Source organism: Triticum urartu, chromosome 4A (genome assembly GCF_056163025.1).
Source record: "Triticum urartu cultivar PI428250 chromosome 4A, HENAU_Tu73, whole genome shotgun sequence".
Classification (NCBI taxonomy): domain Eukaryota; kingdom Viridiplantae; phylum Streptophyta; class Magnoliopsida; order Poales; family Poaceae; genus Triticum; species Triticum urartu.
Window position 1 is genome coordinate 358,017,844 of NC_141876.1, and position 72,089 is coordinate 358,089,932.

At 44.9% G+C, this 72,089-nt stretch overlaps 1 pseudogene; it reads left to right on the top strand.

Moving 5' to 3' along the window:
• Positions 1-42,630: 42,630 nt before the first annotated feature.
• LOC125554735 (uncharacterized) lies at positions 42,631-58,858 on the top strand (annotated as a pseudogene).
• The last annotated feature ends 13,231 nt before the right edge of the window (positions 58,859-72,089 follow it).

Below are 72,089 nucleotides of genomic sequence, written 5' to 3' on the forward strand. Positions count from 1 at the left end.
CAAAATCGAGAGGTGAAGAGACTCCCACGGTCTGAGTTAATTTCCAATGGAACACCATGAAGAGACACTATTCGGGAGATGTATAAATTGGCTAGCTGGCTAGCGGTGATACTCTCACGAACAGGTAGAAAGTGGGCTACTTTGAAAAGTCGTTCGATCACGACGAAGATGGCATTATTCCCTCTCTTAGTCCTGGGAAACCCAATGATGAAATCCATACTGATTTTATCCCATTTCCACTCAGGAATAGCCAAAGGTTGAAGGGTGCCAGCAGGCCATTGATGCTCTGCTTTAACACGACGACAAACGTTGCAATTAGCAATGTATTGAGCGATTTCTCTTTTCATCCTAGTCCACCAAAACCTCTGGCGTAGGTCTTGATACATTTTAGTACTGCCGGGATGAATGGTGAGAGGGGATTCATGAGCTTCCTTAAGGATCAACAGGCGTAGATGTTGTTTCTTGGGAACCACCAAACGGTTCTCGAAGAAAACAACACCCCGCTTATCCATGGAAAAGCATTTAGCAACTCCGCTAGCAATGTTTTCCTTAATCCGGGATATGCCCTTATCATGCTTCTGGGCAGCTATGATTTGATCCATAAGGGTAGGCTTCGCCACCAGGGTGGATAGAAAACCTCGAGGAACAATGTGAAGATTAAGCTTACGAAATTCCTCATGGAGAAGTGGTTGACTTTGTTGTAACATCAGGTTGTTACAATAGGACTTACGACTTAGTGCATCAGCCATGACATTGGCTTTGCCCGGGGTGTAAGTTATTCCTAAGTCGTAATTCGAGATCAACTCGACCCAACATCTTTGCCTGAGATTCAAATCTGGTTGGGTGAAGATATATTTCAAACTTTGGTGATCGGTGAAGATCTCGCAACGATTACCGAGGAGGTAATGTCACCAAGTTTTAAGTGCATGGACTATAGCTGCAAGCTCTAGATCATGTGTGGGATAATTTTCCTCATGTGGATGTAATTGCCGTGAAGCATAGGCAATTACCTAATGACCTTGCATGAGTATGCAACCTAGTCCTTGTCGCAAGGCATCGCAATAGATAATAAAGTCCTTGGAGAAATCTGGTGGTACCGGTACGGGAGCAGATGTCAGGCGTCTTTTTAGTTCCTGAAAGCTGAACTCGCACTGTGGAGTCCACTCGAACTTTTTATCTTTCTTGAGGAGTTCAGTTAGAGGTTTAGCAACCTTGGAGAAATTCTCGATGAAGCGGCGGCAATAGCTCGCTAAGCCAAGGAAACTCCGAACTTGCTTGACCGTCTCAGGTGGAGTCCAATCAAGGACGGCTTGAACTCGCTCGGGATTGACAGCAATACCCTTACCAGAGATTACATGGCCTAGATAGGTCACTTCTGGCAACCAAAATTCACACTTGGAGAATTTGGCATAAAGGCGATGCTCTCGAAGTTTCATCAATACCAGCCTTAGATGTTTGGCATGTTCCTCTTCATTCTTGGAGTAGATGAGTATGTCATCGAGGTATACTACGACGAATTTATCCAAGTACTCCATGAAGACCAAGTTCATTAACTGGGAGAAGGTAGCTGGGGCATTGGTTAAACCGAAGGACATAACTGTGTACTCGTATTGGCCATAACGAGTAACAAAAGCTGTTTTGGGAATGTCCCTGTTTCTGATTTTGATTTGATGGTAGCCCAACCTCAAATCCATCTTGGAAAAGACCGAGGATCCAGCGAGCTGATCATACAGATCGTTGATCCTGGGAAGAAGATACTTGTTCTTGATGGTGACCAAGTTGACAGGTCGGTAATCTACAACCATTCGATCCGTTCCATCTTTCTTCTTGACGAAGAGGACGGGGCAAGCCCAAGGAGAGGAACTAGGACGGATGAAACCCTTTTCAAGGACTCATCGAGTTGGTTCTTAAGCTCGGCTAGTTCTAAGGGTGCCATCTTGTAGGGTCTTCTAGAAATTGGAACGGTTCCTGGAATAAGGTCTATCACAAACTCGACATCCCTGTCAGGTGGAACACCTGGCAGTTCTTCTGGAAAGACATCCGGAAAGTCTCGGACTACCGGAACATCTTCAAGGTCTGGAAGGGGGTTGGCATTTAGGGAGTAAAGCTGGTGCTTGGCCACTCGAGTTAAGACATTGACTGTCTTGCCCGATGGGTGAGTAAGTTGAACGGTTCTAGTGGCACAATCAATCTTAGCATAATGAGCTGACATCCAGTCCATACCCAAGATGATGTTTATGTTCGAGGACTTGAGAGCTATTAAGGATGCAAGGAAGACAAGTCTATCAACAAGAATTTCGTTCCCATGGCTTACTCTAGAAGTTTGCCATCTAGAGCCAGGGGTTTGAATTTCCATGGTAGAGGGCATGTCACAGAATGTCGTGTTATGCAATCAACCATAGTTCTCGGATATGAATGAATGAGATGCTCCAGTATCGAAAAGAATAGATGCCGGATGGCAATTAACAAGGAGCGTACCAAGGACGACATTAGGATCCTCATGAGCCTCCTCGACTGAAACATAGTTGACATGGCCACGGGCAGTGGTGACCGGCTTGGTGTAGAATGTCTTTCCCGCGGGCTTACCACGGCCAACAGACTTTCCAGTTTGATTGGGGTTGTTGTTCTGGGGACACTCTCGGCTATAGTGACCTGGCTCTCCACACTTGAAGCATGTCACCACATTGGGGCGTGGAGCAGCATTAGCAGCGGGGCCACCATAGGGCTTGGGCGGTGCAAACTGCTGGTTGGGACGAGGCGCCTCAAAGGATGGCCTCGGGATGAACCTAGGTGGCAGTGCCATGCTTGGGATCCACACCCGGCGCTTCTGAGCTCCATAGCCGGATGAAGAGCCAAAATCACATGAGTGCTTGCGTGAAGCGTCATAATCAGTCTGGCCTGTCTCAGAACTGATGGCTTTATTAACCAACTTCTGAAAAGAGGTGCATTCGTGCAGACGAAGATCGCGGCGAAGCTCAGGGCTGAGTCCCTTGCGGAACCTTGCCTGCTTCTTAGCATCGGTAGATACTTCTTCGGGAGCATAACGTGCCAGATTCCCAAATTCACGACTATATGCATCCACAGTCAGTCTTCCTTGGGTGAAATTGCAGAACTCCTCCCTCTTGCGATCCATGAGACCTTCCGGAATGTGATGCTCACGGAAAGCTTCACTGAATTCAGCCCAAGTAGTGATTTGGCCGATCGGGCGCATAGCCTCAAAGTTTTCCCACCAGAGGCTAGCAGGGCCTTCGAGATGGTAGGCAGCGTAAGTAACCTTGTTGGCTTCGGCTACGTTGGCCGAACGTAGCTTGTGGGTGATGCTGCGAAGCCAGTCATCCGCGTCGAGGGGTTCGACGGAATGGTTAAACTTTGGTGGGTACAGCTTGATAAAGTCATTGATTGACACCAAGTCATTTCGCGGGTGGCGTGCAGTGTTCTGCTCAATCCACTCTAGCAGGCAGTTAGTCTCACGCTTGTTTCTTTCCGCCTCCAGCATCACTTCGGCCAGAGAGGGCGGGTGAGGCAGATTTTCACCCCTAGCTGCACTGGCTTCCCCCTGCTCCGGGGCAGCAGGGTTGCTGCGGGTGTTGACCATCCTAGGAGAAAACAAGACAACGGTTTAGATAAGGATGGCTCAAACTTAGCAAGGAAGTGCAGAATGTAATGGATAACACGGAATGCAGAGATGTTCATCCGTATGTCATGGTAATATAAAACTACCATATATATACCAACGGTCATACACATCATACATAGTTTAGTACAAGCCCAGGCTACAGTACAACTATGATGAAAGACGTTACATCTCATCGGAGGCATTCCAAGCTCCTATACATTATTTGTCTACACCTCCGGAATTGATCACACACAAATTCATATCCCACAAGTCACGCAGGACAGTGGAGATACAACTATTACAATACTAGTGATACTACTACTAACTCAGACAGCTCCGTAGTAGTCCTCACAGAAGTCACCTCCATAGCCTGGAAGTTCAACGTGATCATACGGGAACAGACGGTCCTGAGGAGCCTGTGGACCATAGGGGCTAGGATGAGATCTTGGACCAACAAACGGTGGCCTGCGAGGACCACGGGGTGGGGTGATGCCTCCCACATCACGCCAATCCACCATGTCTGGTAGAGCAGATCTCACAGGATACAGATCCCTTGTATCCATACATCCAGCTTGCACCGCAGGTGCAAACCGAGTCAATGTGGCCCAATGATCAGCACGGGTATTGAAAAGCTCCAACCTCAAGGCCCGATTCTCTCGGTCCTTATCTTCGAGCATCTCGGCTGTGGTACGAGTTAATGAGTCCTCCTGAGTGGAGTCAGCATAGATAGCCTGAAGATACCCTTGCGCTCCCGGAAGTGAAGCTGGCATGTAACGGAAGTCGGTGTTCCGAAGCAGGCCAGTCCGGACTCGCATGATGGTCATCATGGAATAGGCAGCATCCTGCACAGCCATCTCAACAGTAACCCCGAGTCCATAGGAACAGTGAAGGGGCTCGGTAGATCCAGGATAAGAAGGAAATATCCTGACAGTGCAGAAATATTGGCTTTGATTAAAGTCTCGGAATTGCTCTTCGACGGCGTATTCGGGATACCAACGGTAACCCATCTCGATCATTACCCGGACTAACATAGCAGTATGACCGGGCACGTCGAGGCACCGGGTCAGACGAACCACTTGGTTTTGAACACGGTTGGCCATCTGAAAGCACAACCACAATGTAAAGACATTAGAATTTCTAGGGAAAATTGGACAGCATAACAGCTGTAAATGCTCAGAAAAAGATTTGAGACATCCACAACAGTTTGCAATACCACTCAACAACATCATATCAAGGTTCTGATTCAATTAGCAACATACTAAAATAGTAGAAACTGAACTGGGGCTTGTAACAACAATCCTATAAGCTACTACGGATTAGTAACATGTGAACCTGATAGAAGAAGAGAGCCTAGTCCTTAACCCACGTTGAATGAGAAGAGAATGACTCAGATCAGAGGACATAAGGTAAAGGAGTAAAAGAGCCTTACGTTCCCTTCCACAATCAATTCCCCTACATATAACTAAAGCATTTCTAGACTCGACATCGACCAGTTTGGCTCAATGAACCTACAGGCAGTCTGGCTCTGATGCCAACGCTGTCAGGACCCCGATTCCAAGTCACATCGATCTAGCCGGTAACACCTCATAGCACTTTGCGGCCTCACGCACGGTATCCCACGGGTGTCGCCTTACCATGGCCCGGGACCGTTTGCGCCTTTTCGCTCACGTATATGGTAGTGTCGCTAGCATCCATATGACAGAGAACCCGGGCCGACATGGCTAGTCGTGAACCCAACGCGGCACACACCTATGGAGACAGGCATACATGAATCACATCGAGCATGTCGGTCATCAGCGAGTGATTCCGGGCTGTAGCACTGGGCTAACAGGACTCCGGGGAACCCGGGCTGTAGTAGGCTAGGCAGGACTCCGGATGTCACCGCGTGACATTTCCCCGAAGGGACAGACATAGGAATGACGTGAAACACATGCCAGCCAGTCAAGTGTCCTGAGCAGTAGTGCTGGGCTAGCAGGACTCCGGTGAACCGGGCTGTAGCGGACTGCTATGGCTCGAGGAACACTAGACTACATTTCCCAATAAGAAAGGCCGGCAAGGATAAACAACTAGATTGTCGGGTCCCACTCATACCAAGCATTTCAATCATACATACAATATGCCCGATATGAGTACATACAACATGGCATCACAACAAAACTCTACAACTCAAGTACTTTATTTAAAGGCTCCAGAGAGCCATACATAACATGTTCATACAGATAGGGGTCACATGACCCGACACTCAAGTCATACAATCATACAAGCACATGCGGAAGCAACTAGTCTGAGTACAGACACTAGAAAGAAAGAAGGCTTCTCGAAGCCTGTCTATCTACATAGGGCCCTCCATGGCCAGGATCATCACCTGGGTGGTTAGTCACTCGTCGACGTCAAGTTCTACATAGAACCCATCGGAGGGGGCAGTGTTGTCGTCTGAAAACAGTAATTTAGCAAACATGAGTACAAAGGTACTCAGCAAGTCTTACAACAGAACCTACTATACATGCTCATTCTCAAGAAGGTGGTGGGGTTATTGCAGCAAGCCAGCTTTGACTCTTGGCTAAGATATCCTACAGAACTCCACTAGTAAAATAGTTTTCGCACACGAGTCCACTACTCACCAACACAATACTCCACCGGGGATCCTCTCTCGTCATCCTACGAGAGGGCCATCCTCGGTACTCACACTTATCTTGAGTCTTTTAGTAGTAACCATTAACTTGTCTATGAACTGTATAGGCAACCAAGTAGTCCTTTACCGCGGACGCGGCTATTCGAATTGTTTTATACCCTCCAGGGGTGTACTTCGTCACACATGTTTCCAGCACTTAGCGTCTGCACACGACATGTGCTCGGCAGACTTCAAGCGAAAACCGACGTGGGTGTAGACCACGACCTGACTAACCTCACAAGTCTCTAGTCCAGGTTTATCGCCTATTCAGGTTCCATCCGCAAGGAAATCTGGCCGGGATGTCCTCAACGGCCCCAAACGATGTGTACAGAGTCCCGAGACGCCAAACGGGCGCCCGGCATACCCCGCCACAGTGTATCTACCGCATCATAGCCCACCCCTAGGGTCAGCGCTACGCACGGCCGCCAACACATAACCTACAAACACCAGAAACTAGTTGCAACTCCTGGACAGAGGGCGAGAGGGGTCAGTAAGTCGAGCGGGGTCATATTTCAGGGCCCAATGTGTGGTAGTAGCTGAATCTTAAATCACGCATACAGATCTCAGTTCTTATGGACGGTCTCAATGAAACAACCCACCATGTACTCCTACATGGCCTCTCATCGATACCTTTACCAAAACATGTTCAACACATCCCTCACATTACCGACATAATCATATCACTCTAGCCCATCACCCAGATGAACCAGACCTGACACAACTCTAAGCATAGCAGGCATAGCAAGGTAGGAATCACATACATGGCTCAATCAACTCCTACACATGCTAGTGGGTTTCATCTAGTTACTGTGGCAATGACAGGTCATGCAGAGGATAAGGGTTCAACTACCGTAGCACACATCAGTTTGAATCGCGTTGTCTTAATGCAGTAAACAAGAGCAGAAGCGAGAACATGGGTTTGTATCGGAATGATCAATGGGTTGCTTGCCTATTGTAGAGGTAGTAGGGTACTGCCCTTCAGACGGATACTCGGGGTTATCCTCGGAGGCAGAACCTACCACGAAAGTCACACCGAACATAATCAACACATGGCAATATGCAACAATATGATGCATGCTATGACATGGCAAGATGAAAGTGGCTTGGCCTAATGCAAGCTTAAACAGAAGGGGATGAACTCATTTGAATCAAAGATTCAATTATTAGCTCATTAAACATGGCCTTATTAGTGCATTACCTTATTCTGCTTAAACATCAAGGTTAACTTGTTTTGTCATGCATGAAACCATTACAGATGGATAGATTGAATTTTTCTGATCATTTTTCATATATAAATCTTTGCATTTGGAGCTATGGTTGATTTTCTATGATTTTTTAGAAGTTTTGACTATTTTCTGGAATTTCCTATTAAAGAAAAATTCCAGTAATTGAATTAATGCGTCAGCATGACATAGGTGTGACGTCAGCGGTCAACTGGGTCGGACAGGTCAAACCTGACTGGTGGGCCCTCTCTCTCAGTGTCACAACTAGTTAACAGAATTAGATTAACACTAATTAGCTGTCAGTGGGGCCTGGGCCCACATGTCAGTGTCTAAACTAATTAGAATTAGTTAAAACTAATCTTAAACTGATTAGCAGACCGGCCCCACCTGTCATAGACCCAGGGGGGTCTACCTGGGCCCGCACAGGGGTCAAACTGAGTCAAACTCGCCGGCGGCTTGACGCCGGCGATGACAGACGGGGTGGAGGGGCTCGGCTTTGCATCTCCGGTGACCAAATTGACGGCGGAGAGTAGCTACGTGACGCGGGGAGCGAGCCACGTCGTTTGGTGGAGAAAGTGGAGCTCGGGGAGGCTTGGAACGACGCCGGCGACGACCTTGGCGGTCGCGGGAGTTCGGGCATGGATGAACCCGACGCTATGGGGCACGGCGAGGCGCGGGGAGTGGTGAGTTAGGCTCCTAGGAGCGCATGGAAGACGAAGGCGTGCTCGGATTCGAGCTTACGCGCCTGTGGCCACGGCGGTGACATGGCCGGCGGAGCCGAGCTCTCGGCCTCGATGGCAGAGGGGATTGGAGGACGCGGACGAGCGCGGGGAGAGGGGGAAACGATGGCGGAGCTCACAACGGTTGCAGGGGAGCGAACGGCGAGCTCGGGGAAGGGCTGGAGCGAGCGGGGCGGCGAAGGGGATCTCCGGTGGCCGGAGTTGAGAACGAGCTCGGTGCAGCGTCTCCGGGGCGAGCGAGCGCACGGGGCTCGGCCTACTTGATGCAGTCGACGACGGCGGAGCTTCCTGGCATGTCGGGGTAGCAAATGGACGGCGGTGGCTGCGGTGAAGCTTGTCGGCGGTGATGGCTGCGCTCGGCAGGAAGAGGGGGAGAGAGCCAGAGAGGGAGAGAGGCCACAGGGAGAGTGGGAAGAAAGAGAGGGGGGCGTGGGGGTCGGCGTGGCACTCCTAGACGCCTCCAGGGCGTCGGCGGAAGCAGGAGGTGGCCGGCGTGTGGCCGCGGGCGCCGGCCACGCGCTCCTCGTCCTCCTGGAAAGAGGAGGGGGACGACTAGCAAGCGCCAGTCGGCTGGGCCGAGCCAGGTGAGCTGGTGGGCTGCGCCTGGTAAGTTTCTCTCTCTCTGTTTTTTTTCTGATTTGTTTTCTTTTTCTATTTTTCTGCAGCTGTTGGGCTTTATTAAAAATACCTAGACATCTTTAAAAATCCTGAAAATAATTAGGGGCTCTGTTTAGATTATTCCCAACAGCCCACACTTATTTCTAGAATTATTTGAGCATTTAAATTATTTTATAGCATTTAAATGCCCAAATTCAAATAGTTATGATTTAATTCAGAGAATCTAGAATGTCCTAGAAAAGAGTGCACCATTTTTGCCAGGGGTTTTAGCCCAATCCAGAAATGATGAACATTTTGTGAAGGGCATTTTGGGTTCATTGAAAATAATTTTAGTAAACCCTAGTTGTTTCCAGGGGGGTGCTGGGGTTTCTGTCTTCCCCATTTCAAATTTAAGGGAATTTAAACATGATGCACACTCTAATGCTTGAACTAGCTAGGGTGTGACATAAGCGGCTCGGAGTCCATGGCCGGAGATGAATCCAGTGGTTTGGCGACACGGCTCTCGTAAGGGGTGAAGTCAGTATCCGGCTCTATCGCCACTGAGAGTGCGGCCTCCATGGTGGGGTCCATCCCTCCGCTCTCGGATGGCGCGACTTGCTCTGGATTGATGGACGGAGTAGCTGCGGATGCGGTCTCCCGAACACTGTCCGATAGCAGAGTTACGTCATGCTCGTCAAGACTGTACGGCGCGTCCGACATGGGCCCGAATCCGTCAAAGATCAAGTCTCCGCGGATGTCGGCTGTGTAGTTCAAGTTTCCAAACCTGACCTGATGGCCAGGGGCGTAGCTCTCAATCTGCTCCAGATGGCCAAGCGAATTGGCCCGCAGTGCAAAGCCGCCTAATATGAAGATCTGTCCGGGGAGGAAAGCCTCACCCAGGACCTCATCGCTAGCGATGATCGAAGGAGCCATCAAGCCTTATGGTGACGACACAGTGGAACTCTCAATGAAAGCACCAATGTCGGTGTCAAAACCGGCGGATCTCGGGTAGGGGGTCCTGAACTGTGCGTCTAAGGCGGATGGTAACAGGAGGCAGGGGACACGATGTTTACCCAGGTTCGGGCCCTCTTGATGGAGGTAAAACCCTACGTCCTGCTTGATTGTTCTTGATGATATGAGTATTACAAGAGTTGATCTACCACGAGATCAGAGAGGCTAAACCCAACAAGCTAGCCTATGGTGTGATTGTATGTTATCCTACGGACTAAAACCCTCTAGTTAGGATGGGGCTAGGGTTACATAAGGTCGGTTACAAAGGAGGAGATGTACATATCCGTATTGCCTAGCTTGCCTTCCACGCCAAGTAGAGTCCCATCCGGACACGGGACAAAGTCTTCAATCTTGTATCTTAATAGTCTAACAGTTCGGCCAAAGGATATAGTCTGGCTATCCAGAGACCCCCTAATCCAGGACTCCCTCACATGTACCTAGCGAGAGAGGGTGGGAGGGAAAGAGAGAGAGAGAGAGGGAGAGCTCGGCATGGGGTGCAATGGCGGGTGTGTGAGGTAAATACATTTGGTAACAGAGTGGAAAAAGGGGGTTGTGTAGTTGAGAGAGTTAGAGATTGAAACATGGAGAGAAAGAATGAACGTGTGTCGGAAACCGATAGCTTCCTAAGGTGTTTAGGAGAGGAAGATTGACCGATACAGGAAGTATGTGGTGTGTGTGCCGAGGGGGGGGGGGCTAAAAACAACATTTGAATGTAGATAGTACGAGACTTAATATCGATGTTTCAATTCCGTGTACATTGTAAGATTTGAACCGAGGACCATGCATATGGGTAATTATTTCGAATTCGTGCCATATTTGGTTTGGAAAAGTTGACATTGACTCGATTGTTGTGCTATTTTGTAGGTCATATGTTTGAATCCATCCAAAGTTTTCTCACTACCATGGTGTTCATCATATATATATATGAATTTTTATTAAAAAGTAGTGTGGATACCGTGAAATGCGAAATCCACGTTAGATTGGAGACTGCTATGTGACACACACTCTAATTCAAATAACTAATTATGTGACACACACTCTAATCCACGTTAGCGTGGATATCATGGATACCGTTTCGACTTTTTTTTCCTTTCAAATAACTCCTCATTAATTAATTTATAGTATCTCATTTCGAATGACTAATTATTTGCAAGGAAAACACGGGCATGGTAATACATACAGATTCGTTTGCAAATGAAAGAAGATTCGTTTGCATTCTCAAATGTAGGCGCAGGAAGACCAGGGTCGTGTCGTGGTGGTCGCTTGTGTCGTACGGACGTTTAGCACCCAACCACCCACCCACCCCCTCCCCCTCCCCTCCCAAAAAAAAGAACAATGACAAAATAAGTTCGCGCTTCCATGTTTTGGATTGAAATATCTGGCGGCCCCAATTTCAGCCCTGCAAAATCTCCCTTCTCTGCCGTCCCCTTCCTTGCCCAGATTGCTCAAATCCCTAATTCGCCGCCAACCCAAGCAAAGTTCGAATCGCCCCTCGTCTCGTCTCTTTCCCCACCTCTGTGCCAGACGACGACGACGAAGACGACGGTCGCGCTTCACCACCACACCGGAGCTACCTCATTTACACCCTCGTCCACCGCACCGGGTGGTCCACCAACAACGTCGGCAGCCGCAACCGACGTGCCTCACAGACACCGACTTCCACTGCATCAGGTGCGCTTCACCGATGCTGTCTCCCACCTCACCGGGGCTACTTCACCAAGCACATCGTCGCACCTCCGCCCCCAAGGCCGTTCAGGCTTCACCAACGGCCTCGTCCACCACATCGTAGCGCCCCACTGCCACTCTAGATCTGCATCCGTGTGCGGCTAGCCAGCGCCATTGCATCACCCTCAACGGCTCTGAAGTGACCCGCACTCTAGCTAGGCGAGCATGCCCAAACGCCGGCCCGAACTAGGTATCCACACATCACTCCCTTGTGCACTGTTCCGATGATGTTTGGATATCCTTTCACTGCTCTCTTAGCTTACATGCCTATGCAACTCTGACTTTAACTCTTGTTTCTTTTGGAGATATCATCTGAAACAAGCAAAACCATTTTTTTGCAAAGCATGACGGCGCTACGGGATCTGGTACACATCCTGCACACCCGTATAACCTTGTAAGTATCTGTCCTCTGGTACAACAGCAAGGTCGATTCCTCTTATTTGATCAACCATTCGCCGTGCCAAAAAGGCAGAGGGGGATGCAAGGAGCACAAGGCCTGCACATCCAAGCAAGTGGTAACATGGACTTGTACATGGAACATCCCAAGCGCAAGCAGAGCTGCAGTGAGCCTGTACAACGAGCTAGCGTAAGTCCCTGCATTTCATTTAATTCGTACTGGCCTGCATGTATGATTTGTGTGCAGTGGCGGATCCACGAATTCAAGTTACTAGGGGCGAACATTTAACTTAAAAAATACGAAGGCACTTGCACTCCGAAAATCAACATAACTTGAGAAATGTGAAGCTACATGCACTTTGAAAACCAGCTAATGATCGAACGTAGTTCAGATTATAAAACACTAAATGATGCATGCACCAAAAAACAGAAAATGCAACATGGTGTACAAGGACTACTAACATGGTCTATACCTGCTTGAATTATTCATTCTCTGGCTGAAAATATCGAAGTGTAATTGCACCTATAACCAGTGCGCAAACTGCATATCAATATATCTATCCTGCACAAGTATGTCAATAGTTTCAAACAATAGATTTGAAAAGTATTTATGCTGCGTTGTCATAATATAGGGACTTTCTGGTAGATGGCCTTGACGTTTCTTGAAGCCATGAAAATGTAATATAATTTGCTTGTCATCAATGCCTGCAAATCTCTATGTCTATCTCAACATAGCAGATCATCATTAGACACTAAATCCTTCAATGGGAGCTTGCAAAATGCTTGCATTAGATCCCTCATTAGACACTATATGTTCATCACCAGGAGCATGTAAAATGTTTGCATCAAATCCTTCAGTAGTAGTCTGTTCATTAGACACTTCAGGCTCAAGAACAACATGAGCTTGTATGTTTGCACCGGAAACTTGATTAGATACATCTGATTCAGTCAGTTCGGTATTGATCGGGGGAGTTATAAAATAAGCAGAAATTGTTTGATTTTCTCATAGATTTCCTACATACAAGCAGTTTCACGACACCGCCAGGTTTATCTATTGGCCAGAAATTAAACAGTTGAATTAGATATAATCAGGGATGTGATGTACCTGCTCATTGCGCATGCTGCTCTTGCAAGCTGCGACTGTCCGTTTGCGCAAGCTCGATGCCATGCCCATGCTGTCGCCGCTGCCTCCCATGCAGGCTACACCCAGGGCTGGATCTTCATCTTCTTGTCCTTCCATTCACTTAAAGCCCGGCGACCGCCCTCCAACGAGGGCGCGAGGAAGTGTTGTGTTGGTCTGTCCAACGGCGGCTAGGTTAGGAGCGAACTAGACTGGAGGCTGGAGGGAATGAATTGGGATTTTTCCTGCTGTCGATCGATATGGGAGGCGCTCGTTTGGGCCACAAGCCTTCTATAGGGCCTGCCTTGCACTTACATTATTGGCCCATCCAAATTGAAACATTTTTCTTCATTTCTTACATTGCCTGCTCGTGCGTTGGGATGAACATAAGTAGCCTGGGCCAACCTAGATGACTCAAACTATGTACACACTTTCCAGCCACCCGAGGCGGCCGCCCATACTAGCCCCTATGGTGGCATCGCCCCTTTTTGCATGTATGATCGGGGTAGTGAAAAATATTCTAGTGGCGCTTTTGATTTACCCACAGAATGGTTGAATTGCTTGTTTCTATGAACTGAGTTCGCCAATAATGTGAAGGATGCCAGTCTTTCATCCTATTGTAGATTGCTTAGATCTCGGTATGCCAAATGTAATCGCATGAAATATACAGTAAAATCCAGTGCGATGTGTGTGGCTACAACTAGTCTGATTACACGTCCTCATATAACATATCAATGACACACCATCTTACCAGATTAACCATTCGACTTACCAATGTAGTGTGGAAAGAAAGAAGTATTGGTACTGCGTATCCAAGCAATTGATGCCATGGACTCCTTCGTAGAACCTTGTAAGCGAAAAATAAGTTGCAGTGTGCCCGTACAAAGAGCTAGCGTAAGTTTAGTTACCTGCTTCTCGGAATTTTAGTTAGCCACTTATTGAAAAATTGTTCAATTACGTTGCTTGGCTTAATTTAGTTTGCTACTGATTACATAATGCCATAGCTTGTTAATCCTATTATAGACTGCGCCTATATATGTGTTTAATACTTACTGTTAAGAATTACCTGTTTGCCTGAACTTAAATAGCTACTTAAGCATGTAGATAGCTGGTCATATGTACTTCTAGGGTGCATCAAAATTAACGTGTAATTTATGTTCTGATACCCTGTTTGTTTAAATGGTTTGCTATTATCACTTGTAGCACTAGTAATGTTTGCATGTTCATAGATAGACAACTGTCAGGTTTATATGAGGGACACCGTCTTTTTAACTTATATCTGTTTTGGAATCATTTTGTTTACATCAAAGAAATTTACAGATGTCTGTGTTGCTGGTAAACGGTACCGACTTGTTACTTTAATACGTTGCCAAGAACTTGTTAATTTTACTAGTTCATGTGTAATTAAATACATTGCCAAAACTGGTTAGTTTTACTAGTTTGATGTTAGTTTCTTCTAGCTCTTGCAAAACTTTATTTATTGATTGCTAACATTCAAGTTTGCAGGATCCAACTGAAACTCCATTGGCACAACAGGTATGTTTTCAGAAACTTCCTTGTTTACCTGGTTTGCTGCTATAACTTGTTGCTGTAATCATCTTACCAACTTCAAGTTTTCAGGATCCAATTGGAAGTCCAATTGCACAGCAGGCACATTTTCAAAAATATATTTGTGTAACAGGTTTGCTATTGTAACTTGTTGCTCTAATCAAGCTACTGACTACTCAACTTTTCAAGATCCAACAGAAACTCCAATGCCACAACATGTTCCTTTTGAAAAATTTGTTTGTTTAACTGCTTTGCTGCTTCAACCGGTTGCTCTAATCACATTACTAGCTACTCAACTTTTCAGGATCCAAGAGAAACTCCAATGCCACAACAGGTACCTTTTGCAAAACTTGTTTGTTTAACTGCTTTACTGCTGCAACAACCGGTTACAATGATGTTAATAACTACTTTTCAGCATCCAATTGAAACTCTTTATTTCGCCTTTTATTTAACTGTTTGCTGTTATAACTCCCAATTTAGATGTTTTGCTAACTTCAATTTTTCGGAATCCAATCGGAACTTTAATGGCAAAACATGTTAGCCCAAGATCAAAGAGCAAGGTCCCCATGGACATTGTATCATCCCACAGCAGTGGCACCGGCCCAATCGTGCATCATGAATTGCCAACTGCTCATGCTCTAGAGGCTAAACTAGTGGTAGAAAGAGATTCTGCTTCTGCACTTAGAGATGAAGTTGACATGTCGAGGAAGCAAAGAGCACAATCACAAGCAGTACTCAAGACAACGATTAAATATTTGGTGGATTTCAAAACGAAGCAAGCTGAGACTAACCACATTGTTAAGGTCCCGAAGGAAAAAAGGAAATTAAATTCCCACTTGGTAAATCATTAGTGAAATGTTCTTTCCATCGTTGGATAACCTTTGTGTTGTTTGTTCATGTAATCGATCAAACCATTTGTTTTAGAGATCATGTAATAATTGTTTTTTGGTTTGTAAATTTATTTGAGCACAAGTCTGTATTAATTGATAAGACTCGGAGACATTTCATTTTGATTGTTGTGCCAGACCTACAAATATGCCAATTGGGCTGAATGTGCATTCAACAATAATAGTAGTATAGATGGACCATAAGTGGCATGCATCGAAAAGGGCCAAGATGTTGTACTAGGTTCACTAAAAAAGGATGCTCTTCTAGCAAAAAAAGTACAGCGGCCTAGCTTATGTATGCTAGTTGATATTATTGATCCATATACTCTATAAGTGTTTATATGTCTGTTAGTTTTGTACATTTTTGGCTGATTGACTCGGTATTTGAATCTTGATACATCGCTTGTGTACATATCTAAATGGGAGTACACATTATGCCGCGTGTGACATTTGAGTTGGACATAAAGTGTTCCAAATATTTGAATTCACCATAAACTGGATTCTAGCTCCTAAATTCGAGTATCGGCATTTGTAAATCATATTTATATATGACAGTGGAATACATCTTTGTCGTGTTTTTGAAGATATATAGAAACACATAGAATGATTTATGAAGATTCGTATAGGAATACAAAATGGATTCGAATTTAGTTGCCAAGGTAAACGTGGATGCTTATTGTCCCAAAATTCGAAAGAAGCAGCAAAATGTCCACTCCCACGTCGGCTACCTGAAGCCAAGTGTTTGGGAGATGTAAATTACTGTCTACCCCTTACACGGACAATCCATCGGCCCAATTTCCACTGCTCTCAATAGGGGTAGGTTAGTAACTTTGGTTAGACGTGACACGACCGCCTCTGAGCCCATTTCGACACGGTGGGCCCCAAACATGGGCGGCAAAACACATTTGATTCAAGCTCGTCCGAAAGACCTCTGTTTGTCCCTCCATTTCCCCATTCATACACAGTGGGCGGCAAAACAAACTCGACTCGGCCGAAATCGATGTAGGCAAATATTTTCAATAGGGACAGGTTTGTAACTTCACTCAGACGTGACACAACCGCCCTACCTGTCAGCCCCGTTCATACACTATGGGCGCCAACCATGGGCGCCCAAACACCCTCTCCTCGCCCGAAATCGCTCTGGGCAAATATTTGCGAGATGCGAGATTACTGTCCTATCCCCAACTGACGAGACATCCAAATTTTAAACGGGGGCTAAGTTTGTAACTTTCCCATATTTCAGACAGGCGCGTCCCAAAAACATGGTTCCCTATACCTCTCCCTCCATTTTCCCATTCATACACCGTCCACGCTAGAACACCATCCCCACACCAGCCTCCTCCGTTCGCCACCCCATCCATCACCGCCGTCCTCCACCCCATCCATCGCCGCCGTCCTCCACCCCATCCGTCGCCACCGTCCTCCACCATGTCGGAGCGCCTACCAAGACCGCGTCATCCACTACTAGAGATGTATGTTTCTCATCCACGGCGACGGACCAAGAGCCTTCCATCATGTCCTCTTGCTTCATCGGTGCCGTCGTCCTCTTTGCCGGGGCCACTCACACGACCTTCTCTTCCACTGCAACGGGACTTATCCCCCAATGCACCTGCCTATCGTCGCAGATCTGCTTCAATGCCACCGACAACCATCACACCCCCGATGCCTACACTGCACCGCAAGAGAGGTGGTACTTCATATCTCCACAACTTTTTGATCTCAACTAGAAAATATATCGTAACTTGGTTACTATACTTTATTTTCAGCTCTTAGAATTTAGTTCTTAGTTCGAAGCAAACAATGGATGCTAAATAGCATTTCCCCAGTTTGCAGCTTTAAATATGCCATGACACAGTCATAATAGGGTTTAATTGATCATGCTTAGGGTTTTATTGATCATGTTGGTTCCGTGGTGGTTTATTTAATAGAAATCTAATGGGAAACCCTCTTTTTCTAAAAAAATGCTTAGGGTTTCCCCCTTTTATGATCACTATATGTGTCATAATAGCACTGCTCCACCCATCAAGCTAAACAAGCTTAGTTGTTCAAATACGAACCTGATATTATTAAAACAGAGTCATTTATTTGGTTAGCTAAATGTTCCTTATTTAGTTTCGAAAATGCATTTTCACTGCTCGGGTGTGTATCTCTACAGGGTGCCCAAAGTGGGCCATGGCCCACCCTGGGATTTTGTGTCGGCCCAGGCCCCGATTCCCCTCTGTTCTGCTACGCGCTTCCGATCTCTACTCGCCCCCAGCCGCCTACCTCGCCGGCAACTTGCCGTCCCCGGACGGCATGACTCTAGGAGGAGACGCCGGACTAACAGGAGGTCAGGAGCCACTTGCCCAATAGCGTCACTGCTGCCCGGGCGCACCGCCGTGCCTACCTTCCCAGTCCATTCAGGGCTCAGGCGTGAAGCACCCACTAAGCCAACCCGATTTATCCTGAGATATGTCCTCAACACTCAGCAACCACTCCTCATCACCCATTTTCTAATTGATTCATTACTCATTAGCCAGGACTGCCATTAGGGCTTGTTGTGTGCTGAGTGCTACCTACACTTAATGGTTCAGATGCATTTCAGTAATCTTTAGTACCTGTAAAGATCATAGGGTTTCAAAATTCCGGCCCTAGAAATAGACACTAGTCATTTTGGATTGTTGGTCGTAGTGACATTGACCCAGATTACTACTGCAGGCCAGGTTTGTTGACAATTTTACTTGTCTTTCTTACTCATTCGATATGATATCCAATTATTCATGTCGATTAGTTGCAAATAATAAGTGCTAGACAAAATTCTTGATTCAGATTTTGGATGGTCTCTTACTACAGTTACAATTCTGCATACCTGTCCTAGTAAGCTCACAAGTAAATGATTGATTCACTACATCTATGCTTGCCTTGTCATATTTGTTGTCAATATTCTTTTAGGGTGGACCACCTTGTTTCAAAATACTGGAACCGTAGACATGAGTGAATAGTATTTCTTTGTGTGATCTCTTCCATCACGTGTGGGCAACGAGCACTGCATTGTATAGAAAGAAAGTGTCATTTCCAGCTTTTACATAGACTACGATGTTTTACATGGAATACAATCTGCCTACTTGCTTTGTGTCACACTACCAGCACTCCATACTTGAAGCTAGACATTATGCCATTGATAATTCCTTAGTTTATTTGTTCAAATACGAATTTGATATGATTCTAATGTTCCTACTTCAGTTTTCAAATGTGTGTCTGCCTGTTATAGAGACATAAGAGGTTTGTATTTCTGTGTGTGGTCTGGTCAGCATGGTTGGGGGGTGAACTTTGCATATGCAGGGGTTTATAGGGAGACACTCTTCGAGTTGAATCTGCAATGCATTCCATAGATAATCTGACTACTTTTTATGTTTTCATGAATCTCAGATTTTGAATAGCTTCATAATGATTATGAGCTTGCGCGCATGAAAAGAATAAAGCAGAACAATGCCATGGCTGTCAAACTTGGCATTAAGGGACTGAAATCAAGTCTGGATGCAATGCAATCCAAACGCTCTCCACCTATAGATTCATGCTCAGAATATGATCCTAACAGTGATTCTGAGCTAGAGGGAGACCTAAGTCAATGTAGCTCCCTAGTGGAGGAGTCAGAGGCAGATGCCCTATCTTATTCACCCATCAAGGTGCTTGCTCTAACTTTCCATGGTTATATTGGTCGCACATATCTTGCAACTGATGCTTTGCATTGTTTCTACTTTGTTGCACTGCCATTAGCTTAGTTTACACATCGTGTATGTGAATACGCCCTGCCTATCCATTTTCAATACATATTCCATCTGTCATCATACCATATTTAGCCATTCAAATGTTGTTCTTGTGTATCATATGTTCAAAAGGAAGAGGGCGATTGCTGATTACGGAGGAGTACAAGCAAAGTATTTGGAAAAGGTAGTGACACCTGATAAATCAAATAGACCATTAGGTGTAGTTGCAATATCACCTGACCCACAAAACACCCCAACTCTAGCAGATTCTAGCCCTACTACACTGGTCATTTCTGATGCCCCAACTCAGCGGACCCCAATTGCAGCAAACAGTATGATGATGCCAGTTGACATAGCACCGACTCTACGACGCAAAACCCCCCATTCCAGCAAAGAGTACAGCAAATCTAGTTGCCAAATCCCTTTCCGAACCAGAGAGAGCCCCAATTGCAGCAAATAGGACCCCTGTTCCATTTCTTCCCAGCTTAGAAGATGAAGCTTATATTGTTGTCAGGAACTTTGTGCACATCTTTCCTTCATGGAAAGATTATACCGCAGACACAGAACAATTTCCAATCTTCGTCCACAACTTACGCGTAAGTAATGCACTAATGTTATTCATGGTAATTACTTCATATGTTTCTGCTGACAGAAGACACAAGATTTCATTCTTTTAAATAGGCGAGGACCAAACTGGATTGTCAACACGACACAGGTTGGTTGCACTTTCCAAGCACCCGTTGATGAAGTATCGTTCCTACCTGAGGCAAGCGCACTTCAATGGCAAGCCTCTAAACGAAATTTCTGCAAAGTCTCCGGTGCTACATTTATCAGACAGTGACTGGAATAATCTTGTTACACATTGGTCTCATCTGCAATGTTAGGTACTGTCTATGATATCACATCACAATTTGAACTACATTTCTGCATTTGCCTTAACGTCTCACTTGTACGAAAACTATTAGCAGAAGAACATTCATTCTCAAGGGACCATAGAATCTCACAACTATACTGCACACTACATTGCTCTTGTGAGTACCTCTTGCCCTGTATGACCATACTTACTTTCATAGCTGTTTGATTATGTAGTATCAATGCACATGTTAGCCTCGTTATCGTCCATTTGGTGTACATTATAAGATCCGTATGGACTCTTACATAAATTTAGAATCAACCCAATGCTTTTGAAGAGGTTTACCTCTGCAGTCCTCTTGTAAGGACCGAACATCGTCTATCACTTTACTTACATTAACAGCTACTCCCTCCGTCCCATAATATTAGAACGTTTTGTATAGTACACCAGTGTTCAAAACACTCTTGTATTATGGGAAGAGGGATTGGTTCATTGTGTAGCATTCTTCATCTTATCTCCGTCACCCACCATTTACTAAAAAATATCACATCTATATTTAATCATACCAAAAAGTTGAATACACAGACAATGCCAGTGCAGAAGTGTAGCCCATTGCTCTTGTTAGTACATTTTGTCCTGTAACGCTTGTACTTCCAGGGATTGGTAGTTGATTATGTAGCATCAATCTGCATCTTATCTTCATTATCCTCTATCCCTTCTAGTATTATCATATCTATAATTACTCTCTACAAAATGTAAAGTACATGCAATGCTTATGAAGAAGATTCTGTGCTGAAATTCTTGAGTTATCCTTCCCTTGACATGGAGAAGGGCATTATAAAGTTGGTGTTAACTGTTAATGTAAGTCAGTCCTTCTAAAGCCTTTATCCTCAACTGCTGTTTAATTTTCTCATACTCACTATCGTTTACTGCTGTTTAGTTTGCTGTTTCTATCAAAATGCATGTTCGCAACAATCGTAAGTTCCAAGTTTTACTTATAAAACCAAATTCCTTATTCATACCATGCACATTACTCAATACTCCCTATACGTATGCTTGTTTTTGTGGATCTATAATCCAGTGTGTGGTGAAGCAGCCCACGTTTGCACCTTGTCATCTCCTGTTTTGTCTTACTGATGTGGCTGATGATATGAACAACATGCCATGCACATTAACCAAAATAGATACAATGATTGTCTTTGCCCTTCATCTATGCTTGTTATGTTGACATGGTAATCCAGTAGTGTGGTGAAGCTCCCCGCATTATGAACAATGCCAAATTATGCTATTGATATTTTGAACTTACTCTTTATTTTCTAATTTGAAATTGGATGGAATTGACAACACATTTATCATCTTTGTTTATACACGTGCAAAACCTGTCATCTCTCTCCTTGTTTCAGGGTGATATGCCTGATGGCATGCACAAGTCTGCTGAAGGCTATGACACAAACCCAACATATATTGTAGCAAAGAAGGCAAAACATCTTGAAGATAACGAGACAACCCCAAAGTATTGTCTTGATGCAGTGTTCAAGTTACTTGAGACTAGTAGTCAGACAAGCTCACAGAATTCGCTGTCTGAATCAGTTCGACTTATTCAGTACTAAGTTCTAGAAGAAAGGCGTTCTGCAACTCAACTTCGACTTGAAGTCCTATCTCTAAGAAAGATTGCGGAGAACACCAATGAGAATCTCATTGCTAAACAGCTACACCTGGAAGCTATGACCGACATGTTAGGCTGGTCTCACAGCCTTGCTCAGTAGCTTGCGCAGCAGTTCCCGCGCAAGGTTAAACTCTCTTGAACTGTCTTGGAAGTGGTCTCGGTTCAGTATTATTTTGTTATGCTGCAATGGTGCCCATTTTTTGTAATCTGCTTCTTTGTTGCGCTTTATGATCACTGGTGGCGAACTTTGATGCCCAGTGGGTGTAATATACCATAAATCCTTTATTGCATAGTGTAGGTTTATTCTAAGTTACTATGCCGTAATTTCTTTATTGTATAGAGTAGGTTTGTTCTTAATTCCTACTAGTTACTGCTATCATTCGCTATCTGAAAAAAATCTGATGTAGTCGACCAGGCCGAAACATTCGCCTCTAATGGTCCTGGTTTTTAGCGGGCCACAATTGGGCCGGCCTACATCTTTCTTGGGCCTGAATGGCCATTGGGGCCTTCACACTTTGCGCCAGGCCCACAACTTACTTTGAACTATATTCAGCCCAAATTTTAGTTGGGCCTTTTGTGGACCCAACGCTTAGTTTGGCCCATGTAGCGTTGGGCCATTAACATGCTGAATATTCTGGTGGCCTGCTATGGCCCAGAAGAAACCATGGGCCTTTAGCAGGACGAAATTCATGTTGGGCCTCAATTTTCACTAGTCGTCGACGGGCCTTCAGCAGGCTGAAAGGTTGACCGGGCCTTTTTAGGCCCAGTTATATGACGGGCCGTTAACAGGCCGAAACATATTTCGGGCCTGAGTTGGCCCACTGATATCATGGGCCTTTAAGAGGCCGAAAGCTTAGTGCATGCATCAATGAGCCGAATTATACGACATGCCTTTAACAGGCCCAAAGTCACGTTGGGCTGAACTGTTGCCACCTTTATCACAGGCCGTTAGTGGGCCGGATGTAGCGGCAGACCATATATGTCCCATGGACAGTACGGGCCATTCCCAGGCCGAAAGACACACTAGGCTGAAATGGGCCCATGTCTACATCGGGCCTCTAATAGGCCAAAAGTCACTGGGCCGTAATTGGGCCCAAATATTCGGTGAACAATTGACGGGCTAGATCTTGCTTCGGGCCGTAATGGGCCTTATTAAACATGCCGTTATTGGGCTGGCCCACTAGTACCCTAGTAAGTACTACGGGCCTTTGACTGGGCCAGCCTTTTTAACCTATATGGGCCTTTGTTGGGCCGTGCCATGTGTAGATGTATCATAGGCGCATCCTGTCCAATGAATGGATGACATCTGTCCGAACGGTGAGCCAACACGTGTTTCCTTCAGCCAATGACAATCCTCATTGGCCCGGGCTGTTAACGGGTTACCGAATCCAAAACCGGACCCAATAGCGTAACGACGACCCGTTATGGTGGATTCCACGTGTCGGTCACCCTTGACGAAAGCACTTCTATGACGCGCGATTTATCGTCATGGAAGTTGACACTTCCGTGATGATAATTTTGGTAATGTCATGGAACACTTCTACGACAGCACATATATGACTATCTTGATTCTGTCATAAAATTGTCATGGATGTACATGCATGACAAAAAACGTGACCTACTATGACAAAAACGTATCATCACATAAGTGTCTTTTTTTGTAGTGCATCCATGTGACACTAGTCGGGGTTTGGCATCTCGTTTCCCTAGGTATCTTCATCCATGACCTCCTCTTCATCGTGTCTGGTCCAACATGTATATCCATCCATGAATCCCCTAGAGACTAAGTGCAACTGGACATCTGCAACTTCATGTGACTCTGTATTGTCACAATCAGTACATGGACACATGATGTAATTGCTGCCTCTTGAGCATGCGTTGGTTTTCCCTTGAAGAGGAAAGGGTGATGCAACAAAGTAGCGTAAGTATTTCCCTCAGTTTCTGAGAACCAAGGTATCAATCCAGTAGGAGACTACACTCAAGTCGCCTAGTACCTGCACAAACAATCAAGAACCTTGCAACCAACGTGATAAAGGGGTTGTCAATCCCTTCACGACCACTTGCAAAAGTGAGATCTGATAAATATAATAAGATAAATATTTTTGGTATTTTTGAATAGGTTGGAAAATAAATAGTAAACTAGAATTATAGATCAGAAACATATATGATGTAAAGTAGACCCGGAGGTCGTAGGTTTCACTAGTGGCTTCTCTCATGATAGCATATATTATGGTGGGTGAACAAATTACTGCCGAGCAATTGATAGAAAAGTGCATAGTTATGATGATATCTAAGGCAATGATCATGAATATAGGCATCACATCCATATCAATTAGACCGAAACGGTTCTGCATCTACTACTATTACTCCACACATCGACCGCTATCCATCATGCATCTAGAGTATTAAGTTCATAAGAATAGAGTAACGCATTAGGCAAGATGACATGATGTAGAGGGATAAACTAAAGCAATATTATATAAACCCCATATTTTTATCCTCGATGGCAACAATACAATACGTGCCTTGCTGCCCTTGCTGTCACTGGGAAAGGACACCACAAGATTGAACCCAAAGCTAAGCACTTCTCCCATTGCAAGAAAGATCAATCTAGTAGGCCAAACTAAACCGATAATTCAAAGAGACTTGCAAAGATATCAAATTAAGCATATAAGAATTCAGAGAAGAACCAAATAATATTCATAGATAATCAAATTCATAAACCCACAATTCATCGGATCTCAGCAAACACACCGCAAAAGAGTATTACATCGAATAGATGTCCAAGAACATCGAGGAGAACTTTGTATTGAGAACCAAAGAGAGAGAATAAGCCATCTAGCTAATAACTATGGAACCGAAGGTCTGTGGTAAACTACTCACACATCATCAGAGAGGCCATGGTCTTGACGTAGAAGCCCTCTGTGATCGAATCCCCCTCTGGCAGATCACCAGAAAAGGCCCTAGATGGGATCTCACGGGTACAGAAGGTTGCAGTGGTGGAAAAGTGGTTTCGTGGCTCTCCTGGATGTTTTCAGGGTATAAGAGTATATATAGGCGAAAGAAGTAGGTCGGTGAAGCTCCGTAGGGCCCACGAGGGTGGGGGCGCGCCTACCCCCCTGGGCGCGCCCCTGCCTCGTGGGAGCTTCGCGGACTTCCAGACTTGTACTCCAAGTCTCCTGGGTTGCGTTTGTTCCAAGAAAGATCCTCGTGAAGGTTTCGTTCCGTTTGGATTCCGTTTGATATTCCTTTTCTGCGAAACACTGAAATAGGCAAAAAAAATAACAATTTGCACTGGGCCTTCGATTAATAGGTTAGTCCCAAAAATAATATAAAAGTGCATATTAAAGCCCATTAAACATCCAAAACATATAATATAATAGCATGGAATAACCAAAAATTATAGATACGTTGGAGACGTATCAAGCATCCCCAAGCTTAATGCATGCTCATCCTCGAGCAAGTAAATGATAAAAACAAAATTTTGATGGGGAATGCTACCTAACATAATTGTCAATGTAATTCTCTTTATTTTGGCATGAATATTCAGATCCGAATGATTCAAGACAAAAGTTTAATGTTGACATAAAAACAATAATACTTCAAGCATACTAACCAAGTGTAACATCCCAAATTTTCAATTTGGAATGTTATACGTTAGATCTCATGCATATATTATTTTCTTGCATTTTGGTAGATCCTAGAAATTTCACGCAACTCAAGGACCTTCGGAGAGAGTTGGAGATTTCGTTATTTTCATATTTGAGAGTTTCTCGAATTTGAAAAGAGGATCATTTGATTTATTTATTCCATCTTCAATTATTTTTCCGATATCAAAAATATGAGAGAGGGAATAATATGACTTTCCCAAAATATAGGAAAAATGAAGATTTAATAAATAGATCAAATTTCGTTTTCCGGTGTTTGTTTGTTTTTCTTTGGATAGGGAAAAATGTGTGTTTTCGAAAATTGCATTTTAGGTCCGTAGAAAAGTTCATTTTGTTCGACTCATTTTTAGGAGTCGGGGAAAATTTACTTTAGGGTTTTTGGAGCCCGTTTAGTTTTTCTTTTTCTTGTTTTTCTGCGCGCGGAACCAGTTAAAAAAAATTCCGCAGGCCAGCCGGGCCAAAGGCCCAGCCAGCCGCCACTCCACCCCAGCCGCGCGCAGCGCCAGGCGCCAGGCGCCAGGCCTGCCGCCGCCTCTTCCCTGGCCGAATCCTATTAGGATTCTAGGCTAGCCCCTTTTCCTTGTTTCGTTTTTCCTTTTCCTACTCTATTTCTTGTCCCCTACCCCAAGTAATCTCTCCCCTCTCCTATATAAATACCCCCATAGACCCCCCCTCTCCTCAAACCAAAAACCCAAACCCCCTCTCCTCCCCAAGCCGCGCCCCACCCCGCGCCCCTCACCCGCCGCCGCCGCCCCTATAGCGCCGCCGCCGCCCTAGCACGCCGCCGTCGCCACCGTTCGCCCCGCCTCGCCGGAGGTAGCCCCACGCCTCTCTTTTTTTCCCCGCGGTTCGGTTCTTTTAAAAGAAACCGCTCCGGTTTTCTTTTCCGGTTTTTCTCTCCAATTCTTCGTTTCGGTTTCCTTTCCGAAACCCTAGATCAGTTTTCCGTTTTCTTTGTTTCGGTTTCTTTTCTGAAACCCTAGATCGGTTTTCCGTTTTCATTTTCGGTTTCTTTTCCGAAAACCCTAGATCGGTTTTCTTTCTTCTTTCGGACCGTTCGTCTCAACGAACGTGATCACCGATTATTCCCGGTTAACGACGCCCGTTCGTTTAACCGTTCATCTTTTTCTTTTCATCGGATTTATTCCGCGATCGCGATCTCAAATCCGATCTTCGTTCTAGTTTATCTTCTCGCCCATTTATCAGAATCAGGTGATTCAAGCGCCTGGAGTTTCGTCTCGAAACCGCCATTCCGTCTAATCAAGTTGAACAAGTTTTTGCTATGGTAAAATTTGACCTAGTTTCAACTTGCTAGAACCGAGTTGTTTTCTTCCGCCATTTGTTTTCGGTCGTTTGTTCGGTTCGTTCTTTCTTTGCAACCGGAGTTCTTAAGTTGAACTTTCTGGTTCATTCTCTCGTTCGAGTTTTACTTGTGCATTAGATGAGTACTTATTGTGTGGTTACTATTGTTTGCTTACGATAGATTGACCGGAGTGTGACGAGTAGATCTATCAAGAGTTTTGAGTGCGAATCATCTTCATCAACATTGCAGGCAAGTAACACTTTGATCATACCTTTTCTACAACCCATGTTTTATTGCATTAGATCAATCCTCTCACATTGCATGATTAGGATCTAATTAAATTGTGGGATGGGAAGTAGATGAGATAGTACCTATTACCTGTTTATTATGAAACCTTTGGGAGTTACTTCTACGTTTGCTTATTATGCCATGCTATGCTAGTAGACGTGGATTGGGTGAGTGATATCCATGACAGATGTGAGTTGATAATTTTAATGGTTTATCTAAGGTGGCAACTTAAACACACATCTGGGTGGATTGAGGCACCTGATGTCTATCAGGACTTGCCTGTTTTTTTTCGGACCGCCACCCAGGCTCAAAGGGATCATAAGATCTTTCATGCTAGAAACTTCCGTGTGCAGCCACAAGCCATTATGGGCTCTGGCATAGTTGGCTAAGTTGTGCGAACTCTTACGGGGTGGACTAGCAGATGTAGGGGTTGTAGGTGGTACGGTCTACCCCACTTGTAAGGTGCTAGCGCTTCTGAAAGACTGTGTCTCGGTCATCCGTCTTCTCAAACACCATGTAGTGCGAGAAACCAAACGGAGGCGATCGAGTCTTGTGGGGAAAAATGCGCAAACCTCTGTAGAGTGTACAAACTAATCATGATTAGCCGTGTCCCCGGTTATGGACATCTTGAGTATCTAGTTCTTGGATTATCCTGTTGATCTCATCACGTTACTTTAAATGAATATTGTTGGGTTTAATGATGTTACTTAATTGGGATTGAGAATGCTGTCAACCATTCTCAATGTTCAACAACCACCATGATAGTTAAATAAATTTATTCCTTTGCAGTAGGGAAAAATTGGCTTTACGCAAAAAAAACCTTATAACCATAGAGCTTTTCCACCAGCCATATATGCATATAGTGATAGCCATTGTTTATCATTTTCTCTATGGTGTGAATTTGCCAGTACATTCAATGTACTGACCCGTTTCTGGCTGCAACGTCTCATGTTGCAGGATTATCTTACGACGAGTAAGTGATACGTTAGGGTTACGATTTCTATACTCAACTTTGCCGTTGGTGTTGATGGGAATCCACAACCTTGTTGCTTCCGCTATATGGATTGAGGTAATAGTATTTACGTTACTTTATACATGTGATTTACCTCTGTTATAAATCCTTCGAGTACTGTGTGTGTCAGCATACCGATCCAGGGATGACACTTAAGCACAGAGACTTGACCCATTCGGGTCGGGTCGCTACAAGATGGTATCAGAGCACATGTTGACTGTAGGACGTGACCCTAGAAACTGGCAAGCCCATAGCAAAGACTTTTCTCTAAAACTTTCCCTTTCAAAAAGATCTTTTACCTCTCTTCTCTTCTGAGTTTATTCAAATTTCCTTTTAGTGAGACTATACCCCTTTCCCCTTTTGGCCACTCGAAGATTCGACTGATGAGACCACTCCAAGAAGTACATGATATCAGACCAGTAAGACCATTCGGAATGAAGAGGATTTTACCATACATTATGATAATGGAAACTACAGCTGTTGAAGACTCTGAAGACTAGGAGAATTGGAGGCTCTGAAGAATTCCCAGATTTATATGACCTAGGAAGGCTACCCTTATGGAACTTGGCAGACTATGGAAGTTGTCAATACCCGAGATCAAGGTGTATTGGAGAAAGAACAAGCATGGAGAGTTAAAAACCTCAAAGTTTTGTCAAGAAAAACCCTAAGGAAGGAGATATCAACTGGCAAGATAGCTCATGGCAATGACAAGGGCTGAAACACGGTTATCCGTGATGTCATCACCATTAATACTGTGGTCACCGTGCTGAGTTAAGGATGCATTTCATCAGAATGGATTTGATGGAAGAAGGCTGATGGAGCACCTATCATAAGATGAAGATTTAGCCCTAGCCGGTGTATCACCAGGATCTGGAGTAGTACGTCAAGAAGTTTAAAATGGAGCTCCAGGAAGTTGTATTAGACAAGGAAGTATTTCATGAGGAACTCAGGATCCTGAAGATGAGAGTAGCCAAGCTGGAGGAGCTACAACCTCGAGATACCGGAGAATTGTCAGGAACTGAAGGACAGTATGACCATGGTTCATGTGAAGGATGTTGAAACCAGAAGTTTGAAATGCAACTCCGAAATATTAAAGGATGTCACGAGAGATTTCACGTCAACAGAGATTGATCTGGCAAAAGAACTTGAGAAAGACAAGCATGATCGGAAGAAGCCATTGGAGGCATGAACAAGGCTTGAAGAGTTTGGAGACGTTGAAGATTTATTGACCTTAGAATACCAAACCCCTGTTATATACCTACGTTAGGTGCGACATTTGTGAGCTGTCATTTGTTTGATGTTTTTCGACAGCCACAACAAAAATCTGTATTTTCAAAACTTTTTTTTGTATTGTGTGCATCCCTCTCTATCTCTCTTATCTTACCCCAAACCCACATGGACCCAATAGAGGATGAATGGAGATGAGCTTGTATTTTCTGGACCGATGAGTCAGTTGGAGGCAGACCGATGGATTCAAAACATGGAGGATCACATGGAGAATAACCCTGTAGTTGGAAATAATATGACCCAACATGCTCTTCAGTGCTTGGAAAGAGGTGCTGCTACTTGGTGGAGGATGTACCAAACCATCAATGGATGGCAAGGAGTAACCATTTGGAAAGAATTTAAGTTGACTTTGCCAAAGTCTCGGTTTGTGTCCCAGAAGTTGAAGCCTTATGGAAAGGATATGAAGAAACCTTGTGCATGCAAGATTTGTGGAGAAATCGGACACACCCATAAAGAACACAAGGATGAGTTCCCTAATGGTGAACGAAGTCACCCAGTTGAAGAATACCCAACTAGGCAGATTACTTGTTTCTTGTGTGAAGGGATTTCCCACTATCCTACTCAGTGTCACATTTACCCCATGGTACGAAGGACCGTACAACAGAATAAAGAAGTAATGAAAGGAGCCCTTATGGAAAGTTTAGAAGAACCTGTGATGAAGGAAGAGGTGGAGGACACGCCCAAAGAATAACCAATTAAACCCTGCACCAAGTCATGCTATTCATGTGGAGAAGAAGGACACATCTCCCAAAATTGTTTGAATGGGGATCTAGTAGAATTCCCGACAGAGGAAGTAGAATATGACCCACAGGAAATAGAAGCCATGAATGGCATGGAAAGGTCCAGGAAGAGAAGCAGATTGGATTCCAGAAAGAACCTAAGTCGTATCACCTGTTACAGGTGCAAGGAGTCAGGGCACTACCTCAACAATTGCCCAAAAAGGAAACCTCGATACTTGTCAGAAGGAATATGTTTTAGTTGTAAAGGAGCAGGGCACTTTGCCAGAGAATGCCCCCAAGGAGAAGGAAACTTGTGCTAGATAGTTGAGTTTGCAACAAAAGAAATGGAGTAGTAGAAGTGAGAGCATTTTCTTTTATATTGAGGTGTTGAGTTGAGACATGTAATGGAAAAGCAAGAGATTGTAATCATTGGAGAATGAATAAAGTAGCAACGTTGGTACTGATATGGATTTTATGAGTTGTTACTCTATGAAGAAGGATTTTGACCATTTTGAGGATAAGAGAAATATGGTCTATGGAAGGTTTGTGCATTTTAAGGGTGGTAGTACCCTATAAGAACCCTTGACTCTTGGAAAAGATAAGGATACTCCATTGAGTGGATTTCGGACAAAATGAATATGAGTTTTGTCTCGATATGTGCGATACCCCAAGAGTGTGTGGGATGAAGTTGGAGACGTCAGTTGTTTGGACCAAATGTGATCAAGGAGTCAGAAGAGAATGTTAAGTTGATTCGAGATAGACTGAAGGTAGCTCAGTCCAAGCAGAAGAGTTATGCAGACTTAAAAACGCAAGGAGGTAGTCTATGAAATTGGAGAAAGAGCATGTCTTCTTGTGACCCCTCTGCGAGGAGTTAAACTAATTGGAGTTAAGGTAAAGTTAGCCCCGAGATTTGTAGGACCATACCGAGTTTTGGAGCGTATGGGAGAAGTGGCCTACAAGTTGGAGTTACCCGAAGGACTGTCAGGAGTTCATGATGTGTTTCATGTTTCCAAGTTGAAGAAGTGCCATGCAGAGATGGCCAATATTCCCGTGTAAGGACGCTTGCCCGCGGAAAGGATAATGATGTTCCACGAAGTGGAATATGGACTTCATAAGTATAAGTTTTTATCTCGGTATGAGGGATATCCCACGAGGATGAAGAGATGAAGTACTATTGGATATAAAGGAGGTATGATGTTGGTAATATGGAGCAATGGCAACCCCATGACAAGTCTGAGTACTCACGTCCTAGTTTGGTGCCAATAGAAGGAAGAAGAAAATACAATTGGATGGATTTTAAGAATACTAGGAAGTTGGAAGTTGGAACAATGATCAGTTGCCCGATGATAAGTTCAAGGACTACAAGTGATGAGATGGGCCATAACCCACATGCCCCAGGTCCTGCCAAGAAGCAAGCACATTCTTGCTGAAGGAAAAACCCTGAAAGAAGTTACGATTTTATCGACAGATGATCTTATAGGAGTTACGCAAAACCTGAGAGTTGTGAAGGAACGATAGATGGTTGTTTGGCTTGCAGAATCTATGGATTTATTCGAACTTGGTTCGTCGACAAGAGAAATTCTGCAATGCTTGTGAGGATGACCGAGTGTTAGAATGTGAGATTCGCTAAACCATATACCAGGTAATGATTTGGGTGCGGGATGGATTGATCACCATACCGACTAACTCTTATTATTCGCCTTGCTATATGGGATGGTAAATCTGAGTGACTTGCCTATAGTGGAGAGACGACGATCAAAACCTTGTTAAACCTTAGAATGGTATAAGAATTTTTCCCTTGTACACGACAGCTTTTTGCCAACCGTAGGTTATACGGTGAGGATCAACCCAGACCCATTTCCTGCAGGAGAAACCATAAATTGTTGACCACCATGAGATATCGATAGTTGTTTAGTTTTGGCGCCCGACCCATCAGCTAAGAAGACCCAATCTCGGAATAACCTTACCAAGAGGAAAGGACAGAAGAATTGAGGAAAAGGTTATGCCACTACCGGGAGAGCCAGAGAAGGAATTTTCCGAGGATTTGAGAAGACCGACACTGTTAACAATATGGATGAAGTATATGAGTTTCGATGGAACAGTAACCATGCTTTTAAGGGTGGTAGCATCCCAGACCCCTGTGATGATCGATGGATTTTGAGGAGACCCCCAAACCCTAACCTATTTCTTGCTAGCCTCTCCGAATCTCGAGGACGAGATTCCTTTTAAGGGTGGTAGATTTGTAACATCCCAAATTTTCAATTTGGAATGTTATACGTTAGATCATCATGCATATCTTATTTTCTTGCATTTTGGTCGATCCTAGAAATTTCACACAACTCAAGGACCTTCGGAGAGAGTTGGAGATTTCGTTATTTTCATATTTGAGAGTTTCTCGAATTTGAAAAGAGGATCATTTGATTTATTTATTCCATCTTCAATTATTTTTCCGATATCAAAAATATGAGAGAGGGAATAATATGACTTTCCCAAAATATAGGAAAAATGAAGATTTAATAAATAGATCAAATTTCGTTTTCCGGTGTTTGTTTGTTTTTCTTTGGATAGGGAAAAATGCGCGTTTTCGAAAATTGCATTTTAGGTCCGTAGAAAAGTTCATTTTGTTCGACTCATTTTTAGGAGTCGGGGAAAATTTACTTTAGGGTTTTTGGAGCCCGTTTAGTTTTTCTTTTTCTTGTTTTTCTGCGCGCGGAACCAGTTAAAAAAAAATTCCGCATGCCAGCCGGGCCAAAGGCCCAGCCAGCCGCCGCTCCACCCCAGCCGCGCGCAGCGCCAGGCGCCAGGCGCCAGGCCAGCCGCCGTCTCTTCCCTGGTCGAATCCTATTAGGATTCTAGGCTAGCCCCTTTTCCTTGTTTCGTTTTTCCTTTTCCTACTCTATTTCTTGTCCCCTACCCCAAGTAATTTCTCCCCTCTCCTATATAAATACCCCCATAGACCCCCCCCTCTCCTCACACCAAAAACCCAAACCCCCTCTCCTCCCCAAGCCGCGCCCCACCCCACGCCCCTCACCCGCCGCCGCCGCCCCTATAGCGTCGCCGCCGCCCTAGCACGCCGCCGTCGCCACCGTTCGCCCCGCCTCGCCGGAGGTAGCCCCGCGCCTCTCTTTTTTTCCCCGTGGTTCGGTTCTTTTAAAAGAAACAGCTCCGGTTTTCTTTACCGGTTTTTCTCTCTGATTCTTCGTTTTGGTTTCTTTTCCGAAACCCTAGATCGGTTTCCCGTTTTCTTCGTTTCGGTTTCTTTTCCGAAACCCTAGATCGGTTTTCCGTTTTCTTTTTCGGTTTCTTTTCCGAAAACCCTAGATAGGTTTTCGTTCTTCTTTCGGACCGTTCGTCTCAACGAACATGATCACCGATTATTCCCGGTTAACGACGCCCGTTCGTTTAACCGTTCGTCTTTTTCTTTTCGTCGGATTTATTCCGCGATCGCGATCTCAAATCCGATCTTCGTTCTAGTTTATCTTCTCACCCGTTTATCGGAATCAGGTGATTCAAGCGCCTGGAGTTTCGTCTCGAAACCGCCGTTCCGTCTAATCAACTTGAACAAGTTTTTTCTATGGTAAAATTTGACCTAGTTTCAACTTGCTAGAACCGAGTTGTTTTCTTCCGCCGTTTGTTTTCCGTCGTTTGTTCGGTTCATTCTTTCTTTACAACCGGAGTTCTTAAGTTGAACTTTCTGGTTCGTTCTCTCGTTCGAGTTTTACTTGTGCATCAGATGAGTAATTATTGTGTGGTTACTATTGTTTGCTTACGATAGATTGACCGGAGTGTGACGAGTAGATCTATCAAGAGTTTTGAGTGCGAATCATCTTCATCAACATTGCAGGCAAGTAACACTTTGATCATACCTTTTCTACAACCCATGTTTTATTGCATTAGATCAATCCTGTCACATTGCATGATTAGGATCTAATTAAATTGTGGAATGGGAAGTAGATGAGATAGTACCTATTACCTGTTTATTATGAAACCTTTGGGAGTTACTTCTACGTTTGCTTATTATGCCATGCTATGCTAGTAGACGTGGATTGGGTGAGTGATATCCATGACAGATGTGAGTTGATAATTTTAATGGTTTATCTAAGGTGGCAACTTAAACACACCTCTGGGTGGATTGAGGCACCTGATGTCTATCAGGACTTGCCTGTTTTTTTTCGGACCGCCACCCAGGCTCAAAGGGATCATAAGATCTTTCATGCTAGAAACTTCCGTGTGCAGCCACAAGCCATTATGGGCTCTGGCATAGTTGGCTAAGTTGTGCGAACTCTTACGGGGTGGACTAGCAGATGTAGGGGTTGTAGGTGGTACGGTCTACCCCACTTGTAAGGTGCTAGCGCTTCTGAAAGACTGTGTCTCGGTCATCCGTCTTCTCAAACACCATGTAGTGCGAGAAACCAAACGGAGGCGATCGAGTCTTGTGGGGAAAAGTGCGCAAACCTCTGCAGAGTGTACAAACTAATCATGATTAGCCGTGTCCCCGGTTATGGACATCTTGAGTATCTAGTTCTTGGATTATCCTGTTGATCTCATCACGTTACTTTAAATGAATATTGTTGGGTTTAATGATGTTACTTAATTGGGATTGAGAATGCTGTCAACCATTCTCAATGTTCAACAACCACCATGATAGTTAAATAAATTTATTCCTTTGCAGTAGGGAAAAATTGGCTTTACGCAAAAAAAACCTTATAACCATAGAGCTTTTCCACCAGCCATATATGCATATAGTGATAGCCATTGTTTATCATTTTCTCTATGGTGTGAATTTTCCAGTACATTCAATGTACTGACCCGTTTCTGGCTGCAACGTCTCATGTTGCAGGATTATCTTACGATGAGTAAGTGATACGTTAGGGTTACGATTTCTACACTCAACTTTGCCGTTGGTGTTGATGGGAATCCACAACCTTGTTGCTTCCGCTATATGGATTGAGGTAATAGTATTTACGTTACTTTATACATGTGATTTACCTCTGTTATAAATCCTTCGAGTACTGTGTGTGTCAGCATACCGATCCAGGGATGACACTTAAGCACAGATACTTGACCCATTCGGGTCGGGTCGCTACACCAAGCAATTATGTCTTCTCAAAATAACATAGCCAAAGAAAGCTCATCGCTAAAAAATAATATAGTTTGGCCATGCTTCATTTTGTCACACAAAATGCTCTCATCATGGACAACCCCAATGACAAGCCAATCAATTGTTTCATACTTTATTATTCTCAAACTTTTTCAACTTTCACGCAATACATGAGCGCGAGCCATGGACATAACACTATGGGTGGAATAGAATATGATGATGGAGGTTGTGTGGAGAAGACAAAAAAGGAGAAAGTCTCACAGTGACATGGCTAATCAACGAGCTATGGAGATGCCCATCAATTGATGTCAATGCAAGGAGTTGGGATTGCCATGCAACGGATGCACTAGAGCTATAAATGTATGAAAGCTCAACAAAAGAAACTAAGTGGGTGTGCATCCAACTTGCTTGCTCACGAAGACCTAGGGCATTTTGAGGAAGCCCATTGTTGGAATATACAAGCCAAGTTCTATAATGAAAATTCCCACTAGTATATGAAATTGACAAAATAAGAGACTCTCTATCATGAAGATCATGGTGCTACTTTGAAGCACAAGTGTGCAAAAAGGATAGTAACATTGCCCCTTCTCTCTTTTTCTCTCATTTTTTAATTCCTTTTTTTGGGCCTTCTCTTTTTTATTTGGCCTTTCTCTCTTTTTTTATTTCCTCACACGGGACAATGCTCTAATAATGATGATCATCACACTTCTATTTATTTACAACTCAAAAATTACAACTCGATACTAGAACAAAATATGATTCTATATTAATGCCTCCGGCAGTGTACCAGGATGTGCGATGATTCAAGAGTGACATGTATAATTTTTTTTGAGCGGTGGCTTTGCCACAAATACGATGTCAACTACATGATCATGCAAGGCAATATGACAATGATGGAGCGTGTCATAAAAAACGGAACGGTGGAAAGTTGCATGGCAATATATCTCGGAATGGCCATGGAAATGCCATAATAGGTAGGTATGGTGGCTGTTTTGAGGAAGATATAAGGAGGTTTATGTGTGAAAGAGCGTATCATATCACGGGGTTTGGATGCACCAGCGAACTTTGCACCAACTCTCGAGGTGAGAAAGGGCAATGCACGGTACCGAAGAGGCTAGCAATGATGGAAGGGTGATAGTGCGTATAATCCATGGACTCAACATTAGTCATAAAGAACTCACATACCTATTGCAAAAATATGCAAGTCATCAAAACCAAGCACTAGGCGCATGATCCTAGGGAGATATATTGGTAGGAAGAGACCATCGCTCGTCCCCGACCGCCACTCACAAGGAAGGCAATCAAAGAACACCTCATGCTTCAAATTTGTCACACAACGGTTACCATACGTGCATGCTACGGGACTTGCAAACCTCAACACAAGTATTTCTCAATTTCACAATTACTTAACTAGCATGAATCTAACATCACCATATTCATATCCCAAAACAATAATCAAGTATCAAACTTCTCATAGTATTCAATGCACTATATATGGAAGTTTTTATTATACCCATCTTGGATGCCTATCATATTAGGACTAATTTTATAGAGAAATCAAATTACCATGCTGTTCTAAAAGACTCTCAAAATAATATAAGTGAAGCATGATAAATCAATAATTTCTATAAATAAAACCACCACCGTGCTCTAAAAAGACATAAGTGAAGCACTAGCGCAAAATTATCTAGCTCAAAAGATATAAGTGAAGTACATAGAGTATTCTAATAAATTCTTATTCCTGTGTGTCTCTCCCAAAAGGTGTGTACAGCAAGGATGATTGTGGTAAACTAAAAAGCAAAGACTCAAATCATACAAGACGCTCCAAGCAAAACACATATCATGTGGTGAATAAAAATATAGCCTCAAGTAAAGTTACCGATAGACGAAGACGAAAGAGGGGATGCCTTCCGGGGCATCCCCAAGCTTAGGCTTTTGGTTGTCCTTGAATTTTACCTTGGGGTGCCTTGGTAATCCCCAAGCTTACCCTCTTGCCACTCCTTGTTCCAAAATCCATCAAATCTTTACCCAAAAACTTGAAAACTTCACAACACAAAACTGAACAGAAAATCTCATGAGCTCCGTTAGTATAAGAAAATAAATCACCATTTTAAGGTACTGTAATGAACTCATTATTTATTTATATTGGTGTTCAACCTAATGTATTACAACTTCTCTATGGTTCATACCCCCCGATACTAGCCATAGATTCATCAAAATGAGCAAACAACACACGAAAGACAGAATCTGTCAAAAACAGAACAGTCTATAGCAAGCTGGAGGTTTTGAATACTTCTGTAACTCCAAAAATTCTGAAACATTAGGATGACCTAAATAATTTGTATATTGATCTATTTCAGTTGGAATTGGTATTTTTTCGCTCTCTGGTAAAAAATGAAAATTATTATCGTGAGCGCATACTTTCTGTTTTTTCAGCAAGATCAAACAACAATCACCCAAGAAGATCCTAAAGGCTTTACTTGGCACAGACACTAATTAAAACATAAAAACACAATCATAACAGAGGATAGATGAATTATTTATTACTAAACAGGAACAAAAGACAAGGAGCAAAAATAAAATTGGGTTGCCTCCCAACAAGCGCTATCGTTTAACGCCCCTAGCTAGGCATAAAAACAAGAATAGATCTAGGTATTGTCATCTTTGGTATGCAATCCATATGTGGCTCTCATAATAGATTTATATGGTAATTTAATTCTCTTTCTACGAAAGTGTTCCATGCCTTTCTTTAATGGAAATTGGAATCTAACATTTCCTTCTTTCATGTCAATAATTGCACCAATCGTTCTAAGGAAAGGTCTACCATGAATAATAGGACATGTAGGATTGCAATCTATATCAAGAATAATGAAATATACGGGCACATAATTCCTATTTGCAACAATAAGAACACCATTAATTCTTCCCATAGGTTTCTTAATGGTGGAATCCGCAAGGTGCAAATTTAAAGAACAATCATCAAATTCACGGAAACCTAACACATTACACAAAGTTTTTGGAATCGTGGAAACACAAGCACCCCAATCACATAAAGCATAGCATTCATGATCTTTGATCTTAATTTTAATGGTAGGTTCCCACTCATCATAAAGTTTTCTAGGGATAGAAACTTCTAGTTCAAGCTTTTCTTCATAGGATTGCATTAAAGCATCAACGATATGTTTAGTAAAAGCCTTATCTTGATCATAAGCATGAGGGGAATTTAACACGGATTGCAACAAGGAAATACAATATATCAAAGAGCAATTATCATAATTAAATTTCTTGAAATCCAAAATAGTGGGTTCATTGCTATGTAAAGTTTTGACCTCTTCAATCCCACTTTCATTAATTTTAGCATCAAGATCTAAAAACTCCGAATCATTGGGACGCCTTTTAACTAAAGTTGACTCATGTCCAGTCCCATATTTAGAAGATTCATAATGGAAAACAAAGATTTAATAGGAGACACAACAATCACTTTTAGATCTACATCATTATTATCATGAAACTAGAAGAACACACTTTCACAAAGCAATCTTTTTTAGCACGCATCCTAGCGGTTCTTTCCTTGCACTCATTAATGGAAATTCTCATGGATTTGAGAGACTCATTGATGTCGTACTTAGGTGGAATAGATCCAAGTTTCAAAGAATCAACATCAAGAGAAATTCTATCCACGTTCCTTGCCAACTCATCAATCTTAAGCAATTTTAATTCAATCAAAGTATTGAAATTCTTTTGCGAATTCACAAATTCTTTAACACTAATATCAAAATCAGAGGGCATCTTATTAAAATTTCCATAAGAGTTGTTGTAGGAATTACCATAATTATTTAAGGAATTACTAGGGAATTGTCTAGAATTAAAATTTCCTCTATACGTGTTGTTACCAAAATTGTTCCTACCAACAAAATTCACATCCATAGATTCATTATTATTCTCAATCAAAGTGGATAAAGGCATATCATTAGGATCAGCAGAAACACTCTTATTAGCAAATAATTTCATAAGTTCATCCATCTTTCCACTCAAAACATTAAACTCTTCAATATCATGGACTTTTTTACTAGTGGACCTTTCGGTGTGCCATTGAGAATAATTAATCATAATATTGTCTAGGAGTTTAGTAGCTTGTCCTAAAGTGATTTCCATAAAAGTGCCTCCAGCATAAAAACTCTGTATAATCATGCATAAATTCAAACCATGTGTAGGGAAATTACGTATCATTAATTTCATCCTCTCCCAAGCTTGTGCAACATGCTCATGATCAAGTTGCTTAAAATTCATAATATCATTTCTAAGAGAGATAATCTTGGCAGGAGGAAAATACTTAGAGATAAAAGAATCTTTCCATTTATTCCATGAATCAATACTATTTTTAGGCAAAGAATAAAACCAAGTTTTAGCACGATCTCTAAGTGAAAATGGAAATAGCTTCAATTTAACAATATCATTATCCACATCGTTCTTCTTTTGCATATCGCACAAATCAACAAAGTTGTTCAGATGGGTAGCAGCATCTTCACTAGGAAGGCTGGAAAATTGATCTTTCATGACAAGATTCGACAAAGCAGCATTAATTTCACAAGATTAAGCATCGGTAATAGGAGCAATCGGGGTGCTAATAAAATCATTGTTGTTGGTATTGGAAAAGTCACATAATTTAGTATTATCTTGAGCCATCGTGACAGACAATCAATCCAACAACAAGAACACAAGAAGCAAGCGAAAAAGAGGCGAATGGAAAAAGGGGCGAATAAAATGGCAAAGGTGAAGTGGGGGAGAGGAAAACGAGAGGCAAATGGCAAATAATGTAATGCGAGGGATAAGAGTTTGTGATGGGTACTTGGTATGTCTTGACTTGAGCGTAGATCTCCCTGGCAACGGTGCTAGAAATCCTTCTTGCTACCTCTTAAGCATGCGTTGGTTTTCCCTTGAAGAGGAAAGGGTGATGCAACAAAGTAGCGTAAGTATTTCTCTCAGTTTTTGAGAACCAAGGTATCAATCCAGTAGGAGACTACACGCAAGTCGCCTAGTACCTGCACAAACAATCAAGAACCTTGCAACCAATGAGGTAAAGGGGTTGTCAATCCCTTCACGGCCACTTGCAAAAGTGAGATCTGATAAAGATAATAAGATAAATATTTTTGGTATTTTTGTATAGGTTGGAAAATAAATAGTAAACTAGAATTATAAATCGGAAACTTATATGATGTAAAGTAGACCCGGGGGCCATAGGTTTCACTAGTGGCTTCTCTCATGATAGCATATATTATGGTGGGTGAACAAATTACTGTCGAGCAATTGATAGAAAAGCGCATAGTTATGATGATATCTAAGGCAATGATCATGAATATAGGCATCACGTCCGTGTCAAGTGGACCGAAATGATTCTGCATCTACTACTATTACTCCACACATCAACCGCTATCCAGCATGCATCTAGAGTATTAAGTTCATAAGAACAGAGTAACGCATTAGGCAAGATGACATGATGTAGAGGGATAAACTCAAGCAATATGATATAAACCCCATCTTTTTATCCTCGATGGCAACAATACATACGTGCCTTGCAGCCCCTGCTGTCACTGGGAAAGGACACCACAAGATTGAACCCAAAGCTAAGCACTTCTCCCATTGCAAGAAAGATCAATCTAGTAGGCCAAACTAAACCGATAATTTGAAGATACTTGCAAAGATATCAAATCATGCATATAAGAATTCGGAGAAGAACCAAATAATATTCATAGATAATTAAATTCATAAACCCACAATTCATCGGAACTCGGCAAACACACCGCAAAAGAGTATTACATCAAATAGATCTCCAAGAACATCGAGGAGAACTTTGTATTGAGAACCAAAGAGAGAGAAGAAGCCATCTAGCTAATAACTATGGACCCGAAGGTCTGTGGTAAACTACTCAGACATCATCGGAGAGGCCATGGTGTTGATGTAGAAGCCCTCCGCGATCGAATCCCCCTCTAGCAGATCACCGGAAAAGGCCTCAGATGGGATCTCACGGGTACAGAAGGTTGAGACGGTGGAAAAGTGGTTTCGTGGATCTCCTGGATGTTTTCAGGGTATAAGAGTATATATAAGCGAAAGTAGTAGGTCGGTGGAGCTCCGTGGGGCCCACGAGCATTGGGGGCGCGCCCTCCTGCCTCGTGGGAGCTTCGTGGACTTCCAGACTTGTATTTCAAGTCTGATGGGTTGCGTTTGTTCCAAGAAAGATCCTCACGGAGGTTTCGTTCCGTTTGGATTCCGTTTGATATTCCTTTTCTGCGAAACACTGAAATAGGCAAAAAACATCAATTTGCACTGGGCCTTCGGTTAATACGTTAGTCGCAGAAATAATATAAAAGTGCATATTAAAGCCCATTAAACATCCAAAAGAGATAATATAATAGCATGGAACAATCAAAAATTATAGATACGTTGGAGACGTATCAGCAATCCGCATCACCAATTCTCCTCTTTGTATTTCCAGCCAAATTCATGAACTATGTCATGCCACTGATAAAATCAGTGGTTTTCCGATTCTTCATCCATTGAGATCATTCCATCTGCACCACACAAATGGTAATTAAAAACAAAACAAAAACATTAATACACAGATTAACTGCTGCCCAAATATGCTTGCATAAATCACAAGGTTTTATTTTCATAATTACTGAGGGCACTCCATGTTGTTATCCAGACGTGCAATGACAAAAGTTAATGGCCAGGCAATTTACACGCAGAGTACTAGTACAACACTACCCTTAGGAATTCAATACCTTAATTAAGCCACTCACAAAAAGAATACCTTAATTAATTAGCCGCGCGGCGACCTCCCCCCAGCAGACAAAGAAGCACGATGCGGCGGCACACCGAGACAGCAGGGTCTAGGAGCAAAGCTTAGTGCGTCCGCCGCCTGAAGTTTGACCTCCACTATCCCGCCATCGACTGTGATGAATGTGCTCGAATCATACCGCCGCCACCTTGATGGTTGAGCTCCTCCTATCTCCCACCGCAGATCGAGGATTGACCTCCTATGACGCTGCCACCGCCCATCGACAGAGGATTGACCTCTTCTCGGGTAGCCACTGCCTAGGCCGCCGCTGCCATCTCTATATGTAGAGCGGCTGCTTTTTTTGACGGATATTCGTAGAGCGGCTGTTTACACGGTATCAGTATAACTCAATTATATGGACAGGATAGTACATCACATATGGTTATGTAACGACAACCGTGTCTAACCTACGTTGTCTTCTCACACGGTTTGGTGTGGAAATCGTGTGAGATGTTGTAATACCTAACACATACGACATGTATAAATAGTGTGCCATATACAACATATAGTGCCATAAGTAGTTCCCGACCGTTAGCTTATCCCCACAGTTTCCCCATTTCTCCCAAATACCTACATAGCCTCCAAATTCCCTCGTGTGGTGCTGACATTGGGGGAATGCAGATGAGTGGTGCTGATGGTTTAGGTGCGGCTGCTCCTACTCGTATCGCCACCACGACGGCGGTCGCCGTCGAGAACTTGCCTAAGGTCATCAGAAGGAAGGTGTACTACGGATCCAAATTGTCCTGTCAGGTTCCAATCTATCCCGATCTTTTTTAGCATGTCCAAAGTATAGCTCCTTGCTAAATCCATCCTGAATGACACCCCCTCCCCCCAGGAAAGCGATCTGCCGCCGGATCCGGAGCATCACTTCTGACTCCCACAACACGAGTTCGACTCCGGGTTTTGCGCCACTGAGAAGTACCAAAAGCTGAGTTGTGTGCACGGGCACACTCCCGCTTGACGTGTATGCACGGAGGGATTCGACATTGGCAGGCGGTTTCTCAGTTGCCCCTTAGAGGTTAGTGCTAAGTTCATCATTTTACTTCAGGTAATGCCACCGCTCATCCTGAATGCTATTTAACATTGGGAGGGATATGAGGCTTGTGCCTTTGTTAAATAGCTGGATGAAGAATGGCATGGCAGGGCTCGGAGTGTTATCACCAAGCTCGCAGGAGATAACGTAAAGCTGAAGAAGAAACTGGCTGGTCTGTAATGTGCAATTAGTACGATGAAGCAAGAAAGAATCAATCACAGTAAACAGATGAAAGCAAGAGACAAGAAGGAACTAGCATGTGTAGTTCTGGTTGTCGCATTAGCCATGTTCTATGCGTTGTTTACAATGATGATTAGGGGTTTTGTTTGACAGTATTTCTAAAGCACATCTAGATGTGCTCTAAGTAATGCACATATAGGTCCTATGGCATTGATGTTACGTGAAGATTCATGCAGATATTTTCCTTTGTCTTTTTCCTTTTCCTTTGTAGTTTGATTATTACTGGCTTTATCAATAAGAAGAGCTCAATGTATTGCTTGCCAACTGTCCTACTCCATTCGTACCGGTACCGATGCATAATCCCAAAACTCATTCCTTCTTTTTGTCCTGAAAATATAAACCAGCCAATAGGAGTCCTGCGCAACCCCGGGAATTTGGAGCGACCGGGTATAGATAATTGCAGTTGATTATATCAGCGGTTAGATAATACGTCAACCCCCGCTTCAATTGGCATTTCCTCTTCTTTGCATACCCTACTTAAGTGTCCACCATCTTCATCGTCTCCGGCAAGCCGTGCTACACACTGGCACACACTCCGCAGCCATGTCGAGCGATAGCGAGGAAGACAGTTTGGCCAACAGTCTGGCGCCCGATGATAGGTCAACATCGGAATCATCCTACTCGTCTTCCATGAGTCCAGCGTCGATCTCAGACCTCGATTATATCCGGATCATGGAAGGGATGCCGCCTCCGAAGTCGTCAGACGAAAAAAAACTGACGAGGAGCCGTCAGAGGATGGAGAAGAGGACGACGATGATGAGGAGGAGGAATGTTCGAACAAGGAGGAGGAGGACGACGACAGCAATGGCGATGATGACATCGGCGTCGATGAAAAGCCAACCGTCAGCAGCAAGAAGCGTCCTTGCCAAGACGATGTCGCGGGGCCATCCAACAACAACAACAACAACAAGGACTAAATTAAATAGACTGTACATATCTCTATTTCCGTTCGCTCATATTAATTTGTTATCTCTGTTTATCCGGTCAATCTCATCACAGACGGTTATTAATAAGTATTCGACAGAGATCTTCTACATTATCACCCACAGGTTGGTCTGTTGGACTGTCTGCCCTGATGAGCACACAATTCACAAAAAAGTCTGTATGGGCTGTCTATAATGATCGCACACAATTCTGATTACCGACCTGTTTGTCGGGTATCACACACATCTTGGTACGCCGAATCGTTTGTGTTCACCTCGATCATCGCAAACAGTTCATCAGAGCGAGTTGTATGCCGTATATCGCACACACATTGATATGGCTGCCCGTTTCTGTTGTTCTGTCTAATCGCAAACAGTTCATATGGATCAACCGTATGCTCAACATCACACACGCAACTAAAATCTGAATCGTGTTTGATGTGCCTGCCATCGCAAACGTTTTGCACCTTTTTAACAATTATTTTACACCACCGTTTGCGATTATTGCATCGCACACAGATTTGTCGAAGGGTCTCTGAGGGAGTCCTGGATTAGGGGGTCTCCGGACAGCCGGATTATATCCTTTGGCCGGACTGTTGGACTATGAAGATACAAGATTGAAGACTTCGTCTCGTGTCCGGATGGGACTCTACTTGGCATGGAAGGCAAGCTTAGGCAATACGGATATGTGTATCTCCTCCTTTGTAACCGACCTTGTGTAACCCTAGCCCCCTCCAGTGTCTATATAAACCGGAGGGTTTTAGTCCGTAGGACAACATACAATCACACCATAGGCTAGCTTCTAGGGTTTAGCCTCTCTGATCTCGTGGTAGATCAACTCTTGTAATACTCATATCATCAAGAACAATCAAGCACGACGTAGGGTTTTACCTCCATCAAGAGGGCCCGAACCTGGGTAAACATTGTGTCCCCTGCCTCCTGTTACCATCCACCTTAGACGCACATGAAGCTCAAAATGCCTGGGCCCAACGGAATCATCACTCTCGCCAGCGATCCGGACATAGCACTCCGCGCCGAAAACAAAACAGCCGCACTGGCCCTCGAGGCATTATCCGAAGCCCTCTCGGCCGAGGAATTAACCATGCTACGCTCCACAGTGGACAGGGACGACGTGATACTCGACAAGAGGTCCAAGTCCACCTCTTTTAAACCAGCGGATGAAATAGTCAAATTCCAAGTCCACCCAACGGACCCTACAAAAACGGCCTCCATCAGGGCACAGTTAAACCCCGATGTGGACGCCGCACTACGAGAGTTCCTGTGCGAGAACTGGGGCATATTCGCCTGGCATCCCTCAGACATGCCAGGAATCCCAGCAGGCTGGCCGAGCATAGCCTCAATATCCTAAAGGGATTCAAGCCGGTCAAGCAAGCTCTTCGGCGTTTCTCCGAACCTAAGAGACATGCCATGGGAGAGGAACTAGCCAAGTTATTGGAGGCCGGATTCATCAGAGAAATAAAACACCCGGACTGGCTAGCAAACCTGGTGATGGTACCAAAGAAGGACAAATCCTGGCGCCTTTGTGTCGATTTCAAAGACCTCAATAAAGCTTGCCCAAAGGATCCCTTCCCCCTCCCACGCATCGATCAAATCATTGATGCTACCGCAGGACACGAGTCATTGTGTTTCCTCGACGCATACTCCGGTTACCACGAAATCAAGATGGCGGAGTCCGACCAAGCCGCAACGGCATTCATCACACCATACGGTCCCTTCTGTTTTAACACAATGCCTTTTGGGCTCAAAAATGCCGGCGCAACATATCATCGCATGATTCAGACATGTCTGGAGAAACAAACCGGCAAAACAGTAGAGGCATACGTAGACGATGTGGTCGTCAAAACTAAACACGTCGACTCTTTGATAGACGACTTGAGGCTCACATTCGACAACCTCTGAACATACGACATCAAGCTCAATCCGGAAAAATGCGTTTTCGGCGTACTAGCCGGAAAGCTCCTGGGTTTCATTGTCTCCAGTAGAGGTATTGAAGCTAATCCGGCCAAAATCCGAGCTTTGTCACAGTTGGCTACCCCAACAGACCTCAAACAAATCCAAAAGTTAACTGGATGTGTGGCGGCTCTAAGCCGCTTTATCTCCCGCTTAGGAGAAAAAGGCTTTACCCCTTTATCGCCTCCTTCGGCGCACCGAACACTTCGAGTGGACGGACATGGCCACAGCCGGATTGGAAGAAATAAAGGCCATCTTGGCAACCAACCAATCCTGGCCGCGCCAAACATCAGCAAACCAATGCTGTTGTACATTGAGGCAACTCATCAAGTTGTAAGCGCGGTGCTCGTTGTCGAACGGGAAGCGGACGAACATAAATTCCCTCTTCAAAAGCCGGTATACTATGTATCCACTGTCGTCACTCCATGCAAATCACGGTACCCGCATTACCAAAAGATAGCATATGCAGTATTCATGGCATCGCGGAAGCTACGACACTACTTTCAAGAGTGTTCGATTACAGTAGCCTCGGAAGTGCCACTTAATGATATTATAAACAACCGCGACGCTACGAGCCGGATTGCCAAATGGGCCATTGAGCTCCTCCCGTTCGACATAACATACAAACCTCGACGAGCCATTAAGTCGCAAGTATTGGCCGACTTCGTCGCCGAATGGACGGAGGCCGAACTCCCTAAAGAGTACGGCGCATACTCCAATTGGATCATGCACTTCGATGGTTCTAAAATGCTGGCTGGTCTAGGGGCTGGCGTCGTCCTGACGTCCCCAACCGGAGATACCGTTCAGTACGTATTGCAAATATTGTATACAGACTCCAACAATGCAGCCGAATACGAAGCTCTGTTGCATGGTCTTCGGATGGCAGTCTCCATGGGCATTCAAAGCCTGGAGGTGCGTGGGGATTCAAACCTCGCAATATCCCAAATAAATGGAGACTTTGACGCCAAGGATCCGAAAATGGCGGCCTATTGAAACACCGTCCTAAAAATGTCAGCTCAGTTCGAGGGGCTCAAATTTCACCATGTGGCTCGGGAAAACAATCAGGCGGGGGATATCCTCGCCCGCATCGGTGCAAAACATGATGCAGTACCCCCAACATATTTTTGGAAAGGCTGTTCAAGCCATCCGTAGTATGGGAAGGGGACACCGGTAACAACAGTCCGGACCCGGCCAAAATACCCGATACCGAACTCTCTGGCACAATCGGAGGCTCCGCCACCGAAATAACAACTTCAGCCCACGAAATAATGGCCATTATTGCCCCGTGGACAGAACCATTCCTGGCCTATCTAACTAGACAGGAACTTCCGGAGGACCAAAATGAGGCACGCTGCATAGTGCGGCGATCCAAGGCCTACAGGGTCCATGAGGGAGAATTGTACAAAAAAAGCACTATCAGAGTCCTTCAAAGGTGCATCTCCGAAGAGCAAGGGCGGAATCTTTTGGCATAAATTCACGCCGGACTCGGCGGTCATCACGCCGCAGCCCGGGCTCTTGTAAGCAAGGCCTTCCGTACAGGATTCTATTAGCCAACGGCCCGGGCAGATGCATGGGACTTGGTCCAACGCAGTGCCGGCTGCCAGCTCTTTGCAAATCAAAGCCACATGCCACCCACCGCCCTCCAAACAATCCCCATTACATGGCCCTTTGTGGTCTGGGGGCTTGACATGGTTGGACCCCTTAAAGGGGGAACCCACAAGAAAAAATACTTATTGGTCATGGTGGATAAATTCACCAAATGGATAGAGCCCAAACCTGTTAAAACAGCTGAATCCGGACCGGTGATAGACTTCATATCCGAGGTTGTACACCGTTATGGCGTCCCCCACAGCATCATCACTGATAATGGCACGAACTTCACAACCGACGAGGTAAAACTCTGGTGCAGCAAAATGGGCATCAAGCTCGATTATGCTTCAGTCTATCACCCACAAACCAATGGTCAAGTCGAGCGAGCAAACGGTCTTATAATGAGCAGCATTAAACCCAGATTAGTGCGCTCCTTAACAGAGTGTAACACGTACTGGGTAGAGGAGCTCGACTCCGTACTCTGGGGGCTGCGGACCATGCCGAATCGTAGTACCGGATATACACCCTTCTTTATGGTGTACGGCGCAGTGGCAGTCTTGCCCTGTGACATAATTCATGACTCACCTCGAGTGCGCATGTACGAAGAAAGAGAAGCCCAGCTCGATCGGCAGGACAGTTTGGACACCCTGGAGGAGGAGCGCGACATAGCCAAAGCCCGTTCCGCATTTTATCAGCAACAGGCTCGCAGATACCAAAGCAGAGAAGTACGGGCCAAAACTTATAATGTTGGCAAACTAGTTCTACGCCTGCCGGATAAGAAAAAGAACAAGCTCGAGCCCAAATGGGAGGGTCCCTTCATTATTGACCAAGTTCTGACCGGTGGAGCGTACCGACTGCGGGATGCATCGACTAGTCGACTCGAGCCGAACCCATGGAACGCGGCCAGGCTCCGAAGATTCTATGCCTAGCACCGGACTCTATGTTAGTCCCCTCCATTTGTTCATTTTCTGCATATACATTATCTGTCTTGTTTCTCTTTCTTTCTTTCTTTTATTATTTCTCTAGGCCTTCAAGGGTCACCTTGTGCCTCGCTTGCACATTACAGATGCGCTAGCCGCACTCTTCATACCTGGGGGCTTCTTTCACAGAAGCTTAACTTATTTATCTGGGCCTCATGTCCCACACATGTGTTATACTTCCGCATGTACCTTTTTTCACCATTATATGCATCGATATGACTTAAGTTTTGGCCAAGCTGGGTTGCCTGGCTCTTGTATTTATGCCCTACGTTCCCGTTAATTCGGCTAGGGCATAAGGGGAGCACCTCTGCGATTGTTTCTGCCGGGTCAGCCGGATGTGTACCTCAGACTGGGTGAAGCCGAAAGCTAGCGTTCTTAAGGGAATATTCGGTCGGTGAACAAAAGATGATTTTTATTTATTGTCCATATCTGCCCCCAGATGTTTTTCCTGCGTTTCCTATCGCAGTCCAGACATGCACTTCAGGGCATGCTTACCCAGGGAAAGGAACCCTTAACGGAACTATTCTCCCTGGAAGATGTTTCTTACTACCCATGTAATATAACATAACTAGTTGGGCACTTGTCTGATAAAGCACTAATGACCCCTACGCCTGGTCTCCACGCATACCCCGATTCTTATATAACTGAGCGGGTATTCGGATACACTCCGGACTATTGGGCCCGGAGGTTGAAGCGAAAAGGTCCGCAACGACAAATGATCTACAATCCGGCTAGAAGGCATTATACATGTCACTCTAATTACATAGTCATGCAGACTGACTAAATTACCATCCAACAGGCGGTCTAGCTTACAATCCTATTGAGAATACTTTGCGGCTAATTCTACTTGCCCATAAACTAAGCTAACGGGGATCTCTTTTCCGTCGGGCCCCACGGGTCCGACCTCGGCCATGTGATTTGGGTCTGCCTTGGTATACCACGTCTTCACCATGGCCCAGGCTTCTCTGGCACCCTGTCGGCAGGCTGATATCTTCCATAATCGGAAGCGCTGCTGTGCTCCCTTGAGCTTCTCCGCAAGCTCGGCAACGCCCTCTGGCAGGGAGACGGACGGCCACAAGGCCTGGGCAACACCCTGCATCAACTGCCGAACTTGTTCGTGTAGATGTGACAACTCGGACAGAAGATCACCCACAGACCCGGGCATTTCCTCCGCGGGACGATCCGTCAGCATACCTACAGACATAACGCTGTTAGTCGGCTTCTTCGCCGAACTCCTTTAAAAGGATTCTTTCAAGCACTTACTGAAAATGCCGTGCCGAAGCCGCTTATTCTCCTTCTCGGAGTCTGCAAGCTGGCCTCGAACGTCTTTTAGTTCCACGCTCAGCATAATATTGGCATCTTGGAGATTGTTTTTCTCCCGCCTAACCTCAGCCAGCACGCATTTGCCAGCCTCTAGCTGTGGCATAACATGCTGGTCTTCCGGATTCTCTCTGGATTCATCTGCAACATCTGTTGTTAGATCTGCAGCCATGTCGCACGTTATATGGTAACCATCATTCTTTAAAGTAAATGTTACTAGCAGGTGGCTTTTTCGGTTCCTGCAATGCGGCTACAGCAGCCCACAGTTGGGTCTTGCATTCATCCAGCTCCTGTGACAGCCTAGTATTCTTCTCTCTAAGAACCTGCACAATAAAGATGATCTTTAAATCAGTTCTGCTAACTGTTTCAAGTCTCAGGGGCTACTGATACATATAAATCGTCAGATTTACTCACCCGTACATCCTTTACATACTGATCCGTGGCTCTAGCTAGACCATCTTGAGCAACACGGAGGTGTGCATCTCCAGAATTGAAGGCGTCAAACGCCTCTGGTGAGAAACAAGCGTCATGGAGTATGGCCCGGCGGCGCCTATGATTCATGGCGCTTTCCACTTCTGAGTTTGTAGCAGATAATCTATCCGCATCCTCTATAGGGGGATTATCCGACGCCTGCCCGATATCGGCTTCTGCCTCCATGTCCGGTCCTGGCGCCCGACTGGTGGAAGCGTGATTGGCAACATCGCTGGACATATTCCGGCGAGCGTTTTTTCTGTTAAAGAAACACGGGCGTCATTACATTTCGAGAAAGACGACAACCATGGGGCAGGGTTTTTCTTATACCTTTGCGCTGGCATCTCCGTCCTGACTGCCTTCCTTTTTGGCCTACCCGGCCTCGGTGCCTCTTGTTGGCGAGTTGCTGCGGGTTCGGCAGGGCGTCCCGAATGCCTTCCCTGTAAAAGATGCCATGTGTATATGGTGGGTGAAGTGCCTAAAAGGGATCCTAGTTTTGGAGTTGGGATTTTTGGTTTTTCTTACATGCGATGCAGCTAGCAGTCCGGGATAGTCGGCCGTAATGGCCACCATGGCATCGTCGCAGCTTAACTAATAGAACTGCCGGTCTATCAGCTCCACAAATATAACCGAATCTTCTTCAAGTCCGGAGTTGAGGGCCCGGTCAAGGTCCTCTGGTTGTGGAGAAGGGCTGCTGACCTCCTTTATGGCTTTTCGCAGTTCCTGCCGCAAAGTGGCAAGGTGAATACTTACGACAAAGAATGCGGGAAAAATGGGAGCAGGGAGATATAACTTACCCAGCTTGGAGGATTGTACATGGAGAATCCATCCCGTGGCTTGATGCGAGTGAACTCCTCTTCCTCACCCTTGAACAGTTTAGACATAATTTTTGCTAGAGCGGCAGCATTGTCCGGACCCTTATGCCCGCAGCGGGTGGCGTCATCTGCCCCGTTATAACACCACAAGGGGTGCCCACGATATTGAAGTGGCTGCACTCCCTGCATTATGCAAATCGACATATCTTCGATTATTGTCAATCCTGATTGAGTCAGTGCTTTGATCCGGTTCATCAGACAGAGGAGTTCTCCATTGTCTTCCGGCTGGGGGCTCCGTGGGCGCCAACTTCGGCTCTTCTTTAGAGGAGCATTGTTGAACTCAGGAAGACCCCGCCGAACAGGGTACGAAAGGGGAACGTCCTCCATATAAAACCATTCTGAAGGCCAGTCTTCGGACGACTTCTTCGGGGTACCGGACAGGTATCCGGTATCGGCGATGCGCCATATTTCGGCTCCGCCCACTTGATAAAGTGATCTCCTCTGTATGCGAGGGACGAGGCAAAATAGCCTTTTCCACAGCTCGAAGTGAGCCTCGCAGCCTAGGAACAACTCGCAGAGAGCAACATAGCCGGCGATATGTAGAATGGAGGCAGGGGTGAGATTGTGTAATTGGAGGCCGTAGAACTCCAGGAGCCCGCGGAGAAACGGATGAATTGGAAATCCGAGTCCCCTTAGTAAATAAGGAACAAGGCAAACCCGTTCCCCCATGGAGGGACAGGGAAAGCTCTCCGCTTGCTCCCCGCCATTGTAGGTGGCAAGCCCGGCTCGAACGGGCACCATCTACGCCGGAGGGAGAAATCCCTTAGTCTGCAGTTCGACTAATCGACTGTGCGGGACTTAACACCTCTCCCAATCACCGGGCTTAGGGCTACGGGGGCGGGAGGAGGAGCTGCGGAGGTCGGCCATGCTGGAATGGATCTTTTCAAAACGCGCTCTGATGGATTCTCGCTGGGGGGGGGGATGGTATGGATCGGATCTAAGAATCCCCATCCCTTTAATAGACAATTTATTCATCTGGCTAGGGGGGCAAATGTAAAAACGCCTTGGCGCCTCGTATTCATTCAACGCGTGGGAGAAAGCCCTTATTGGGCACAGAAGCCAAGAGTTTCAACATTTATGGAGCCGGACACTGCTTACAAACACTTGAAAATTGGAGAAGAACCCGCCTTGCAATGTCGAAGACAACACTACGCGCGGGACTCGTCGTCATGGAAGCCTAGTTCGGGGGCTACTGAGGGAGTCCTGGATTAGGGGGTCTCCGGACAGCCGGATTATATCCTTTGGCCGGACTGTTGGACTATGAAGATACAACATTGAAGACTTTGTCTCGTGTCCGGATGGGACTCTACTTGGCGTGGAAGGCAAGCTTAGGCAATACGGATATGTGTATCTCCTCCTTTGTAACCGACCTTGTGTAACCCTAGCCCCCTCCGGTGTCTATATAAACCGGAGGCTTTTAGTCCGTAGGACAACATACAATCATACCATAGGCTAGCTTCTAGGGTTTAGCCTCTCCGATCTCGTGGTAGATCAACTCTTGTAATACCCATATCATCAAGAATAAATCAAGCAGGACGTAGGGTTTTACCTCCATCAAGAGGGCCCGAACCTGGGTAAAACATCGTGTCCCCTGCCTCATGTTACCATCCGCCTTAGACGCACAGTTCGGGACCCCCTACCCGAGATCCGCCGGTTTTGACACCGACAGTCTCTGATCATAGTGTCGCCTTAGCAGCATCCTGAAGTAGTGACACAGCTACACCCAAACATGTATACATTTTGGACAGGTTTTTTAATTTCAAAGTATTTACATGTCAGTTGCACAATAAGGGATAATAGTTGCACACCAATCAACTATGTGATTTTTTTTCAATTTATTATGCATGATCAGTTGCATACATATGTACACTAGTTGCACAATTTGTCTATATTCATTTCCCTTGTTTTTGTCTTAGGTGGGCGAAGTTGGAGTTGAAGGGAACATTCCTCGGCAACGTTCACAAGCTGGAAGGATTAGGGCCTCACCAGGGATGTTTGTGAAGGTGAACAAGGAACTAACACATGTTCAAAGGTATTTCTTGTATGAGAAGATGTTAGGAGGTTTGGTAAACTTAGCAGACACACTGCCTTCTGACTTGACGAAGTTCCTAGTCCAGTTGTACGACCCAGGCAGTTTAGCTTTGGTATTCCCAGGCATGGGAACTATTCCAATAGATGCTGCTAGTGTGCACAGGAACTTTGGTTTACCCAACAAAGGGCCGCGTCTGAAATACATTGTTGAAAAGGAGGCTGTGAAGACTGTTAATCAGATGTTCAACCACACCGGGCCACCAAACACCCCACAATTACCGAATTCAGCAAGACGATGAAAGCTATGAAGGGAACAACTGATAACAAGTTCCTCACTGGCTGGCTTGCAATTGCTTTCAGCACCTTTTTAGCTCCTAGAACTAGTCTTTCTCTGAGCCCACATTGCTACAGTTTTGTGCTAGAACCTGATGTTCTATTGAAGAGCAATGTGAGCTTATTTGTTGCTGACCACATAAACGAAGCATTCTGCAACATGGGTGAGGACAAGCAAACAGTTTGTTGCTACCAGTATCATTTGATGGTGAGCTCTAATTAAGTTTTGTATCTGTTAGACGTACTTTTCTATAGGTTTTGTGCTTTATCACCAATGTTCTCATATGTTTATTCCCCCCTTTTGTTTGTCTCTTGGGGATGATGCTATACAGATTCTTTACATTGATGCACTTGATGTTAATGTGCGAGTAAGCCACTACGAGGTTTGAGCCCATGCCTATGATAAGAATCTAATCAATAATATAATGAAAAAGGACTTGATTTCGCCTGGCATCTTTGGGAAATTTCAAGTGAGTTGGTCATTATGCTCAAAGTCTGTAATTGCACATTTTTTCACATATTTGTAAGTAGTTGCACATGTCTATATTGATTGTTGGCACATAGACTTAAGACAGTTGCACACATGCTTATTTCATATTTCCTGTTACAGTACCACTTTCATTTTGGACTTCACATAATAATTTTAGTCAGTTTTTGCTTCTGAGGGCATGTGGTAGTTGCTCACATATATGTAGGTAGTTGCACAAGTCTATGTTGATAGTTGGCACACAGACTTATGATAGTTGCACACATGCTTTGTTTCATATTTTGTGTTACGGTACTACTTCTCATTAGGACTTCACATAGTAATTTTAGTTACCTTTTTTGCTTCTAGGGCATGTGGTAGTTGCTCAGATGTGTGCTTTTTTCTTTTATAGATCCACATAATAACTTTGCTTTTGTTGTTAAATGATCTTTATTTTTGTGAATAGCTCAAGGAGCAGTATAGAAGCAAAGATGATTCAACACTCTTCGGAGGATTGCTGCAGGCAGAAGCGTTTGTGGCATCAAAGGTTCCATTGAGTTACAATCTCCACGTGAGTTATCCTTTTTGCTGGCCCACTTTTTTTACTAGAACAAAAATCATGTTTTTTTATTATATCATGTGTTAGTTGTACTAATCATCCTTTGTTGTTTACTTTTCTGCGCCCAATGCATGCATGAGTTGCACATAGTTATTATGTCAGTTGCAACATAGCTTTTGTTTACCTGTACCAAAGTTACACTTTAGTTGCAGCAGCCACCTTTTTTCTACTTGAATAAAACTTATGCTTCCACTTACACAGATTTCACAACTCCCAGTTACAAACTATGTTTTTTTACTTCCTGCAAACTTACCCCTCTTCAGTTGCACACTTTCATTATCTCAGTTGCACATTACTTTGGTATACTTGCACCAAACTTAGGTTTGCAGTTGCAAACAAATATACTTTCATTATCTCCATTTTCCTTTTTAAATTTTAAATTTTGTTTTTTCTAATGTTATGTAGAAGTTCAAGTTAGCAAGTATGGTTCATGATCTATGTAAAGGAATATCGGACAATCTTAGCAACTTCATCGAAGGTTTTGCCAAGCTTGAGGAAGAGGAACCATATTTGTCTCCTCTCAAGGGGCCTTCAAGTGGTCAAACAAAGTCTCAAAGCTCACACACTAGGCGACGGAAGCGTCAATCTGTTGCCAAGCAAACAAAAGAGGTGGATGGAAGTGAAGAAGATGAATTTGTGGAGGAAAGTGAGTCAGAGGAAGAAGATGTTGACCTGGGAGTTGGAAATGATTCTGAAGAAAGTGATGAGTTCAAAGAAGAAGATGAGGATGAAGAGGGAAGGAATGTTGAAGAACATGATGATGACAATGGCAACGATGATGGTGATGATGACGGTGACGATGATGCCGACAACAATGAAGACAAAGAATAATCCGGTAATGAAGATGAGGAAGAGGAAGAGCAAGGAGATGGAACAAACAATGGGGAAGCTGAGGATGTCGACAAGGTTGATGGAGATGAGCAAGGAAAGGATGGGGACAATGATGATGATAGCGAGGAGACACACGACGATGACAGGGGGCCTTTGATGGAGGCAATGCTAGTGGGAAGGATGATGACGATGATGATGGCATGGGCGGCGGTGACAACAGTTCAAAGAGGGCAAACACTTCTAGAGATGGAGGAAACAACAACAGCAACTCAATTGATGATAGTGTAACTCTACAGTTTTTCATCCAAAAGGACATTCATCACAAGGGTGAAGATTCGAAATCAGTTGGAACCAAAGCAGTTGTGCCTGAGGAAAGTTTCTCACCTTTTGACTTCTGTAGATCAGAGCCAGCAATCCCCAACAGATTTGAAATCCCCTTGCTGGAAACTCATGCAATCATTGACATGAAAGAGAAGGGTAATACCTTTAAAAAATAATGAACGACGGACTACAAAGCATTGAGGAAGAAATGGAAGAGGCAGGAAAGGGTTTGGACTGGATTGGCTCAAAAACCATGCTTTACAAGATAATGAAGGATGGTGCTGTATTTGAAGATGGTTGCATCCCCACCGCGCCCACCCACTGTCCCAAAGCGCAAGAAGCTCATGACACTTAGCAAGAACTTGGTGTTGGGTCAACCAAAAGATAAGATTCCTTGTATGGGAGATAAAAATTCGAAGAACAGTAGTAAATAGAAGGGAAAGGAGGTGCCAACTCCAGAGCCCAAGGAGGCAAGCGCTGTTCTACAGGAGCCAACCGTTGCGCATGTAAATACCAAGCGCACCACTACAACATGCAAACTCCCTGGTAAAAAAAGCAACAAAACAATGTCTTTTTCCAAGGACACAAAGTTTGCATAAATGGAAACAAAGGTGCCAAGCCATGTTGTTAAGATTGCATCAAACAGTCAAGAGAAAGTTGTCAGTATGCCGTGTAGGAAGTCCGCAACCCCAACATCTTTTGTGGCACCTCCAGCTTCAAGTGAGCCAACTGTTTGTCCAAATAGGCCAACTACAACATCAACTACGCATGATACATCAGCAATTAAGGAAAGTGAAACTACCACTGTGCCAACAACAAGAGGAAATGAGGCATCTGTAGTTGTATGTGTCCTACCCCCATCAGTCAACACAGAACCCCAAGCTGTCATTGTGCCAATCCCAAAAACTGCATTGCCAATCCAAGCAGTCAATGTGCCAACCCCATCACTCAATGTGCCAACTCCAACCCCAACCCATTCAGTCAACATGGAAATCCCAGCTATCAATAATGTTGTGCAGGCTCAGAAACAACATTCGCCTACATTTCGTGCTCTTGATCAACAACACACCTTTACACAAGAGTAAGTTTACAACCTTGTTTCCAAGTGTATACCGCCAAGACCACTGCCAAGCATAATTGCACGAACCAAGTCAGCGGGTGATGCACCCAAGGATGTCCAAGGAGAGAACAACATTGTGGATCCCATTCGTAGAGCATCGTCAACAAGATCATATCATGGCGATGGGTTCTGCGACGCTCCACCATTTGACTTGGGTTTGGATCTTGATGATGACTCCCTAGTTGCCACAGTTGACGAGCCTAACAAATCACAAGTGACAACACAAGAGGCAGGGTTATCTAAAAGTAGCGAGGAAGATGATTGGGATTTAGCAACTGTGAGAGAGGTTTGTGCTGCTGCAGATAAGGTTGTCACTGGGAAGGCACCAATTCATATCATCCTTTTGGATTCTCCAGATGAGTTTCCCACCCCAGATGTGACAGGTGCTTTAGGGGGTGCAAGTGGGTCTGGCAGTACCACATCTGGCCCACCAGTGAAAAAAAACACAAGGAGGATAATCAAGCCAGCTGCTATCCAGAGGTCTCCCTACATCGACTACAATAAAACAAAGATGTTCAGTTGCAGTGAACAAGCTTTATGCAGCAGTCCTCTATTATGTAAGGAATTTACCTGGAGTAAACGTCACAGAAACAAGGTAAAACTAATACATTGTGGTAAATCTATATTCCCTCTTCTCTTTTTAGTTGCCCAATCAGTCTTTACAGTTGCAGTTTCATGTCTATTGAAATTGCACAAAAATAGTAATATAGTTGAACATCTTTTTTTGTCATAGACATATGTAATAGTAGCACAACAATAGTAATTCTATTTTTTTATAGTTGGAACAGTCAGTTTTTGTACTTGCAGTTTCATGCAACATCACTTGCACAACAATATTTATATAGTTGGCACATCAAGCTTGCACACCTTAACAACAGTTACTCATTTTTTTCATTCACTTTTCATGCATTTACGGCAACTAGTTAATCCTGTTTTTGTTCTTTTTCTTTGCCCTCGTATTTTTTTCCAAACAACCCTGACATCATTAACTATGGTGGGTACTTTGTGAGCCTAAAGGAGTTGGCTGACTCAATGAAGCCTACCAAATGGCTATCAAACGGTGTTGTTGAAGCTGCACTTATCCAAGTCAATGAAACCTTACCTAGTGACTCAAAGAAGGTCATCATGCCACTAAGGGGTGCTGTAAGTTGAATGAGAACTCTTGTTCTTGTTACACACAACATTACTGTCCCTTTCTTTTTATAGTGTGTTTCCTAAGAGTCATCTTTTCCAATGCAGACACGCTTGCAGCAAGGAATATACCACGCTGCCGAGATACATTCTAAATTTGAGAAGACTAATCGCCCAGAATGTCAAGATATGTTCAGTTTTTTCTGTCTACACAAACTTTGTGTTTTTCAACTTTTCTTGTTGCATAGCTCTTGTTTTTCCCTTGCCAGATCTTCACAAGTCATAATTATTTTTTGCCTTCTTTTTCTGTGCTGTCAATATGTGCAGGTGATGCTCCCTGTGCTCGAGTTCGCTGATCCCAATGACCAAGAAGGAGGCAGACACTACTGGGTGTTTAACATCAACTTAAGGGATCAACATTTCGAGGTGCTAGATTCTTGGAGGAAGCTCGACAACCCTGACTTAATGCACTGTGCTTCAACTATAGTGGGGGCAGTGAGGTGTTTATGGAAGCACCATTACCCAAAGCACAATATCAGTCACTTTCAGGTCGTCGACATTGATGTACCCAAGAAACTCGGGAAGTAAGTCATGCACACACGCTATTTCCCTCTTTCATTTTTTAAGTTGGCTTCTGATCAAGAGAAAATTCAACTACGGGGGGTGGGCGGTGCATGGTCCTTAGATTGTTTGCACCAACCACACCATCTAGTTGCAGAAAGTCTTCATACAGTTGCACACATGTCAATGGGTAGTTGCACTTGTTTTTGAGCTAGTTGCATGATGCAAAGAGCATCTATAATGTATGTTTGTCCACCTTTCTCTTCTTGGATTTTGAAACAATAGCAGTTCAGGGGGGAAAGTTGCATGGTCAAGAACATGGTTTTGCAAAAGCAAGGCTGTTAGTTGCAATTTTTTTTATTTTCTTTTACTATGTTTTCAGTTGCACGAGTATGGCCCCAACTCATGTTGAAATAACAATGTGTTTTTCCTTCTTTTTCTGCATGGCAATGAATGTGGTGTCTTCATGTTGTTCAACACTAGCATTTGGAATGGGAGACAATTGCCAAATTACGACCCAAAAGAGTGCCTAAGCATGAGAAGGATAATGACCCACAAGATGGTTGACTTTGCTCTCAACAAAGCCCCGTGGAAGGATATTCTACGGTACAAAGAGTAAGTTTTGTTTTTGCTCTCTCTTATCCGCTACCATCGGTCTACATGTGTGATGCCCCAAGATCGGAGCTTTAGACGCCTTCCATACTTTCCGAGTTTCCTCATGTGATTTGTTTTGCTTGTTGCATTCCTCTTTGCATATTTTGCATTGCATCATGTCATCATGCCATCTTTTTCTCAAAGCTAACTAAAACTCAACTAAATAAATTGCATGGATCTTCAGTCCATTTAAACCGAGGGAATTCACGTGGTGATTCTCTTTACAACATATACCCCAATATTAGGGAGCTATATTAAATATTCCACTATTTTGGAATTCACCTTAACACACTTGCAAAAATCCCAATGCCTTTGTTATCAGAACTCTTGGCCTCTAACTTTGCTATATATCCTTTCTCCAATTTCCGGAGCTCCACCAAAAATCTGAACATTTTTGGACCTTCCTAACCCTCACTTCCTATTCAAACCATTTGAATTTAAATCAAATGAGTTTGAATTTAAACTTTGAAAAATGCCCACTCCATTTTTCTTGGGTCATACACATTCTTGTGAGTCCGGGAATATAACCCCCATGCCCAAATTCCATCCCCAACCCTCTCTTTCTATTTTTCTTCTATCTATTTTTTTGTCTTAATGGTTAAGAGAAGTGAGTAGAGAGAGAAGAGTGCCAGCCCACCGCTTCTGCCCATCTGCACCTAGGCTGCGGCCTAACCAATCGGGCTTCCTGCGCCGGCCCATTGACCCAGCCGCCTCCTAACCCTAACCCTCTCCCGAAACTCCACAGCCTCCCTCGTCTCCACCCCGCCTCCAGGAGCCCACGTTCGATCCCACTCCTCTCCATCGATCCCTTCCCTCGTCTCCCTCCTCACACCGCCAGGGGAACCCACGCCCGAACCCCATCTCCATTGATCCACGTTTTCATCATGGACATGGGGTAGCTGCTGAACCTCGTCATGGTTCTGTCCAACGCCGCAAGTCAGACGCCAGGAGCACCTCAAGTTCGACTACCCGTATCAGCAAGTACCACTACGGCCGGAGACCTCAGACCCGTCAAGTACCCCTTCGAGCTATCAAGACCGCAAGCGCCAAGTAACACGACGACCCTCGAAGACTTCGGATTCGACAAGTCCGATGGCGCTCTTGTACAACTACGTTGCCGAGTCCAGGACCAGCAAGACCGACGACACGGAAACGCCAAGTACCCCTATGCGCGAAGACGCCTAAGACCTTTTTGGGATTTATCAAGTACCGCTACCGATGAGTTGAACCCCTACGAAAACATGTTCCACTACCGTCGCCGAGATTGCGAGAACCTCTACCGACGACCTTGGAGCGCGAACGATGACCGTCGTCGAAGACTTGTGTAACGCATGTGTCAAGTACCTCTACGGAAGACCTGAACGCCTACGGACGTGTACGACTACCGTTGCCCGAAGAACCGTGGTTCACAAGCGTTGTGAATGACTACCGTTGAACGTGGATTCGTTAAGTTCCTCGATGACCATGTACCACTACCGCTTCACGAACAAAAACGACTACTTCCTCACTGAGATGTGTACCACTACTTCCACTACCGTCGCGAGAACGTCTACTTCCACTACTTCCTCTACGCCGACTTGATATGTTTCGAAAATGCACGCATCAAAGGTATAACCACTGAGACGACGCCCGTGAACGAATGTTGTGTGTTGTATGAAATGCTCGCGTTTGCACCGTTCCCGACGTGTTTCTTGCTTGTTCCCCGTTGACATACAGTCGTCTCACGGGACACCCGGTTACCGGGATCACCCCACCATCTTTTGACATGCTTTCGTCACTTTTCCTTTTGCACCGGTATCTCCATGAGCTACAGGAACCGATATGTTGCCATGGCATCATTTTTGGATTCGTCGCCATGGCACCCTTTCTTTCCACCACGGTGACAAATGCTTCATAATGCTCTTATCTACATTTTCATTAAAATTGCATAAACTTGCATATGTCATCCGCATCATGGTAACAACTTCAAGAATGTTTAAATTGTTGCTTGCTTTAATTGCTAAATGCATATGAGGATTACCGGAATTGTTGTTTGATGTTTCCAGCCTCATTTAAAATGTCTAGCTGTGTATTTTACTCATGTTTCACCTCTTTCCATGTTAACCAACATTTAATTTTGTTGAGTACCTAATCGGGAGTGAAACTAAATAATGGAATGTGGTGTTTTGTCAATATGCATCCCGATGCATATTAAGCTCCACTTAACTTGTAGTGTTGATTGTGCACTTTGCCATGCCATGCCTCATTAAACCGGACATGCATCATACTTGTTTGCGCATCGTGCCATGCTTATGTGATGATTGTTTACTATGTTGCTTGCTTCTTTCCGGGTTGCTTCTTGCGTTAGCTTCAGTTTCGTTCCGGAGTTGTGAGGATTCATTCGACTTCGTCCGTTTGTCTTCTTCATGGACTCGTTCTTCTTCCTTGCGGGATCTCAGGCAAGATGACCATACCCTCGAAATCACTTCTATCTTTGCTTGCTAGTTGTTCTCTCTATTGCTATGCCGCGATACCTACCACTTGATATATCATGCCTCCCATATTGCCATGTCAAGCCTGTAACCCACCTTTCCTAGCAAACTGTTGTTTGGCTATGTTACCGCTTTTGCTCAGCCCCTATTATAGCGTTGCTAGTTGCAGGTGAAGTTGAAGATTGTTCCATGTTGAAACATGGATATGTTGGGATATCACAATATCTCTTATTTTAATTAATGCATCTATATACTTGGTAAAGGGTGGAAGGCTCGGCCTTATGCCTGGTGTTTTGTTCCACTCTTGCCGCCCTAGTTTTTGTCATACCGGTGTTATGTTCCTTGATTTTGCGTTCCTTACGCGGTTGGGTGTTATGGGAACCCCTTGATAGTTCGCTTTGAATAAAACTCCTCCAGCAAGGCCCAACCTTGGTTTTACATTTGCCTCACCTAAGCCTTTTTCCCTTGGGTTTCTGGAGCCCGAGGGTCATCTTTATTTTAACCCCCCCGGGCCAGTTCTCCTCTGAGTGTTGGTCCAAACTAGAGCCCCTTGCAGCGCCACCTCGGGGAAACTTGAGGGTTGGTTTTAGTTGTACGGACTGCTCATCCGGTGTGCCCTGAGAACGAGATATGTGCAGCTCCTATCGGGATTTGTCGGCACATTCGGGCGGCTTTAATGGTCTTGTTTTACCATTGTCGAAATGTCTTGTAACCGGGATTCCGAGGCTGATCGGGTCATCCTGGGAGAAGGGATATCCTTCATTGACCATGAGAGCTTGTGATGGGCTAAGTTGGGACACCCCTGCAGGGTTTTGAACTTTCGTAAGCCGTGCCCGCGGTTATGGGCAGATGGGAATTTGCTAATATCCGGTTGTAGAGAACTTGACACTTATCTTAATTAAAATGCATCAACCGCATGTGTAGCCGTGATGGTCTCTTCTCGGCGGAGTCCGGGAAGTGAACACAGTTCTTGTGTTATGCTTGAACGTAAGTAGTTTCAGGATCACTTCTTGATCACTTCTAGTTTCATGACCGTTGCTTTGCTTCTCTTCTCGCTCTTATTTGCGTATGTTAGCCACCATATGTTCTTAGTGCTTGCTGCAGCTCCACCTCATTACCCCTTTCCTACCCATAAGCTTAAATAGTCTTGATCTCGCAGGTGTGATATTGCTGAGTCCTCGTGACTCGCAGATACTTCCAAACAGTTGTAGGTGCCGATGATACCAGTGCAGGCGGCGCAACCCAGCTCAAGTGGGAGCTCGATGAAGATCTTGTTCGTTGTGTTGTTTCGTTTCCTGTTGATCAGTAGAGGAGCCTAGTTGGGGCAATCGGGGATCTAGCATTTGGGGTTGTCTTCTTTTATTTTGGTTCCGTAGTCGGACCTTGATTGTATTCTGGTTGATGTATGTTTAACTTGTTATTTTTGTGAAGTGGCGAATGTAAGCCGTCTCTTTATCCCTTCCTTATTCAGTATATGGGATGTGGAAAGATTACCCCTCTTGCGACATGCCTACCATGCGGTTATGCCTCTAAGTCATGCTCCGACATGTGGGAGATATAGCCGCATCATGGGTGTTACAACATGATAGTTGCACAATGGTACTGTTGGGGATATGACTATTGGGCATGACCCGCCCAGGAGAGGCCGAGTTATCCCAATGGCGGTTCATCAAACTAAAGCCCATGAAGATATTAAAGATGGCGATTCATGAAGCAGACACACTAAAGGGCCCAAAGCCCAAGAGCGGCTTAAGGCCCATAGGGATAAAAACGCCATGTATGTATGACTTGTATTATAAGGCAAGTGTAATTAGTCACCAGACCGGACACATTTATGAGCCGGCCGAGACTCTGTAAGCCACTGGGCGTCAACCTGTGTATATAAAAGGACGACCCGATGGCGGTTTAGGGCAAGAGACAATAGATCGAAAACTAGGTGAAGCGTATTCGCTCCCTGGTAATTGAGACATAAGCAATACCACCTCAAACTGGATTAGGCCTTTACCTTCACTGCAAGGGGATGAACCAGTATAAACTCCTTCTGTCCCTTGTCCTGTTTAACCCCTTTAAGCTAACCCTATCGCGATGGCTCCACGACCAAGTCCTTCTGCTAGGACATTTGTCGTGGCAATTCCACGACAGTTGGTGCCAACCATGGGGCCAACGCACGGTGGTTTCGAGTTCTTGAAAGGCAACTTTGAAGGGATCAAAGATACACTGTGGGCTGGATGACCAAGAGTCGTCGCGGCAAGCTCTACATCGACGATGCAGGCTGGGGCCTCGGGGCCGGCTCAGTTGAGTACGGCTACCGGGTCCCCTTTGGTGGAATTCATGTCTTCATCGGCAAGATCGGCGAACCGGGCCCTGAGCCGGACATCTACACCAACATCATCGAGACGGCTCAGCGTGCACGACCCGCCCGGGTTCTCTCTCTGCATTTTAGAGCAAAAATTAGTAGAGTAAAAGTTAGTTTATAGCAAAAAATTTAGTTTAGAGCAAAAGATGTTAAGTAGTAGATGTTAGAGAAAAAATTAGTTTAGAGCAAAAAATTTGGTTTACATCAAAAGTTAGTTAGGGCTGTAGGGTTTAATTAGGGTTTTTGTTTTCATATATGTTTAAAAAAAAGAAGAAATGTTGTAGTAGTGTTGCTTGTAGTATATAGTGATACTAGTAGATGTTAATTAGGTTAGGGCAGTAGTGGTACTAGTAGATGTTAATTAGATGTTTTTAGTTGGGGCATTAGGGTTTTGCTAGGTTAATTAGGTTAGTAGTGCTGCTAGTAGTAGTGGTACAGTAGGTTAATTAGGTGAAGTAAATGAATAAGCTAAATGAATGAAATTAGTAGTTAACTGAATTTTTTTCCTTTCATCATTATAGAGCACTAAATTTTACTGAATTTTCTTCTATTAGTAGTTAAATGATTTTTCTTCTACACTTAGTTTTTGAATTAGCTTGTGAAATTTGGACATGTATATTTGGACATGTGGTTTCTCGTGTATATTTGGACATGTGTTGCGGTGTTGAAGATGGATATTTGAACACTGTTTCCAGGGAATGAAGCCGAGTGGCCTATATTTTGCCGGAATGTTGATTCATTTCCATTCCGACAAATTTCAGGTGCTCAATTTGTCCACTTTCTAGCAAAGGTCATGCCAAAATTTTCCGTGAATTTCGGCATGACTTGTGTTTCAAACTAGGACATATCGAGTGCCCGGGATTTGCCGCACCGGGAAGGAGTCAACATTCCTGCAAAACATAGGCCTTTTTATGTCATTATTCATTTTATTAGGTCTAGAATTAATTGACTAGATTTAATCATAGGAAACATGCTAGCAACGATGAAGGACAGGGTTCTGTTGATTGCGACGATGTCTACCTAGCGGCATACGAATTTTTGAGGGAAGCTGATGATCAACGAATGTTGTTGCTGGACCCAGCTGTCGCATCGGGGACTGATACCGACATGCAGACCGGCGATGAGACTGAGACCGGCGCCGACACCGGTGCCGAGACTAGCGGAGCCGGTCTAGAACTGAAAGCAAAGAGGCCACGATGCCCAAACCAGCTCATGACTACTAGACTGGTGGTCACGGAGATGGACGATGGAATTTTTGAGCCAATAGCGCCCGTGGAAGCGCGATCGTGCTACGACAATCAAATAGGCTGCATCGTATGGACAACCGCCACCATCAACGATGATAAACTACAGAAGATAGATAATATGAGGCCCTCCCTCCTAAAGAAGCTGCACCAGATATTCTTGTTCCGGGGCAGGAATGAAAAGGATTATAAAGATCCAGATAAGGACCTGACAATGAAGAATATGAACAAACACGCCATGTCCAAGTTTAGCGACGCGTTGGCCGCGTGGAAAACAAGGTTGAAACATCGGATCGTCAACAAAAAGGAACCCTACTCCGAGATTGTAAAGGATAATCTGACAATCACGGAAGAACACTGCGGGAGTCCTGGATTAGGGGGTCTCCGGACAGCCGGACTATATCCTATGGCCGGACTGTTGGACTATGAAGATACAAGATTGAAGACTTCGTCTCGTGTCCGGATGGGACTTTTACTTGGCGTAGAAGGCAAGCTGGGCAATACGGAATATGTATATCTCCTCCTTTGTAACCGACCTTGTGTAAACCCTAGCCCCCTCCGGTGTCTATATAATCCGAAGGGTTTTAGTCCGTAGGACAACAGACAATCATACCATAGGCTAGCTTCTAGGGTTTAGCCTCTCTGATCTCGTGGTAGATCAACTCTTGTACTACTCATATTATCAAGAACAATCAAGCAGGACGTAGGGTATTACCTCCATCAAGAGGGCCCGAACCTAGGTAAAACATTGTGTCCCCTGCCTCCTGTTACCATCCGCCTTAGACACATAGTTCGGGACCCCCTACCCGAGATCCGCCGGTTTTGACACCGACATTGGTGCTTTCATTGAGAGTTCCACTGTGCCGTCGCTGTAAGGAATGATGCCTTGTCTCGTTGTTAAAAACAACATTACCGCTGGGGGAGCCCTGGCTGTCGGCCAAACTCTCTGGCTAGGCAGTTTCATCATGACCGCCCGTTCGGCTGTTGCATCGACGATGACTTCTCGGGTCATCAAAAACAACCTCCACGTCGGCTTGGAATTTGTCAAGCAGATGGATCTAATGGAGCTCTCTTCCCTAAATGAGCTCTTGGATCGCATCACCGCCTTGGGAGTCGCTACGGACTATGATCGGATTGGGCTTAAACCCGATCAAAGGGAGATTAACTCTCCACCGGTCACCCATCATATTGTGGTGGTGGAGGAACAATGCGGCGATTCTTCCTCTATCTTGAGGACTAACTATGTTCGGATTCCTGAGCTCTCCGAGATAGATACCCCTTTACGGGAGGACATCACCCAAGCCCTGAACCTAGAGTCAGGCCGCGGGCCAGACTTATCGGGCAACATCCCGGAATCCGAACTTCCAAGATTGGAAACTCCTCGACCCCTGGGTCTTAGATCGGGTAAGGGTTCATACTCAAATCCACCCACCCACCCATACATAAACGATCTTTCCCACATTAGGCAAGAGCCCCATGAAACAGTACATCATTATTGGGCCAGATTCCTCCTTGTGATGAACAAGGTTAAGGACTGTTGCGAGGAAGATGCAGTCTCATTTTTCTACAATAATTGCACGAACAAGGGAATCCTTAACGCCTTAAGTCACCGTGACATATCACGCTTCGCTGACTTGGCGTCCATAGTACGAAAGTACTGTGCGATGGAAAGCGCCTGGAAAACTGAAACGAAATTTTGGGATAATCCGGCTCCAAATATACACCCAGTCCGAAGTAAAAGGGTGCACTATCATAAGACACCCGGGTTAATTACAAAGAAACAAAAACCCTCTACAGGGTGTGGAACCGTATTGGAGGGATGGCTCAACGGACCCTGCAAAATTCATAGTACAGCGGATACCATACCAACACATAGCCTTAGAGCATGTTGGGTACTCCGGCAGGTGGACAAAAGTGGTGAGGATCTTCTCATCCCAGATGCCACAGAGCACCATCCCGGGGATAACAATACGGTATTAACAGTCTTTAAAACCTTCGCATCAAATAATAGGTGCAAGCGAACACTCCGCAACCTTGCCGAAATCTGCCACGTGGCAGCAATAAATCCATGGAGTGACACGGCCATTACCTTCAATGCCAGTGACAAACCTAAATTCCGAACAGCCCGAGCACCAGCTGCACTGGTCCTCATTCCAATTGTGGATGGCTTTCAACTCACCAAAGTACTCATGGACGGCGGCAGTGGATTGAACCTCATCTATGAGGAAACTCTTCAAAAAATGGAAATACACTGGAACCGCATTGAGCAAAGAAGCACAACCTTTAGAGGAATCATCCCCAGTCAGGAAGCACGCTGTGCTGGGAAAATCACACTAGATGTGGTATTCGGCACGGCGGAGAACTATAGGTCTGAATAAATTACATTCCAAGTGGCCCCGTTCATTAGTGGATACCACGCCCTTTTAGGGCGGGAGGCGTTCACGATCTTCCAAGCCGTACCCCATTATGGGTACATGAAGCTCAAAATGCCCGGGCCCAATGGAATCATCACTCTCACTAGTGATCCGGACACAACACTCTGCGCCGAAAACAAAACAGCCGCATTGGCCCTCGAGGCATTATCCGAAGCCCTTTCGGCCGAGGAATTAACTGCGCTACGCTCCATAGTGGACAGGGACGACGTGATACTTGACAAGAGATCCAAGTCCACCTCTTTTAAACTAGCGGATGAAATAGTCAAATTCCAAGTCCACCCAACGGACCCTACAAAAACAGCCTCCATCGGGGCACAGTTAAACCCCGCCGTGGATGCCGCACTATGAGAGTTCCTGCGCGAGAATTGGGACATATTCGCCTGGCACCCCTCAGACATGCCAGGAATCCCACACAGGATGGCCGAGCATAGCCTCAATATTCTAAAGGGATTCAAGCCGATCAAGTAGACTCTTCAGTGTTTCTCTGAACCTAAGAGACAAGCTATGGGAGAGGAACTAGCCAAGTTATTGGAGGCCGGATTCATTAGAGAAATAAAACACCCGGACTGGCTAGCAAACCTGGCGATGGTACCAAAGAGGGACAAATCATGGCGCCTCTGTGTCGATTTCAAGGACCTCAACAAGGCTTGCCCAAAGGATCCCTTCCCCCTCCCCCGCATTGATCAAATTATCGATGCTACCGCAGGACACGATTCATTGTGTTTCCTCGACGCATACTCCGGCTACCACCAAATCAAGATGGCGGAGTCCGACCAAGCCGCAACGCCATTTATCACACCATACGGCCCCTTCTGTTTCAGCACAATGCCTTTTGGGCTCAAAAACGCCGGCGCAACATATCAGCGCATGATTCAGACATGTCTGGAGAAACAGATCGGCAAAACAGTAGAGGCATACGTATATGATGTGGTTGTCAAAACCAAACACGTCAAATCGCTAATAGACGACTTGAGGCTCACATTTGACAACCTCCGAACATACGACATCAAGCTCAATCCGGAAAAATGCATTTTCGTCATACCAGCCGTTAAGCTCCTGGATTTCATTGTCTCCAGTAGAGGAATTGAAGCAAATCTGGCCAAAATCCGAGCTCTGTCATAGTTTGCTATCCCAACGGACCTCAAACAAATCCAGAAATTAACCGGATGTGTGGCGGCTCTAAGCCGCTTTATCTCCCGCTTAGGAGAAAAGGCATTACCCCTTTATCGCCTCCTTCGGCGCACCGTACACTTCGAGTGGACGGACGCTGCCACAGCCGGATTGGAAGAAATAAAAGCCATACTGGCAACCTACCCAATCCTGGCCGCGCCAAACATCGGTGAACCAATGTTGTTGTACATTGCGGCAACTCATCAGGTTGTAAGCACAGTGCTCGTCGTCGAACGAGAAGCGGACGAACATAAATTCCCCCTTCAGAAGCCGGTATATTATGTATCCACTGTCCTCACTCCTTGCAAATCACGGTACCCACATTATCAAAAGATAGCCTATGTGGTATTCATGGCATCCCGGAAGCTGCGACACTACTTTCAAGATTGTTCAATTACAGTAGCCTCAGAAGTGCCACTTAATGATATTATAAACAACCGCGACGCCACGGGCCGGATTGCCAAATGGGCCATTGAGCTCCTCCCATTCGACATAACATACAAACCGCGGCGAGCCATTAAATCGCAAGTATTGGCTGACTTTGTCGCCGAATGGATGGAAGCCAAACTCCCTAAAGAGTATGACGCATACACCAATTGGATCATGCACTTTGACGGATCCAAAATGCCGGCTGGTCTGGGGGCTGGTGTTGTCCTGACGTCCTCAACCGGAGATACAGTTCAATACGTACTATAGATACTGTATACAGACTCCAACAACACAGCCGAATTCGAAGCCCTGTTACATGGTCTCCGGATGGCAGTTTCCATGGGCATTCAACGCCTAGAGGTGCGTGGGGATTTAAACCTCGCAATATCCCAAATAAATGGAGACTTCGATGCCAAGGATCCGAAGATGGCGGCCTATTGCAACGCCGTCCTAAAGATGTCAGCTCGGTTCAAGGGTCTCGAATTTCACCATGTGGCTCGGGAAAACAATCAGGCGGCGGATATCCTCGCCCGCATTGGTGCAAAACGCGATGCGATCCCCCCAACATGTTTTTGGAGAGCTTGTTTAAGCCATCCGTGGTATGGGAAGGGGACACCGTTAACAATAGTCCGGACCCGACCAAAATGCTCGAGACCGAACACTCTGACAAAATCGGAGGCTCTACCACCAAAACAACACCTTCAGCCCACGTAATAATGGCCATCATCGCCCCGTGGACAGAACCATTCCTGACCTACCTAACTAGGCAGGTACTTCACGAGGACCAAAATGAGGCACGCTGCATAGTGCGGCGATCCAAAGCCTACAGGGTCCATGAGGGAGAGCTGTATAATAAAAGCACTACCGGAGTCCTTCAAAAGTGCATCTCCGAAGAGGAAGGGCGGAAACTTTTGGCAGAAATTCACGCCAGACTCGGCGGCCACCACACCACAGCCCGGGCCCTTGTAAGCAAGGCCTTCTGTACATGTTTTTATTGGCCGACGGCCCGGGTAGATGCATAGGACTTGGTCCAACACTGTGTCGGTTGCCAGCTTTTTGCAAACCAAAGCCACATGCCACCCACCGCCCTCCAAACAATCCCCATTACCTGGCCCTTCGCGGTCTGGGGGCTTGACATGGTTGGACCCCTTAAAGGGGGGACCCATAAGAAAAAATACTTACTGGTCATGGTGGATAAATTCACCAGGTCATGGTGGATAAATTCACCAAATGGATAGATGCCAAACCTGTTAAAATGGCCGAATCCGGACCGGTGATAGACTTCATATCCAGGGTTGTACACCATTATGGCGTCCCCCACAGCATCATCACTGACAACAGCACGAACTTTACGGCCGACGAGGTAAAACTCTGGTGCAGCAACATGGGCATCAAGCTCGATTATGCTTCTGTCTATCACCCACAAACCAACGGCCAAGTTGAGCGAGCAAATGGTCTTATCATGAGCGGCATCAAACCCAGATTAGTGCGGTCCTTAAAGGAGTCTAACATGCACTGGGTAGAGGAGCTCTACTCCGTACTCTGGGGGCTGTGGACCACGCCGAATCGTACTACTGGATACACACCCTTCTTTATGGTGTACGGCGTAGAGGCGGTTCTGCCCTGCGACATAATTCATGACTCACCTCGAGTGCGCATGTACGAAGAAAGAGAAGCCGAGCTCGATCGGCAGGATAGTCTGGACACCCTGGAGGAGGAGCGTGACGTGGCAAAAGCCTGTTCCACATTCTATCAGCAACAGGCTCGAAGATACCAAAGCAGAGAAGTACGGGCCAAAACTTATAACGTTGGCGAGCTAGTTCTACGCCTGCCGGAGAAGAAAAAGACCAAGCTCGAGCCCAAATGGGAAGGTCCCTTCATTATTGACCAAGTTCTGACCGGTGGAGCGTACCATCTGCTGGATGCATCGACTAATCGACTTGAGCCTAACCCATGGAACATAGCCAGGCTCCGAAGATTCCACGCCTAGTGCCGGACTCTATGTTCGTCTCCTTCCTCTGTCCATTTTTCGCATATACATTATCTGTCTCTTTTCTCTTTCTTTCTTTTTTTCTTTCTCAAGGCCTTCAAGGGCCAACTTGTGCCTTGCTTGCACACTATTGACGCGCTAACCGCGCTCATTATACCTGGGGGCTTCTTACACAGAAGCTTAATTATTTATCTGGGCTTCATGCCCCGCACATGTGTTATTCTTCTGCATGCACCTTTTCTTCGCCATTATATGCATCGATATGACTTAAGTTTTGGCCAAGCTGGGTTGCCTGGCTCTTGTATTTATGCCCTACGTTCCCGTTAATTCGGCTAAGGCATAAGGGAATCACCTCTGCGATTGTTACTGCCGGGTCAGCCGGATGTGTATCTCAGACTGGGTGAAGCCGAAAGCTAGCATTCTTAAGGGAATATTCGGTCGGTGAACAAAAGATGATTTTTATTTATTTTCCATATGTGCCCCCAGATGTTTTTGCCTGCGTTTCCTGT